Source organism: Loxodonta africana, chromosome 12 (genome assembly GCF_030014295.1).
Source record: "Loxodonta africana isolate mLoxAfr1 chromosome 12, mLoxAfr1.hap2, whole genome shotgun sequence".
Taxonomy (NCBI): domain Eukaryota; kingdom Metazoa; phylum Chordata; class Mammalia; order Proboscidea; family Elephantidae; genus Loxodonta; species Loxodonta africana.
In genome coordinates, this window is record NC_087353.1 from 87,229,494 (window position 1) to 87,301,582 (window position 72,089).

The 72,089-nt window shown below is 39.7% G+C and overlaps 1 protein-coding gene across 19 annotated transcripts; it reads left to right on the forward strand.

The window, feature by feature from the left end:
• The first annotated feature begins 20,861 nt into the window (after positions 1-20,861).
• Positions 20,862-42,239, forward strand: LOC100673545 (zinc finger protein with KRAB and SCAN domains 5). 19 transcript variants are annotated; one of them, XM_023541706.2, is made up of 6 exons: positions 20,876-20,930; positions 21,278-21,328; positions 22,125-22,614; positions 26,380-26,518; positions 36,824-37,432; positions 39,882-42,239. In XM_023541706.2, the coding sequence occupies exons 3-6, from the start codon at positions 22,201-22,203 to the stop codon at positions 40,997-40,999; spliced, it is 2,280 nt and encodes a 759-aa protein (XP_023397474.1). In that variant the 5' UTR covers positions 20,876-20,930; positions 21,278-21,328; positions 22,125-22,200; the 3' UTR covers positions 41,000-42,239. The 19 variants fall into 19 exon arrangements, 17 of the variants coding, with proteins under 17 accessions (XP_023397472.1, XP_023397473.1, XP_023397474.1 ...); XM_023541708.2 differs by having other exon boundaries at positions 20,882-20,930; positions 22,128-22,614; XM_003422476.4 differs by lacking the exons at positions 20,876-20,930; positions 21,278-21,328 and adding exons at positions 30,837-30,928; positions 31,219-31,354 and having other exon boundaries at positions 21,345-22,614.
• Positions 42,240-72,089: the final 29,850 nt, after the last annotated feature.

Below are 72,089 nucleotides of genomic sequence, written 5' to 3' on the forward strand. Positions count from 1 at the left end.
AAATCTTATTTTAAAGTAAAGATTATTTCATAACATAAATTAGCCAGTTCCTGCTGTAATAACCTCAAAATCTCAATGGATTACTACAAAGCACTTTTAATTCATGGGTCAGCAGACTGGCTAAGGTGGCTGCACCTCAGCCTGTGGGTCAGATTCAGGGGTACTCATGTGTCTTTCATTCTAGGACCCAGACTGAAGCAGTGGCAGCTGTCTAGGGCATGCCCTTCTCACGGTGTAAGACAGGAGCAGCAAACCAGAGCTTGCAAGCACGTGATCGGTCTCTGGTCAGTCATGACATATGTGCATTCACGTTCCATTGGCCAAACCAAATCATAGGGCTGAGCCCGAAGTCAGTGGAACTTTATCACAGTAAACCATGGCAAGGGCCAGAAGGGAAAGAAACTTGAGAAGAAATAATAGAAGTTATCAGAGTAATGTAAGTAACTAATATCTCCCTTGTGAATTCTGTAAGTCTTAGATCTTAATACTGGATTTACTGGCAGTACAGTATACCTGTTGCTTTTCTGAAAGACAGAAGCTTTGCTGTGGACTCTGGATGCACCTTCCAGCCCAAATCTCTATGAGGTTACATTTTGGAGAAAAAAAATTAGTTTTTTTTTTAATAATTTTTATTGAGCTTTAAGTGAACATTTACAAATCAAGTCAATCTGTCACATATAAGCTTATATACACCTTACTACATACTCCCACTTACTCTCCCCCTAATGAGTCAGCCCTTCCAGTCTATCCTTTTGTGACAATTTTGCCAGTTTCTAACCCTCTCTACCCTCCTATCTCCCCTCCAGACAGGAGATGCCAGCACAGTCTCAAGGGTCCACCTGATACAAGTAGCTCACTCTTCATCAGCATCTCTCTCCAACCCATTGTCCAGTCCCTTCCATGTCTGATGAGTTGTCTTTGGGAATGGTTCCTGTCCTGAACCAACAGAAGGTTTGGGGACCGTGACTCCCAGGATTCCTCTAGTCTCAGTCAGACCATTGAGTCTGGTCTTTTTATGAGAATTTGGGGTCTGCATCCCACTGATCTCCTGTTCCCTCAGGGGTTCTCTGTTGTGCTCCCTGTCAGGGCAGTCATCGGTTGTGGCTGGGCACCATCTAGTTCTTCTGGTCTCAGGATGATGTAAGACTCTGGTTCATGTGGCCCTTTCTGTCTCTTGGGCTCATAGTTGTCGTGTGACCTTGGTGTTCTTGTTCTTCATTCTCCTTTGATCCAGGTGGGTTGAGACCCATTGATCCATCTAGACGGCCACTTGTTAGCATTTAAGACCCCAGACGCCACATTTCAAAGTGGGATGCAGAATGTTTTCATAATAGTATTATTTTGCCAATTGACTTAGAAGTCCCCTTAAGCCATACTCCCCAAACCCCCGCCGTTGCTCCGCTGACCTTTGGAGCATGCAGTTTATCCAGGAAACTTCTTTGCTTTTGGTCCAGTCCAATTGAGCTGACCTTCCATGCATTGAGTATTGTCCTTCCGTGTATTGAGTATTGTCCTTCCCTTCACCTAAAGCAGTTCTTATCTACTGACTAATCAGTAAATAACCCTCTCCCACCCTCCCTCCCCCCCTCGTAACCACAAAAGTATGTGTTCTTCTCAGGTTTACTATTTCTCAAGATCTTATAATAGTGGTCTTATACAATATTTGTCCTTTTGCCTCTGCCTAATTTCGCTCAGCATAATGCCTTCCAGGTTCCTCCATGTTATGAAATGTTTCACAGATTCGTCACTGTTCTTTATCGATGCGTGGTATTCCATTGTGTGAATATACCACAATTTATTTACCCATTCATCCGTTGATGGACACCTTGGTTGCTTCCAGCTTTTTGCTATTGTAAACAGAGCTGCAATAAACATGGGTGTGCATATATCTGTTTGTGTGAAGGCTCTTATTTCTCTAGGGTATATTCCGAGGAGTGGGATTTCTGGGTTGTATGGTAGTTCTATTTCTAACTTTTTAAGAAAACGCCAGATAGATTTCCAAAGTGGTTGTACCATTTGACATTCCCACCAGCAGTGTATAAGAGTTCCAATCTCTCCACAGCCTCTCCAACATTTATTATTTTGTGTTCTTTGGATTAATGCCAGCCTTGTTGGAGTGAGATGGAATCTCATCGTAGTTTTCATTTGCATTTCTCTAATGGCTAATGATTGAGAGCATTTTCTCATGTATCTGTTAGCTGCCTGAATATCTTCTTTAGTGAAGTGTGTGTTCATATCCTTCGCCCACTTCTTGATTGGGTTGTTTGTCTTTTTGTGGTTGAGTTTTAACAGAATCATATAGATTTTAGAGATCAGGTGCTGGTCGGAGGTGTCATAGCTGAAAATTCTTTCCCAGTCTGTAGGTGGTCTTTTTACTTGTTTGGTGAAGTCTTTAGATGAGCATAGGTGTTTGATTTTTAGGAGCTCCCAGTTATCTAGTTTCTCTTCATCATTTTTGGTAATATTTTGTATTCTGTTTATGCCTTTTTTAGGGCTCCTAATGTTGTCCCTATTTTTTCTTTCATGATCTTTATCGTTTTAGTCTTTATGTTTAGGTCTTTGATCCACTTGGAGTTAGTTTTTGTGCATGGTGTGAGGTATGGGTCCTGTTTCATTTGTTTGCAAATGGATATCCAGTTATGCCAGCACCATTTGTTAAAAAGACTATCTTTTCCCCAATTAACTGACACTGGTCCTTTGTCAAATATCAGCTGCTCATATGTGGATGGATTTATATCTGGGTTCTCAATTCTGTTCCATTGGTCTATGTGCCTGTTGTTGTACCAGTACCAGGCTGTTTTGACTACTGTGGCTGTGTAATAGGTTCTAAAATCAGGTAGAGTGAGGCCTCCCACTTTCTTCTTCTTTTTCAGTAATGCTTTACTTATCCGAGGCTTCTTTCCCTTCCATATGAAGTTGGTGATTTGTTTCTCCATCACATTAAAAAATGTCATTGGAATTTGGATCGGAAGTGCATTGTGTGTATAGATGGCTTTTGTAGAATAGACATTTTTACTATGTTAAGTCTTCCTATCCATGAGCAAGGTATGTTTTTCCACTTAAGTAGGTCCTTTTTAGTTTCTTGCAGTAGTACTTTGTAGTTTTCTTTGTATAAGTCTTTTACATCTTTGGTAAGATTTATTCCTAAGTATTTTATCTTCTTGGGGGCTACTGTGAATGGTATGGATTTGGTGATTTCCTCTTTGATGTTCTTTTTGTTGATGTAGAGGAATCCAAGTGATTTTTGTATGTTTATCTTATAACCTGAGACTCTGCCAAACTCTTCCATTAGTTTCAGTAGTTTTCTGGAGGATTCCTTAGGGTTTTCTGTGTATAAGATCATGTCATCTGCAAATAGAGATACTTTTACTTCCTCCTTGCCAATCCGGATGCCCTTTATTTCTTTGTCTAGCCTAATTGCTCTGGCTAGGACCTCTAGCACAATGTTGAATAAGAGCGGTGATAAAGGGCATCCTTGTCTGGTTCCCGTTCTCAAGGGAAATGCTTTCAGGCTCTCTCCATTTAGAATGATGTTGGCTGTTGGCTTTGTATAGATGCCCTTTATTATGTTGAGGAATTTTCCTTCAATTCCTATTTTGCTGAGAGTTTTTATCAGGATTGGGTGTTGGACTTTGTCAAATGCCTTTTCTGCATCAATTGATAAGATCATGTGGTTTTTGTCTTTTGTTTTATTTATATGGTGGATTACATTAGTGGTCTCTAATATTAAACCAGGCTTGCACACCTGGTATAAATCCCACTTGGTCGTGGTGGATTATTTTTTTGATATGTTGTTGAATTCTATTGGCTGGAATTTTGCTGAATATTTTTGCATCTATGTTCATGAGGGATATAGGTCTGTAATTTTCCTTTTTTGTGATGTCTTTATCTAGTTTTGGTATCAGGGATATGGTGGCTTCATAGAATGAGTTAGGTACTATTCCGTCATTTTCTATGCTTTGAAATACCTTTAGTAATAGTGGTGTTAACTCTTCTCTGAAAGTTTGGTAGAACTCTGCAGTAAAGCCGTCTGGGCCAGGGCTTTTTTTTGTTGGGAGTTTTTTGATTACCATTTCAATCTCTTTTTTTGTTATGGGTCTATTTAGTTGTTCTGCTTCTGATTGTGTTAGTTTAGGAATTAATCTAGGAATTCATCCATTTCTTCAAGGTTTGCAAATTTTTTAGAGTACAATTTTTCATAATAATCTGATATGATTCTTTTAATTTCAGTTGGGTCTGTTGTGATGTGGTCCATCTCGTTTCTTATTCGAGTTATTTGTTTCCTTTCCTGTATTTCTTTAGTCAGTCTGGCCAATGGTTTATCAATTTTGTTAATTTTTTCAAAGAACCATCTTTTGGCTTTGTTAATTCTTTCAATTGTTTTCCTGTTCTCTAATTCATTTAGTTCAGCTCTAATTTTTATTATTTGTTTTCTTCTGGTGCCTGATGGATTCTTTTGTTGCTCACTTTCTATTTGTTCAAGTTGTAGGGACAGTTCTCTGATTTTGGCTCTTTCTTCTTTTTGTATATGTGCATTTATCAATATAAATTGACCTCTGAGCACTGCTTTTGCTGTGTCCCAGAGGTTTTGATAGGAGGTGTTTTCATTCTCGTTGCATTCTATGAATTTCTTTATTCCCTCCTTAATGTCTTCTATACCCCAGTCTTTTTTCAGCAGGGTATTGTTCAGTTTCCAAGTATTTGATTTCTTTTCCCTAATTTTTCTGTTATTGATTTCCACTTTTATGGCCTTGTGGTCTGAGAAGATGCTTTGTAATATTTCGATGTTTTGGATTCTGCAAAGGTTTGTTTTATGACCTAATATGTGGTCTATTCTGGAGAATGTTCCATGTGCGCTAGAAAAAGAAGTATACTTTGCAGCAGTTGGGTGGAGTGTGCTGTGTAAGTCAATGAGGTCAGGCTGGTTGATTGTAGCAATTAGGTCTTCCGTGTCTCTATTGAGCTTCTTACTGGATGTCCTGTCCTTCTCCAAAACTGGTGTGTTGAAGTCTCCTACTATAATTGTGGAGGTGTCTATCTCACTTTTCAGTTCTGTTAAAGTTTGTTTTGTGTATCTTGCAGCCCTCTCATTGGGTGCATAAATATTTAATATGGTTATATCTTCCTGGTCAATTGTCCCTTTAATCATTATGTAGTGTCCTTCTTTATCCTTTGTGGTGGATTTAACTTTAAAGTCTATTTTGTCAGAAATTAATATTGCTACTCCTGCTGTTTTTTGCTTATTGTTTGCTTGATATATTTTTTTCCATCCTTTGAGTTTTAGTTTGTTTGTGTCTCTAAGTCTAAGGTGTGTCTCTTGTAGGCAGTATATAGACGGATCGTGTTTCTTTATCCAGTCTGAGACTCTCTCTCTCTTTATTGGTGTGTTTAGTCCATTTACATTCAGCGTAATTATAGATAAGTATGTGTTTTTTTTTTTTATGTGTTTATGTGTTTAGTGCTGTCATTTTGATGCCTTTTTATGTGTGTTGTTGACAATTTCATTTTTCCACTTACTTTTTTGTGCTGAGACGTTTTTCTTTGTAAATTGTGTGTTCCTCTTTTTCATAGTATTTGACTTTATGTTTGCTGAGTTGTTATGTTTTTCTTGGTTTTTAGTTTGAGTTACGTAGTTGTTATACCTCTTTGTGGTTACCTTAATATTTACCCCTGTTTTTCTAAGTAAAAACCTTACTTGTATTGTCCTATATCGCCTTGTATCTCTCCATATGGCAGTTCTATGCCACCTGTATTTAGTCCCTCTTTTTGATTATTGTGATCTTTTACATATTGACTTCAATGATTCCCTGTTTTGAGCATTTTTTTCTTTTTAAAATTAATCTTAATTAGTTTTTGTGATTTCCCTATTTGAGTTGGTATCAGGATGTTCTGTTCTCTGACCTTGTGTTGTGCTGGTATCTGATGTTATTGGTTTTCTGACCAAGTTCCTTTAGAATTTCTTGTAGCTTTGGCTTGGTTTTTGCAAATTCTCTAAGCTTGTGTTTATCTGTAAATGTTTTAATATCACCTTCATATTTTAGAGAAAGTTTTGCTGGATATATGATCCTTCCCTGGCAGTTTTTCTCCTTTAGTGCTCTATATATGTCATCCCATTGCCTTCTTGACTGCATGGTTTCTGCTGAGTAGTCTGAACTTATTGATTTTCCTTTGTAGGAGACCTTTCTTTTATCCCTGGCTGCTTTTAAATTTTTCTCTTTATCTTTGGTTTTGGCAAGTTTGATGATAATATGTCTCGGTGATTTTCTTTTTGGATCAATCTTAAATGGGGTTCGATGAGCATCTTGGATAGATATACTTTCGTCTTTCATGATGTCAGGGAAGTTTTCTGTGAACAAATCTTCAACTCTTCTCTCTGTGTTTTCTGTTATTCCTCCCTGTTCTGGGACTCCAGTCACACGCAAGTTTTTTTTCTTGATAGAGTCCCACATGATTCTTAGTGTTTCTTCATTTTTTTTAATTCATTTATCTGATTTTTTTTCAGCTATTATATTGGTGTCGATTCCCTGGTCCTCCAGACTTCCCACTCTGCATTCCAATTGCTTGAGTCTGCTCCTCTGACTTCCTATTGCGTTGTCTAATTCTGTAATTTTATTGTTAATCTTTTGGATTTCTGAATGCTGTGTATGGATTCTTGCAACTTATTAATTTTTCCACTATGTTCTTGAATAATCTTTTTGAGTTCTTCAGCTGCTTTATTTTATCAGTGTGTTCCTTGGCTTTTTCTGTAGATTGCCTTATTTCATTTCTGAGGTCATCCCTAATATCTTGAAGCATTCTGTAAATTAGTTTTTTATATTCTGTATCTGGCAATTCCAGGATTGTATCTTCATTTGGGAAAGTTTTGATTCTTTAGTTTGGGGAGCTGTAGAAGCAATCATGGTCTGCTTCTTTATGTGGTTTGATATGGACTGCTGTCTCCGAGCCATCACTAAGATATTGTAGTGATTTATTCTATATTTGCTCACTAAGTCTTATCTTGTTTTGTTTTCTTTCAATATACGTAGATCGGCTACTAGATTGTGCTGTCTTGATTGTTGTAGCCCACTTATGTCCTATTACCAGCTGGTTTGGGCTGTTACCAGATATATAAGCCTAAGAGTCCATTCACTATTCTTGAGTAGAATCTGATTTTGGGTCACCAAGTGTGTGGTGCAGACTGTCACCTATCCACCTAGAGAAGCAGTGGTGATAGTTGTGTGCACCAGATTCTAGTAGCAGCAGGGGTTCACACTCTAGGGGGGGCAGGATGCTGACAGGCTTCCCCCAAGTGCCAGTGAGGTAGGTGTGTCTCTATTCCTAAAGCACTTTGGTGGGTGGGCTCTGCAGCTGTACCTTAGGCCCCCAATGCAAGTACCTCTACAGATTGGTAGGTGTCACCCTCCTTAGACCCCTAAGGCAGGAGGCTAGGTGGTCTAGGGGGAGCTTCAGCCCGCAGTTCCCTGTTGTGGGTCAGTGAGGGCTCTGTTGAATACGCAGAGTTATCAGACGTGGGAAACTTGTCTTTCCAGTAATCAGCTAAAACAATTACAGTCAGATCCCTATCAGAAATGCCTTTTCATTATAATAGCCACCTTGTTCTCTGTAGGGATGCAAGCCCAAGACTGTGGATCGATCACATATGCTTGGCTGGAGCTGGTTCTGTATTTTTAGTCCAATTAGGGAAGGATTTTTGGTCCCTGGGTTTTTTGTAGCTGCTTCTCTCAGGCCAGGAGAATGGGTTAGGAAAAGACAAAAAAAAAAAAAACGAAAGAAAGAAAAACCGCAGAGCAGTTCACTCTCTGGCTCAGGAAATTCCAATGCTAATGAAGCCGCCTGGGAAGGGGAAGGGAGGGTTCCGATAAATAGGAGAGAGTAGCACCCCGGAATATAGACAAAATTACTTATCTTGCTTGGGATGACTGTTTTATCTGAGATTCCCGAGGGGCGCGTCGTCGACTGTGTGCGCTGGCAGGGTAGAGATTGCCCCCGAGGGTCAGGCCCGCGTCCAGTGCTTGCGCTGTCTCAGAAGCCGCGGTTAGTTCCTCCGCTCCCAGTCCAAAGCCCCGCACCAAGGCTCCCCAGCTGGGACGCCGCACTCCCGGCTCCAAAACCAGTCGCTGCCTCCTGGTGACTTCTCCTGTCAGCCGCATCACTGTGCTGCCTGCATGCACTGGCTGGGCTTCCCCCGAGGTCAGTTCAGGGGGCTAGGGCTGCGCCCCATGTTTGCGCCGTCTCAGGATGCCGTGCTCAGCTTCCCTGCGCCCAGTCCAAAGCCGGCGCCAAGGTTTCCTGACTGGGACGCTGGCTCCAGGCTCCGAAAACAGTCGCTGCTTCCCCGTGGTTGTTCGTTCTCAGTCTCTGTCACTCAGGTCAACTCTTTAGATCTGTGTTTGATGGTGAGGGTTCGTAGATTGTCATGTATGTGATCGATTCACTTGTTTTTCCGAGTCTTTGTTGCAAGAGGGATCCGAGGTAGCTTCTACCTACTAGTCAGCCACCTTGGCCCGCAGATATCTTTTGAAATGATAAAATTGTAAGCTTTTAAAAAAGGTACATAAGATTGATCAGAATTATTTTACTAGAAATAAAATCATTTAACAAGTTTTTTTTTTTTTTTTCCCAAAGTACCTGATGTGTGGACACTTTAGTTGTCCCTGTCACACTAATCAGGTCTTCAGGATGAAAAAAAAAGTGAAAAGTAAATAATGGACTTAAGTAGGACAAAGATACACTTTTCTCTCAAACTGCCAAGCAAATGGTTAAGTGGGGGCATTAATTATTTCGAATAGGTAAAACTTGCATATCATTCAAATGTTAAAGATCCAAAAGTGAAGAGCATGCAGTAAAGAGTAAATCCTCTCCTGCTTCTGATGCTATTCCCAGACCTGACTGTGACCAGATCTGTGCATTTCCTTCCAGAGGTACCCTATACACGTACCTCGTGGAGCTTATAGCCCTTATGGCTACAGAACTAAAGGATGCCCTTTTTCTAAAGCTTGAATGCTAGTTTTAGGACAAGTTAAAAATCCTGCATTATAATGAATGGGACACAGTTATTCTTTCATGTGTGTACTTTTTTATGCAAGAAATGTTTTTAGAAAATCTTCTGCATGCCAAGGCATCGTGCTCAACACTCTAGATACAAAATTGGGTAAGACGTAGCTTCTGTCCTCAAGGAGCTCCCAGTCTTTCAGCCTCCTAAGAGAGACAAACTGAAAGAGCTGAAGAAAAAATTCAAGCCTCAAGTTGCAGTTTTGAAGGATTCTGTAAACAAAATACTGACTGATGCAGAAAGCATCATAAGATGGAAGGTGTACCAGCAAGTCACTGTACCAAACAGAACTGACTGATGTTCAGCGATTTCAGGAGGTAGCATATGATCAAGAACTGATGGTATTGGAGGAAGTCCAAGCTGCACTGAAGGCATTGGCAAAAAAACAAGGCTCCAGGAATTGAAATATTGTGTACCTCTACAGTAACTGTAGCATATTTTTAATTCCTCTGTTGTTTGTACTGCAGTTCCCTTGTACCATTATATGTTTTGGGAGAGATGAGGTGCAAAGGTGCATCCTAAAGGAAGTCCTGGAAGGAATGAGGCACCTCAGGCAGGTGACATGCCTCCAAGCTTTTGAAATAGGCTTAATTCAGTTTGCAACAGAAGTGATAAATTGTAATTTTGCTTCACATTTTCACCTTATTTTTAAATATTCTATGGTGATTTCATTTTGACCCTATTGTATGTTACTGTAACCCTTAATCACAAGATATTTGAAAATACACAATACCTAAGATGTATTTAAGTAACGTATTTAAGTAACAGGGAGATAGCCGAACCTTTTGACTCCATGTGTTCAGTGAAGTCAGGAACAGGTGATAATCTAGCTACTTAATGGTGGAAGATATTTTTCTTTGCTTCAAAAAACCTAACAGATCTGTCTTGGAAGAAATACAGCCAGAATGCTCCTTGGAAGTAAGGATGGCAAAGCTTCATCTCATGCACTTTGGACATGTTGTCAGGAGGGACCAGTTCCTGGAGGACATCATCCTCGGTAAAGCAGAGGGTCAGCAAAAAAGGAAAACCCTCAATGAGTCAGACTGACATAGTGGTGGCAGCAGTGGGCTCAAACATAGCAACAATTGTGAGGATGGCACAGGACTGGACAGTGTTTCATTCTGTTGTACACAGGGTCACTATGAGTTGGAACCAACTTGACAGGACCTAACAACAACAACGATATATGTTCTAGATAAAATCACTGTCTACTTAAATGAGTACAATTAATGTCCTGATTTATGAATGCAAAGTCCCAGGTAGGTCAGAATTCCATATGACAACTCTGTGAGCTAAAGTTTAAATTATATGCTTACAATTTAACCAAAAGTGCAAAAGCCAAGTTATTCAACCGCTATTTCAAAATTTACTAACTAAGAGGACATAATAGTCTATGACTGTGGTCTGTTTTAATTAAGCACTAACAATGCATGGAAAACCCTGGTTGCGTAGTGATTAAGAGCTATGGCTGCTAACCAAAAGGTCAGCAGTTTGAATCCACCAAGTGCTCCTTGGAAACTCTAGGCTGCAGTTCTACTTTGTCCAATAGGGTCACTATGAGTTGGAATCGACTCAAAGGCAGCAGGTAACAGGGCATGAAATAGGCAAAGACAGATTTTTTTCAGAATTAAATTTTATGAGATATCCACTTCTAGAGAAACAAATTCGATATTCTTTTTGTTTTGTTTTTTAAGTATAATTTCCATTTCATTTTCTTTCAGTTTAGTTTTTCTTCAGCCTTTAAGGACTCAAATCCTTACATGGGCTTTGGTAGAGGTTGTGGGGTAGCACCTATAGGTCTAGCTCAGGGTGGTGGTGTTCTGTCCTTCTGGGATTGATGAGAACGGTTCCTGACCACCTTGCTGTGTGGCAAAACTCACACAATAATGTAATTTCACGTACAGCTTGGGAAGTATGTATACAACAAAGACACTTGCTTCAGAAATGTCCCTGATGGCTGTGGCCTCTATTATGTTTCGCGTTATCAACTTTTTTTTTATTGTACTTTAGATGAAGGTTTACAGAACAAACTAGTTTCTCATCAAAGAGTTAGTACACACATTGTTCTATGACATTAGTTAACAACCCCACACATGTCAACACTCTCACTTCTCAACTCTGGGATCCCTATTGCCAGTTTTCCTGTTCCCTCCTGCCTTCCAGTACCTGCCCCAGGGCTGGCGTACCCCTTTAGTCTTGTTTTGTTCCATGGGCCTGTTCAATCTTTGACTGAAGGGTGAACCTCAGGAGTGACCTCATTACTGAGCTGAAAGGGTGTCTAGGGGCCATACTCTCAGGGTTTCTCCAGTCTCTGTCAGGCCAGCAAGTCTGGTCTTTCTCTTTGAGTTAGAATTTTGTTCTACATTTTTCTCCAGCTCTGTCCGGGGCCCTCCATTGTGATCCCTGTCAGAGCAGTCAGTGGTGGTAGCCAGGCACCATCTAGTTGTATGGATTCAGTCTGGTGGAGGCTGTGGTAGATGTGGTCCATTAATCCTTTGGACTAATCTTTCCCGTGTATCTTTAGTTTTCTTCATTATTCCTTGCTCCTGAAGGGGTGAGACCAGTGTAATATCCTAGATGGCTGCTCACAGGCTTTTAAGACCCCAGACGCTACTCACCAACGTAGGATGTAGAACATATTCTTTATAAACTATGTTATGCCAATTGAGCTAGATATTCCCCAAGATTATGGTCCCCACAGCCCTCAGCCCAGCAAGAATTATCAACTTCTTAACGGCCTTGTCTTTGGGCACACAGCGGGCACAGTTGTACAGAGAATAGGCTGCACATGGCTGCAGCCCTTTTTGGCATGACTCGTTGTTCCTATTTTTCTTAGTCATCTTGGAAGCGAGGACCTGAGAGGCAAATTTACTATTCTTAAGGCTTAGGTTTGTCATTCTAGAAATTTGGAGCAATATATAATAATTTAATGCCATAGCTTGTCACATGTTTATGTCTTATCTCCCCAAGTGATCTGAAAAGTAGTCCTTTCAGGGCGGGAACTTTGTAGATGTCTATTTATTACCTGTGTGGGAATGCTGTCATAATCTGGCAGGAAGAGAAAAGTTCCTTTCCCAATATTGCAGAACAAGGCTTCTACTAGGGTCAGGTGGACAAGGATGGGCAAAGGAGTTAGGGGCAGAATGTATATCTGAGTAAGAAAACCCTTTATAGAATAGGCAAAACTAGCTCCACAAAATATTCACCTATATAACTAATTATGGAATCTAGATGAGAATATCAAGTACTATGAGGGCAGTACAAGCATTTTTCATGTCATCCCAGCAAGAGATGCTCAGGTTCTGCCTGCTCACCAGCTGATTACCAGTCTGGCTCCACCACAGGGATGTGATCTTAGTAAGGGTGTTACAATCCCACCCTAATCCTCTTTAACATAAAATTATAATCTCAAAATGGAGGACAACCACACAACGCTGGGAATCATGGCCCAGCCAAATTGATACTTTTTTGGGGGGACATAATTCAATCCATGACAATGGGTAGGAAGAGAACTTAGGGGTACAGGGTAGAAGTGATAAGGACTCAGACATGAGAGTGGCAAAAAGGCCAAGACCCCTAAGACGAAATGTCATCTATTTCATAATTAACATGCATGTGTTGTCTAATGCCAATCCCAAACATGTTTACTTAAATAAATGTTGTTGTTGTTAGGTGTCAACAAGTTAGTTCCAACTCATAGCAACCCTGTAGTTCAGAGTAGAACTGCCCCATAGGGTTTCCAAGGAGCAGCTGGTGGGTTTGAACTGCTTACCTTTTGGTTAGCAGCTGAGCTCTTAACCACTGTGCCACCAGGGCTCCACTTAAATAACTAGACACACAAATATCTCTGTGGGATTCGTTTTCATAAGGCTACTTATCTTAAGCTGGGCTCTCTAGAGAAGCAAAACTAGTGAAGCGTATATGTATGTGTGTGTGTGTGTATTGTGTGTGTGTATGGAGAGAGAAATTTAAGTCAAGGAAATGGCTCACATGGTTGTGGAGGCTGGCAAGTCCCAAAGTCCACGGGACAGGTGTCATCTGGAGGCTTCTCCTGACTCATGTAGTTGCAGGGGCTGATGAACCCAGAATTGGCAGGTCAGACAGCAGATTGCTGGCTCACAGGTTAGTGGAAGATGGCGAATCCCAAAGTCAGCAGGTCAGATGGCAGGCTACTGGCTCAAATGGCTGTGGAGCTGGTGAATCCCAAAATCAGGAGGCCAGATAACAAACTGCTGGCTCAAAACCCAAGAACCAGAGGTCAGATGATGATGAGCCAGAAACAGGATCCAGAGTAAGCAAGCAAACTTTGCAAGAACATCAATGTATATATTGGGTTCAGGCCACACCCCTTAGGAAACTCCCCTTACAACTGATTGGCTGATCACATCAAATCATATCATGGAAGTGATTACCTTATTTTACTTATGGATATCACAAAGTGGAGGATAATTACACAATACTGAGAATCATGACCTGGCCAAGTTGACAAAGAGCATTAACCATCACACTACTCCAGTTATTAATGGCTTATAAATTGTACCATCAGATAGGAGTGTCTGGTAAGATTGTTGTTGGTGGTAGTAGTGGCTGTTGAGTTGATTCTGACTCACGGTGACCTCATGTGTGCAGAGTAAAACTCCTGCATAGCATTTTCAAGGCTGTGACCATTTGGAAGCCAATCACCAGGACTGTCTTCCGAGGTCCCTCTTGGTGGGTTTGAACCCCCAACCTTTCAGCTACTAGTGGAACACTTAACTGTTTGCACCACCCAATGACTCCTCTAGTAAGAACAGTTGTGGAAAAATAAATAAAAAAACAAAAAGAGTTCAGAAAATATGTACAGTAAAGGTCTAATCTTGCCGAAAGAGAGATTCGGCCTTTGCCCTTATGTCCTAGAAGGTGATCTCTAGGTTCTTAGAATATCCTAAACAAAACAAAACAAAAAAACCCAGTGCCGTCAAGTCGATTCTGACTCATAGCGACCCTATAGGACAAAGTAGAACTGCCCCATAGAGTTTCCCAGGAGCGCCTGGCAGATTCGAACTGCTGACCCTTTGGTTAGCAGCCATAGCACTTAACCACTAGGCCACCAGGGTCTTTGTTTACTCCTGTACCTTGGGTCATACCAGATAGTCTATACTAACAGTAATGACTCAGAGCAGGGATTTTGGGCCACTGTAAAAGGGTAGTGTAGTAGTAATAGCATCAGAACATGTTCAAATTCAGAGGGGATAATGAGAATCAAGTTCAGCCCAGAGCTGATTCCCATGAGGTGGATGTCAGACAGACCTCCACTCTCCAACCCTTTACCAATTCTGAAGCCAGCCGTCCCTCCCATGGCACTCTCGACTTCTCTTCTGGGTTCGATAATCCGTTGCAATGGCCACACAGAACTCACAGACCATTACTTACAGTTAAGTGATTTATTAAGGAAGTAATGGTACAACTCAGGATCAGGATCAACAGGCTACAACTCAGGATCACGATCAAGAAGCATGCAGGCAATCTCCCTCCTTCAAAGCAGGACAGCTGTCAACTTGCCTCGACAATGCAGGCCTCCTCTCAGCCCCCTGAGGACAGGCCTCCTCTCAGCCCCCTGAGGACAGGACTCCTCTCAGCTCCCTCAGGACAGGTTCCCTGTCCTAATTATCTAGTGCTGCTATAACAGAAATATCACAAGTGGATGGCTTTAACAAAGAGAAATTTATTCTCTCACAGTCTAGTAGGCTACAAGTACAAATTCAGGATGTCCGCCACAGGGGAAGTCTTTCTCTTTCTGTTGGCTCTGGGAGGTCTTTGTCATCAATCTTCCGCTTGTCCAGGAGCTTCTCCATGCAGGAACCCCAGGTCCAAAGGATGCACTCTGCTCCCACTGCTGCTTTCTTGGTGGTATGAGGTCCCCATGTCTCTGCTCGCTTCTCTCTTTCATATCTCGAGAGATTGGCTCAAGACACAACCCAATCTTGTAGATTGAGTCCTGCCTCATTAACATAACTGCCGCTAATCCCATCTCATCAACATCGTAGAGACAGGATTTACGACACATAGGGAAATCACAGCAGATGACAAAATAGTGGGCAATCACACAATACTGGGAATCATGGCCAGCCAAGTTGACAGATATTTTGGGGGGTCACACTCCAATCCATGACACTCCCCTCGGTCCTACTGTCTGTCTCCACTGACTCTGCCATAGGCCCCCTTCCAGGCCTGTCACCACCAGCTCTGCCACTGGGCCCCTTCTTGCCGTCTTCGATGTTACAGCACTTGACTTGTGTTACAGGTCTTTTAGGAGGTTCCTTGCCTCTTCTCTCTCTCTGCTTCTTCTCTCTTTTTCTTTCTTTCTGTTTTTTCCTGCAGCTTCTTGATCCTGTCTGTCTGAAAAACCTCTATGGGGTTGGCCGCATATATACACAAACTCTGCATCAATTTCAAGTCATGACCCTCCCACTATGGCCATGAAAGGGCCAAACCCCTACTAGGCCACAGACACTTTATTTGCATAGTCTATTGGCCAGTCTCCACAAGATGCATATGTAGCCCAGGACCAGACAAAAATACCAAAACCAAATTGTTTACCGCTTATGCAGGAAATGTCAATCAACCTGGACAAAAGTAACAAATCCTCTGGGGTAGAAAACTAGGGCAAATTTAACTCCACAGAGTTTAGGGGAGAAATCTCTCAATTTGTTTTTTCTTAAGAACCAAAGCAAAAGGCCACATAAAGGAACTCATAGTCACATAGTATCAGCTCAGCCTCTGGAGGGTCTGGAGACTAAGGCCAGCAATGTGTGCAGTCAATCATGTTTACATGACTGCGACCCACTGAAAACTTTGGACACCAAGGTGTAGGTGACCTGTGGTTGGCAATACTCCATGTATACTGTCACTCATCATTGCTGGGAAAGTAAGTGCTGTCCCCACAGTTCCACTGGGAAAGGACAACTGGAAGCTGTATGCTTGGAACCCTCCTGGATCCTACCCTATATATTGCTTTCTTTGGCTAATTTTAATCTGCATCCATTCATTTTAATAAACTGTAACCATGAGTATAACAGTTTTCAGTGAGTTCTGGGAATCCTTCTAGTGAATTATCAAAAATTAAGGTAGTCTTGGAGACCCATGAACTTGCAATAGGTGTCAGAAGTGAGAATGGTCTTGGGGATCCCTGAACTTGCTTTTGATATCAGAAGTGAGGGTGGTCTTGGGGACTCCCAAACATTTCAACATGTGTCTCCTTCCTTTGAGTCAGGTTGGCAGAGCACTTCCTAACAGGATAGTCTTAATTATTTGAATTCCTAAAAAATGTGAAAGACAGAGGAAACATTGAAGAAGGTCAAGAGGGCTACCTAGTGACATCTTCCAGATATGAACCTCAGAGAATAAAAATAGATTGTTATCCTGGGTGCAAATGTTATCACCTGGGGTGTGAGACATGAAAACCTGCCTCAGCTAGAGTTGTTGGAAAGGAATCTTGCATCACTGGAGAAACATGGGCAGAAATGAGAAAAATAGACTATCAATACATATTTGTGTATAATTACTTAAAATAGCCTCTAGATGTCCTTGTGTATTATGGATTGAACTGTGTCCCCCCAAAATATGTATCATAAATCCTAACCTCTGCCTGTGGTTATAATCCCATTTGTGAATGGGTTGTGTTTGTTACATTAATGAGGCAGGATTAGGGTGTATCTTGAGTCAGTCTCTTTTGAGATATAAAGAGATTAAGCAAGCAAGAGAGAGACAGCAGAGATGAGAGAAGAGAGATGCCAAGGCATGTGAAGACTGCCCAGGAGCAGAAGATAAGAGACAAGGACCTTCCTCCAGAGCTGACAGAGAAAGAAAGCCTTTCCCTAGAGCCAGCACCCTGAATTTGGACTTCTAGCCTCCTAAAGTATGAGAAAATAAATTTCTATTTGTTAAAGCAAACCATTTGTGGTATTTCTGTTATAGCAGCACTAGATAACTAAGACATTATGTTATCTAGGACATTTATCTAGTGAGATCAAAGAATGAATATATATACATATATATACACACACATATACACATATGTAAATGTACATATATAAAAACCAAACCCATTGCCATCAAGTCAATTCTGACTCATAGCAACCCTATAGGACAGTAGAACTGCCTCATAGGGTTTCCAAGGAGCAGCTGGTGGATTCGAACTCCCGATCTTTTGGTTTACAGCCACATGCTTAACTACTGTGCCACCAGGGCCCCATAAGTGTAGGATAAATTCTTAGAAGTTGCTGAGTCAAAGGGTAAGATATATACATATCTACATAAAACACAAATATATAATAAAAAGATATCTTTAGATATTTTTTAAAATATATATCTAATATCTACATATATTTATACCTATAGATATATATCTTAGCCTTTGAATCATGCAACGTATTATCTAAACAAGATAAAAATACATATATATGTATATATGCTTGTATCTTACCCTTTGACTCAGCAACTTCACTTCTAAGAATTTATCCAAACCTCACACTAGCACATGTCTAAAATGACATATACAAGATTATTTACATACTGCAGCATTGCTTGTTATACAGCACTGTAAAAACGGCAAGGAGTTGGTGTCTGACCTCTGACTTCACAAGGGGGAAGGAGAATCAAGAACAGCCAAGGCTGATTCCTATGAGGCAGAGGTCAGACATGCCTTCTCTCTCCACCATCTTTACCAATTCCGACACCAACCATGCCTCCCACGGCACTCTCTGCTTCTCTGCTGGGTTCTATAACTCACTGAAATGGCCACACATAACTCACAGATAATAATCACGATTATGGGGTTTATTAGGGAAGTAACAGCTTACAACTGAGGTTCAGGAACACTCAGGCTACAGTTCATCCATCAGGACAGCCTCTTTTCAGCTGTGCTCACAGGCATACCTCTCTCTGGCCCTAGGCCTCTCCCCTGCCCAGGCAAGTGTTACAAATCTCTTTTAGCCCCTGCCAATAAGTGCCCAGAGGCACCCCACTCCACCAGTAAGCCTTGTCTCAAAAGCACTCAGCTTTCTCGCTCCGTGGGTTAGGAAGCCTGCTGAGCCAGCTCCTGCTGGTCTCTCCTCCCACCATTTGTGTGCCACTGCTCCTCACCATCTTCAGATTTACAGTTCACTCCGTCTCCTGGATCCAGGAGCTTCTCATGACAGGAATCCCGCGTCCAAAAGACGCACTCTGCACTCCTGGCTGTTCTATCTTGGTACTGGTGGGATCCTCTCTCTCTGCTCTGGAATTGGCTCTCTTTTAAGGCAAAACTGACCAATCCACTTGGTGGTCCACAATTATGTAATTTGCACAGTCCCACCCAATCACTTGGGTGGGAGTTACAAGACCATGATGAGAAAGGCCACACAAAAGTGATCCATAGCACCACATGCACACACACACAAAAATAATAACTTCAGTGCTCAACAGAGCAAAACCAAATCCCTTGCCGTCGAGTCTGTTCTGATTCATGATGACTCCCTGTGTGTCACAGGAGAACTGTACTCCATAGTTTTCAATCTCACGGAAGTAGATTGCCAGGACTTTCTTCCATGGCACCAGTGGGTGGATTCAAATAGGTTAGTGAATGATCTTGTACAGTTTGCACCACCCAGGGACCTCAGTGCTCACCAAAAACAAAACCAAACCCATTGCCATGAAGATGATTCCGACTCATAGCAACCCTACAGGACGGAGTAGAACTTCCCCATATGGTTTCCAAGGCTGTAATCTTTACTGAAGCAGACTGCCACATCTTTCCCCCGTGGAGTGGCTGGTGTGTTCAAACCACCAACCTTCCAATTAGCAGCCGAGCACTTAACCACTGCACCACCAGTGCTCTTAGCCAATGCCCACCAGTAAGGATTAAATATAGTATACTCAGATAATGGTATACCATGAGGACAGGAAGAACAAGAAAACTAATGACAGGGAACAATCTCCAAGATACATTAAGTGCAAACAATAAGGTGGAGAAAGGATATAAATTGTGCTACTATTTACACATAAAATATAACATTTGCTTGAATATCCATGGAATATACCTGGTTAGGTATATAAGAAATTAATCATCTTGGCTATCTCTAGGGAGAAAAATGGGGTGGCTGGAAAACAAGGATGGAAGAGGCTATTCTGTGTACTCTTGAATACTGGATCATGTAATGTATTATCTACTTAAGAAATAAACGAAAACTTTTTAATGAAAAGAGCATTAATAAGTCACTTAAATGGAGGTATATTAAAAAAACAGGTACACACTTAGACAAATTTTATGTATATTAAACAACTAGGTTAATGCCATAAGAACATCAAAATTAAGCCCAGTGTCAGAATTCTATCACCAACCCCCCATAGATGATTCTTTTTTTTTAATGCTATAATGCCAACTCATTAACACACAAAATACAAGAATGAACAAACCAGCCTTAGAAGAAGTAAAACCAGAATGCTCCGTATAAGCCAAGATGGCAAGACTTCGGCTTGCTCACTTTGGACACATCGCCAGGGGAAAAACCAGTCGACAGAAAAGGACATCATGGTTGGTAAAGTGGAGGTTCAGCAAAAAAGGAGGAACCTTCAATGAGATGGAACGACGCAACAGAAAAAACAATAGACTCAAACATACCAATGATCATGAAGACGGTGTTGGTCTGGGCAACAGTTTCATTCTGTTATACATGAGGTGGCTACGCATAGGGAGGAAACCCTGGTGGCACAGTGGCTAAGAGTTAGGGCTGCTTACCAAAAGGTCTGCAGTTTGAATGCACCAGGTGCTCCTTGGAAACTCTATGGGGCAGTTTTACTCTGCTCTGTAGCGTCACTGTGAGTCCGAATCGACTCCTGAAGGCAGTGGGTTTGTTTTTTTTGGGGGGAGTGGGTTTGTTTTTTTTTTTTGGTTTATGCGTAGGGAGCAGGCTTCCTCCAGGGCAACTAACAACAAGAAGACATTTACCACGGGTTTGGTTCTAGATAGGCAGGTACCTAAAATGCATGATTTTAGTCACCCAGAAAAGAGACTTGTGTTGGCGAAGAATGCTGAATAATACCATGGACTGCCAGAAAAAACAATCTGTCTTGGAAGAAGTACAGCCAGAATGCTCTTTAGAAAGAAGTAAGGATGGCAAGATTTCATCTCAGATACTTTGAACATGTCTTCAGGAGGGACCAGTCCCTGGAGAAGACATCAAGCCTGGTAAAGTGGAGGATTAGCAAAAAAGAGTAAGACTCTCAACTAGGTGGACTGACACAGTGGCTGCAACAATGGGCTCAAACATAACCATTAGGCGCAGGACCCGGCTGGTTTCGTTTCTGTCATACACTGGGTCTCTATGACTCAGAACCGACTCTACGGCATCTAACATCTGTCTGCAGATGCTGAAATTCCATAGCATTCGTTTCTCTCAGCCTCATTTTCCTGATGGGTAATAGTGGCGATAGTAACTTTTGTCCTGCTTGTCGAACAGCTTTGTAAATAGGCAAGGACTTGGAAAAACGTAAAGCACCATATGAAGATGAGAAATTATGAAGGATGGGAAACCTCTTGGCTAAAGGAGCCTGGCAAAAATGATTCCACTGTCTCCGCATGAGTGCGGGGCTTATGCCCAGACTCTCCCCAGCCAGAGGGTAACCTGCTCCACACCACGCCGACCCTTCAGGCCCAAGTGCCGAGGCCACGCCTCCTTGCCTTACCGAATTCTGATAGGCCCGCGGGACCGACGCGGATAAAAAACACGCGGCTGGATTGGCCAGCAGTCTCGGACCGCGGGAGGCTTTCTGGGAGGTGTAGTCCTCGGGGTCTCTGACTCCTGCGACTGGCGGTTCTGATACAGTTTCGGCCTGTGAACAGACTGCGGCAAGTGGTCAGGTAAGTGGTAAAGAGGTGGGAGTTTCTGGAGAGGGAGCACCGTGATTGGCGAGGGATGGGCTGAAAAACCAAAGAGTCCAAAATTAAAGACAGTAAGCATTGCCGGCTCGCAGAAAGGTGTGGCCCCACTTCGAATAGCGTATTACTAAATTTGGGCGCAGAGCCTTGCGTAGCCGGGGGGGTAAAAGACGCAAATTCCGGGGCCAATCAGACACTAGCAACTGTTGCCTCAGCAACCCATTCCGTACACTTGAGGCCACGCCCCCGCCTCCACTCCAAGGCAAGGGGAGGAACTCAGGCTGTTTAAATGTCGTTGTTTTCTTTCCCAATTCGACTTTCCGCTTTAGTGACGCAGAACCTGTGGCTTCAGTGGACCGGAGAACGCACCGTTACGGGCGGTAAGCCGGGGATCCTGGCCTCTCGCCACACGGCCCGGCTGATGAGGGCTCACCCCCTCCGGGGCGGAGCCGGGCGGGTGCCTCCCTCCCGCTGCGAGACCGAGACCTCCGGGATTCCTAGAGAGGACTCGGAAGTGTTTTCGGGGGTGGGATTTGTGGCTCAACCAGTTGGCCTGGGAAGGATTGGGCTTGCTTACTTCCGGCGAGGAAGTGTTGGCAAGTGTCAGCTTAGGTTTACTGTTTGTAAAGATCCATCTTCTCAGCCTCGGCTACGTGGAGCTGATCTTCCAGGAGAGTTCCCCAGGACCGGGCTGAGGGGAAGGGGGTTTGTGTCTGGACGCGGGTTCCGAGGAATCCAGGTCCAAATCGGTACCTATATCCCTGCTTCTCTTGGGGACCAATGAAGACTCCCCTTGGTCTGTCAGGCTCTTGTGGCTTGAAGGACAGGGCCAATTTTGAGCTTTGTAATGTTTCTGATCCCTATTCTGACTTAAGTTTGCCTTACAATAGAGAGAAGGAGCAGCTGCGTCTGGACTAGTTAGTAAACCTTACATTATTTATTTGAAATTTAACCTTTCTTCACCTCTTAAAAATGTGCTTTAGGTTGGCTCCAATGTCAGATTTTTATAGCTCTGCTTCAAAATTTTGTAAATGTTGGAAATAGGCTCTATTAGTAATCATTTTGTGGGTGGATTGATGGCTGCCTTGTAGTCCATATTTTAAAATTACTCCGTTCGGTGCAGATGACCACTTTGTCATCTCGCATTGCTAATAATGATTTTCAATGTGTCATCAGTAGGTTGCACACTACTGAAGGTGCCCTTTAGAAGATCTTAAACAGCTCAAAAAGAATTTGATTGTTCTGAGTGGGAATGATAATGACAGAATCCCGGGAAGTTATAGACTTAGACCCTCCAGCTCAGACTTCACAGGAGCAGGAAGACCTTCTAATAGTGAAGGTGGAAGAAGAAGACTGCACCTGGATGCAGGAGTACAATCCACCAACATTTGAGACTTTTTACCAGCGCTTCAAACACTTCCAATACCATGAGGCATCAGGGCCCCGGGAGGCACTCAGCCAACTCCGGGTGCTCTGCTGTGAGTGGCTGAGACCAGAGCTGCACACCAAAGAGCAGATCCTGGAGCTGCTGGTGCTGGAACAGTTCCTGACCATCTTGCCTGAAGAGTTCCAGACCTGGGTGAGAGACCAGCACCCCGAAAGCGGGGAAGAGGCTGTGGCTGTGGTAGAAAATATACAGAGAGAACTTGAGGAACGCAGGCAGCAGGTGAGTGGAAGAGGATGTAAGTGAGGCAAGAGGACAGAGTTAACAAGCAGATGAGCAGGGATGAGGTCTTTAGCCCTCTGGTGCTTCATTCATATTCCTTTGTTCTCCTGGGATTAGGTACACTGTGGAGAGTTCCTGCCATTCCAGCAAAGAGAAGGGATATCCAGTGTGTTAACCTGGAGAAGACAATCTGCAATTTTATTTATTTGTGTTTAAAATTACTGCATTCAGTTTTGAATGCATGGTACAAAATTCAAAAAGTTCATAAGGGTGTAATGAAAAGTAAGTTTCCCTCCCACCTCCAATGCCCCAGCTGCCTAGTTAACCTCACCAGAGGCAACCACTAGTACACGGATACTTGTATATTGTATATCCTTACAGAGATATACTATATTCTGTATATGTATGTATGTGACATGCTTTAAAAAAAAAAAAACAAAACATGTTTTTAAGCTGCTGTACTCTTCTGCCTCTTGCTTTATTCTTATATCTTGGTTTGTTCCATGTCAGTACAAATACAGCTGCCTCACTTTTTGAAAGGGTGTTATATTCCATCGTAGAGGTGTGTCATAATTAAATGCCTGTTGAACACCTACTTAGGTTTTCCTTTAGATTTTTTCTAAATTTTTACTATAAGAAACTTTGCTATAGTGAATGTTCTTTACATATGTAATTAATTGTAGAATGAATTTTTAGAAGTTCAGTTGTTAGCTCAGAAGCCGTATTTGTAATTTTGATAGCCATCAACAGATTGCCCTCCAGAGAGGTTATACCCATTTATACTCCTACCAGCACTGTTGGAGAGGAATTTTTTGACCCAGGCTGATAACATGTTATCAAACTTTTTGATTATTGCAAATGTGAAAGATGAAATATTCCATTTCTGTACAACTTTAATTTGCGTTTCTCTTATGAGTGAGTTTGATCGCAGTATACTTTTTAAGAGCTATTTGTATACCCTCTTTGTAAATAATCTGTTTATGTTTTTTACTTACTAGAAAAGATAAGCCCTATGTCTGTCATATATGTTGCAAATGTTATTTTTCTAGTTTTAGGTATGACCACATACATATTTTATTTTTCTAGTTGGTTGCCTGTTTTTTCTTATGGAGATTATTATTTTTTGAGTTTTTTTTAAAAAGAAAAAAAGTAGTCAGTTTAAACCATAAACTTATGGCTTCTGGGTTGTGGCATACTTAGAAAGGTGTCTCTATTACAATGTTATGAAAAAACTTTCTAATCATTTCTTTTTTTTTTTACACTTTTAAATGACTGATCCATTTGGAATTTATTTTGGTGTGTGGTGTTTGGGATGATTATAACTTAATTTTTTTTCAGATGTCTATGTAGTTGCCCACAAAGCTTTTATAGTATGTTCTTTTTTTCCTGATTAAGATGTCACCTACCAAATTTCTGCATGTAGTTGGAACTATTTCTGAACTTTCTATTCTATTTTATTTATTTTACTGTCTGTTCATGTATTTATGTTTTAATTATTTGAACTCTGTAAAATGTTTGGGTATCTAGTAGACTAGTCTTCTCCCCTCTGATTTCTTTTTTTCAGTATTTTATCTTTATGAACTTTAGAATTACTTAGTTTCCCCCACCCCAAAAACCCTGTTGGTATTTTTGTTGGGATTGCATTAAATCATATAGTAATTTAGGGAGGACTGGTACTCTGTCCCGTAGGGTCGCTATGAGTCGAAATCGACTCGACAGCACTGGGCTGGGTGGGTATCTGTATGGAAACCCTAGTGGTGTAGTGGTAAAGTGCTACGGCTGCTAACCAAGAGGTTGGCAGTTCAAATCCGCCAGGCGCTCCTTGGAAACTCTATGGAGCAGTTCTACTCTGTCCTATAGGGTCGCTGTGAGTCGGAATCGACTTGACAGCAGTGGGTTTGGTTTTGGTTTTGGTATCTTTATATTGTTGTGTCTTCTTGTCTGTTTTTATTATGGGCTTTCCATTTGTTCAAATCTTTTGTTATGTGTCTCTCTGAAGCATTTTAAAGTTTTATTGATATAGATCTCACTTATTTTCTTACATTTATTTCTGAGCACTTTCAGTTATTGTTGCTGTTATAAATAGGATCTTTCCTTCCATTGTACTGTTTTGTTTTTAATATTTGGGGACTGTTTTCTCTATCTGAATTTTTTACTCAGCCATGCTAGTGAATTATCTGAAGGTTTGAGGTAGTTAGGCCATAGCTGGTGCAGCTCCTCAGGGAGGTCTTGAGGGCACCAGGCTCCTCTAGTGCCCTGTTTCACTTTCATTAACACTCGACTTTGGTCTTCAAGGTGAAAAGATGACTGGTATACTTCGAGGCAGCTAGTTAGTAATAAGTAAATCAGCCCATAGTATTGACCACATACATATACAACACCTGATCTACCAAAACCAGAAGGAAAGAAACCCAGTCCACATTGAGTGTCTGGCCAGTGGAAAGATCTCTGGGTTTTGCTCTTGAGTCCCTTTTTTTTCCTTTTTCATACACTTCCTACAGGTTTATACCAAATCCCATGACAGGACTTTTAGAAACCTTGGGATAGCCTTATCCTGTTTCATCTTTTAAAATTCAAAATGGGTTTGGTTTAATCCAGACGGTTTACCCAGCTGTAATTTAGTCAGTGGCTTGAAGATCCCTGAGTTTTTTTATGCACAAGATCTTTCTTTTCCTTGACTCCATTTCCATTTAGGTACTTCATCAGTTTACTAAGAAAAATTTCTATCATAACCTAAATAAGTAGATTCTAACTGTAAACATAATCAACTTTGTGGTTCTATAGAGACAAGCAAAAGTGGGGTTAATGGAGGGACTAAAACTAGTTGAATTACTCTACAAACGTTTCATGTTTACATGCACCGTTTTAATTTTTTTTTAATAAAATTGATCCTGAAGTTTAAAATCTTAAAAGAAACTTAAAAAGGAGAAAAACTGCTGAAAGTCTTTTTTAAGGTATCTCTTATGTTCATTATAACCTGACCCCCTACCTTCCTCTTTCTGCGGGGCTCACGCTCTCCTAAACTCTAATTTTTTTTTTTTTTTAATACAAAAGGAACAAAAATCATGGGATTGTGGGACTACAAGAGTTCAAAGCTAGCTAGAGAATTTCCCTTATTCTTTGGAACCATTGCATTGCGGTGTAAGGTACTAGTCTCATTATTCTTACCCTCTGGGTAAGGGATACTTTAATATTCTAGAAGAACCGCAGGCTTCTAAGCTGACATAGAGTCACTATGAGTTGGAGTCGACTCAACAGCAGTGGGTTCATTTTTTTTTCAATCATGTAATCTATAATGGAGCCCTGGTGGCCTAGTGGTTAAGAGCTGGGCTGCTAACCAAAAGGTCAGCAGTTCAAATCCACCAGCCGCACCTTGGAAACCCTGTGGGTCAGTTCTGCTCTGTCTTAAAGGGTTGCTATGAATCAGAATCGACACGGCAGCAGTAGGTTTGATTTTTTTTTTTTTTTTTTAATCTGTAGTAGGCTTATTTGCTGTTCAGTCCCGTGGCACGATGTTCTTCTTTCTAACACGTAACACAGTTTATAATTATATGTTTACTTACGTGTTGATGTATCAAATGAAAGTCTTCTCCAACTAGACCTAAGCCGTGTTTATAAACCACTGTATAATCAGTGCCAGGCTCAGCATAGACACACATTAAGTATTTGACAAAGGAATGAATGAAAGAATAGCATGAAGTTGGCTAGATTCCTTCATAGCCTTCCCTGTAACCTGTGGTGATTTGTTGTGGTTGTGGTTGTTAGATTGTTGCATGCCCTGAAGTGCTTCCTCAGAAGATGGAGCCACCTGGAGCTGTGCAGGAACCCTCCAGTGAGCAGCTCCTGTCCACGGACGCCCAGCCCAGACAAGAACCACAGCAGCCCCATGTTCTGGAGGAAAATGGTGAGCATCAGTTACGCGGTAGAACAGATACAGGTAGAGAGTAGGAGACCTGCCCTTGTGGGTAGGAGGTGTCTGTAGAAGAGAGACTGTAGGCTGGGGCAGCCTCTCTGCAACTAGCAGGGTGTGGAGGTTGAGAAGGGCTAGGGATCTGGAGTTGAATTACTGGTTTATACGACAGCTAGGAACTGTACCACAGCTTTGTTAAAATACCTACAAAAGTCTTTACAAAGTACAACAATTGTTTTGCAACATTCATTAAACTGTACCTTACAAATTTTGTTTTCTTAATATTTATGTAAAAAAAAAAAAAAAAGCCTTCCAGTTCCTAATTGCTTTCACTTCTGGCTGGCCAGTTGTTCACTGTGAAATCTTATTTGAAATAGTGCTTCAAAATGAGATTTACAGCATTTATTTTGTTTCTTCTTCTCTATTTTAAAATGTTACTAACCTGTACTAGATCACATCAACAAAGAAGGGCAAGTATCATATTTATTATGATATATATCCACAGGTCCAAAATCCCTAAGCAGAAACCTTTGGTGTTCAATAGATTTAGAACTCAGAATTTTTTAGATGTAATAAGGTAGTGTGATTAGAGTTACCCCCCCCATAATCAAACATAACATTCCTGTAGTGAAATATATGTACATTTACAGTAAATGGATTAACTGAAGAGTTTAAATAGCTTCACGTCCATTCAGGTCAGGTTTTGCTGTGAAATTAGTTCAGTGCCAAACGTAGTGAAAACAAAAAACAACCAAGAACCACACAGAAACCATTCGGTATTTAAAGCATTTGGGTTTCCCAGTAGAAGATTTTGAACCTGTGTTTCCTCTGTTTGGCCCCAGACTTTCTTCTAGACTCTGGTTGGTGGTCATGTCTTTCTCTTGGCATGCCCTCTGCCCTAACCTTTTCCAGCTTTGCTTTCACTGTAGTAATAACAGCAACAACAGCAGCAGCAGCAGTGACTGCTACTTATATAGCACTCTCTGTGGGTCAGCAACTGTTCTAGTGCTTTTCCTATATAAACTCATTAAATCCTCAGTGTACTTGGAAAAATAGCCCTCACCATTTACCATCCGGGTCCAGTGGATGCTCTTTATTTTCTTAAATTTTTAATTTTTTTTTTTTATAATTTACAGAAGGATCAAAGGATAGTGAGAAACAACTTTTTAAAATATTTTAAAAGGCATTAAACCTTTTTGTATCAAGTACATTTTGGTGCATAAACATCATGAAACTTGAAAGAATAATGTCACATACCCTTGTAGCAAAATGGGATGGTCCAGGATCTTGACACAAAATGTCGCATGATGAAGTCTTTCCTGTTGAATAACTCCCTGGATGAGAATGCCATATTGCCTTCTGGAAATTAGAAACATATCAGCCATCACTGATTCTTGAGTTTGAGAACATTCACCTGGGGTATTACCATATGAAGACCCATATTCTAAGATTTATTTATACTTTCAGGTTCGTCATTATCATTAGGGTGCTCTTCTCTGTCTCTCTGCATTCATCATCAGATTCATCTAATAATAGTGAAATGTCTTCTCTGCAAATTTCCTTCTCCTCTCCTTGCCAGTATGGCACTATGGCAGAAAATGAAAACCTCGGAACTGTCAACTGTATTTAATGGAAGCTAAAAGCAGATGTCAGCTGTCTTACACCTTCTTGAAGGATAATGCAATGCTTTGAAAAACACGTGCAGTGCTTTGGGCAAGCAGTAAGAATAGTGAATGATGATGATTTATTTCACTATTACATGATCCCTAATATTTCCATTATTCTTCTGTTGTCTTTTTATTTTGGTTGTTTTGGCATAGTTGGGAGGGATTAATTAATATGAAATAATTCCTAGGATGATAAAATAGAAAAGCATTTTTCAAGATATAGGAAAAATAAGATCACTCAGATTCCAAAATATACCTTAGATTTATAAAAGGGTCCGGTGGACCCCATATAGAAACGAAAAGAATAAGTTTTACTCTATTTTTTAAAAACAATAAAATTAATTTTCTTTTTGTTGTTCAGAAGACCTCTAAAAGAGTAAGTCACATAATATCACTTCTTAAAAGGAGTAAAAACTGCTAAAAAAAAAGAAGCTTAAAAACTAAAATTGTATTCATTAGAATTTGTTGATATACCAAGGTAAATTCTTACAATAACCCAATGAAATAGGTATTTTTATTATCTTAATGTTAGAAATGAAGAAGCTTGGCCTGGAGAGGTTAAGTACTTTGTCCATAGTCACTAAGTATTAAGTAGCAGAGCTGGGATTTTAACCCAACGAGTTTAAGCTCATTCTAAGTTATCATGCGTTTGCTTTACCACCAGTCTCTTCAAGCACAGGATCCCATACTCACATCACTTGCATCTTCCCTCTGCTTTTAGAGTCTCATCAGATCAGGCTTTCTTTTCTTCTGTTTGTTAAGTGCTTTGTATCTGCTCTGCTCTGTTAGCTAGACCCTAGCCAGTTTCTTTACCCAACATAACTACTGTTCGCTCAGATATAGACTGTATTCATTTCTTTCTTTAGCTTCTATTTTGAATCTTTAGCCATCCTGGTTTCAGATCCCTTCTCTATTTTTGGCTTTCATTTCTTTAACCAGTATGTCCTTTCTGTGTTGTTGCTCATTATTTCTTTAGTCATCAGAAAGAAGCAAGCTACATACGCACATGTATCTTCAAGACTGAGGAAGTTCTAAAATCATGGGGTTAAAGGTTAAGATCATGTAGGTCTCTCCAATTCAAGGTACACATTAGGCAATGATATCTGAATGAACCATGAATCTTAAACAAAGGACAAGCAGAGGTGACGTCAGAGGGTCAGGTGGTCATCAGCATCCAGGTATCAGAACCTCCAGGGACATGCTGTTCTCTCTGTCTGGATAGCACCCTCATCTTCCTTCCCTCTCATCTCTACTTCCTGGAGCCACTGTCTCTAGAAAGACTTTCCTGAACACCCTCTTCCCCCCCACCCCTCTCTACTATGTAGGTGTTCCTGTCGAAACTTGAGTGATCTTCAATTATAGTACTCTTTACAATATGTCGTAAGTAAGGTGTACCGTCTTGCCCTCCTCGTTAGACAGAATTGCCTCTTCTTGTAACACACCAAACCAAAAACCTGTTGTCGTCGAGTCAATCCCAACTCATAGCGACCCTGTAGGACAGAGTAGAACTGCCCCATAGAGTTTCCAAGGAGCGCCTGGTGGATTCAAACTGCCGACCTTTTGGTTAACAGCCGTACTACAGGGTTTCCCCTGTAACACAGAGTAGACAAATATTTCTTGATTGACTGTAAACCAACCATAGTAATTCTTGAAGGGAGAGAATGTGGACTAAGGCTTTGCTAATCAAAGTGTAGAGAGCAGTGGTGGTTCACTGGTGGAATTCTCGCCTTCCATGCAGGAGACCTGGGTTTGATTCCCGGTCAGTACACCTCAAGCAAAGCCACTCCTTGTCTGTCCGTGGAAGCTTGTATGTTACTATGAGGCTGAACAGGTTTCAGCGGAGCTTCCAGACTAAGACAAACTAGCAGGAAAGGTCTGGTGATCTGCTTCTGAAAATCAGCCAGTGAAAACCCTATGGATCAGAACTGTCTGTTGGGCGTGGCTTCTCCATGCGTCCCGTCCCCGCCCCGTTGCTGTCCAGTCGATTCTGACTCATAGCGACCCTGTAGGACAGAGTAGAACTTAGAACTGCCCCATAGGGTTTCCATAAGTAGGAATCCTAATCAGAGGCAGCCGACAACAGCAACAATCAAAGTATGGCTCAAGGAACAGCAGGGTGGGTATCACCTGGGAGCGTATTAAAAAAAAAAAAACCACTGCCATCTGACTCAGAAATGCAAAATATCAGGCCCCAGCCCGGACCCCCAAATCCGACTTTGTCGTGTAACAAGATCCCTGGTGATTTGCTTGCACATTCAAGCTGGAGACGCTGGGCTGTCGGGAATGCTTCGGCTTCGTAGAAAAGGTGACACTTGGTTGTTCTTTGAAAAGAATAGATTTTATCTTGGCAGAACAGAGTGGATCCTGTGTAGGGGAATAGCACCATCTAAGGCTTTTTTTTTTAAGGCTTAGCAGGAGGGTTTAGCCTGACCAAATCAGGGAGTCTTTCTTGAGGGGGAGAGGGGCAGCAATAATAGGCAGATACGGGAGGGCCCAGAATGTAGACAGCATTCAGAGTCAAGCCGAAGAATTTCGCCTTGATCCATTAGCAGACCACTATAGATTCTTAAGCAAATGAGGAGCATGCTGGCAATAAGAATTGGGCTGAGATGTTCTTACTTAAACGTCTTTTTCTCCTCCTTCAGCCCTTCCTATTCTCCAAGTTTCTTCCCTTTCCTTGAAGGACAGCCTTAGAGACCAGGAGCTGACAGCTTCACTTCTCTCAGCTGGGTCCCAGGTGAGCTGGTGTCCCTTTGCCTTCATTGAGGACCCATAACTCTCCTCTAACAATAACCAGCCTTAATCGTGAATCTTTATCAGGAGTTCTCAGTTTCTTTAACTAGAGACCGGGCCCATCTTGCATTGGTACTTAATTCCTTTTTTATCTTTTGCCTTTCTACCCAATACTTCCATACCCTCTTCGAGGCATAGTTTCTCCCCGTTTTTTTCCTTAAAGCTCCCAGTTCTTCCTCTCACCGCACATTGGAAAATAGGGAATGGGAATTTAGTGGAGATCTCATGTTTCAGAAGTTGGTGAAAATTGAAGATGTGATTGATATGGCTTTTTCCTTCATCCTGGAGGAATGGGGACATTTGGATCAGTCCCAGAAGAACCTTTATAGGGGTGACAGGAAGGAAAACTGTGGGAGTATTACTTCCATTGGTAAGAATTATTTTGTCTGCATGGGGTAGGACATCTTAATTTTGTTATCCTGTAAAGACTGTTTTTAGCACATGATATGAAAGTGTGTATGTATTCATTGCTGTGACATATTTTTTCCTATGGAAGAATAAATCAGACTTTTTTTTTTTAGTTATTCAGCTTATTCTGATTATTTCCATCTTAATAAAGATGTATATGGTTAAAGACTGATAGTACCTGAGGGGTACTATTTGCAATTCAGCAAATGCTATCTTTTTACTACTTAAGAGAGCTGAAAACTAATAGGTTTCATTTTTTTGGTTTGGTTTTTAACAGAGTTTTAGTGGTTATCGTACTCTTGATAAATTGGGTAATGTTTGCTGAGTAATTCTGATTTATGAAAACAGCCAAGACTTTACAGAATAACTGTTTATTATAATAGTTGTTACAGTGTCACAATGGCATCACGTGGGAGTTTATTAGAAAACATCACTATCTATCACAGCGCTCAGGTCACCGGTACCTATGTTCAGATGTTCACCTTGGCATCTACATTTCACATGTCACATTGCTTCTTGAATTCTGCCTCCCAGCTGAAGTTTTGAGCCTGTTTCCAACCAAGTTATGATCCCGGAAGCTAACCTTCGATTGTGCTGCCTGCAACAATTATAAAAATCTCGGCACTGTTGCAAACATTTTGGAGCTTATGGCTTTTAGTTTCTGTTGAATTAATTCTTTTAGAAGAATCACTATATATCAAGCACACCAGTAGACAGTAGATGAAATACACACATAATGCCAAATATTCTTCGAAAAGCATTATGGCAGTTTACATCATCTAAGTGTATTAGTTCACTCACAGGCCTTTATTTAAAAGATGTAAAGGTAACTCTTGCTCTTTAAAATTTTTCATTTCATTAATTATTATTAATATTTATTTGTATTTCCTTTTCTTTGATTTATCTGCGCATGCCTTTTGCTCACTTACCCATTGGGATCTTAATGGTGATCTTTTATCTCAAGGAATTATTTATATAGTGTAAATATTGTCATTTAATGCAGATATTTCTTCTTTTTAAATTAATTTCAGATAGCTATCTTGTCTAATTTGAGTCTGTCAGTACAGTTGTTCCTTGGTATCTGCAGAGGATTGATTCCAGAACCCCTGCAGATACCCAAAATCCCCAGATGCTCAAGTCCCCTGTATATAAAATGGCATAGTATTTGCATATAACCTACGCACATTTTCCAGTGTACCTTATATCATCTCTAGATTACTTACAATACCTAATACTATAAATAGTTGTTATACTGTATTGTTTAGGAACTGATGACAAGAAAAGAAAGTCTGTACATGTTCAGTACAGATGCAACCATCGTAGACGTAACTACATAGTACATGCCAGACGTGAGGCGAACAATGCTCAGTGAGTGCTGGAGAGAGACTAAGGATCTGTGAAATGGCGGGAGGCTACAGCAGGGTATGCCTACACATCACTTTTTTTTCCCCCAAATATTTTTGATCCACAATTGGTTGAGTCCATGGATGCAGAACCTGTGGATACAGAGGGCCGTTTATATTGCTTTATCATTTTCAATCATGGGTTTCAGAGTTGTAGGCTCTTGGCACAGTTCTTTTCTATACCATTCTTCAAAGAGTTTTAAATTCTTGCTTTCCATGTCATTACAGAATCTTTACCACTTCAGTGTACTCTTCTACATTAAGAACATGGTCAGTGGCTGCTGCCTCCCTAATTTCTCTGGGAAGGCCATATTAGATTATTTTCATGCCCTAGATTCCTAACAGCATCATAGAAGTCAGGATTAAAAAGTAACCATCGGACTTAGAAATGAGATTTGAAAAAGTTGAATGATTTCTAGCAATAGCAGTTTCCATGGAGTAATTCGGGCATTGGGGAACAGTTTCTTTGAAAACTGCATAGAGGAGGAATTTGAGAAAGCCATTATAAACTTACAAATGCTATGATAAACTGTGAAGAAGACAGGAGGGCTGATCACTAAAAGAGTACATGGGTTAGATGGCTGATTATTTTCATATGTCCTTTTGTTTTAATGGAAAAACCTTAAGTATATTTAAATACTAATGGAAAATAATACAGTGAGTTTGAAATACCAGGTTAGGGAAGAGTGGATAATTGATGTACAGAGGTCCCTGGAAAACAGGTAGGGCATGATGGAATCCAAGGAACATGAGGGAGGATTGACCTTAGATAGAAGGAGAGACATCTCTTCCATTGAGAGACAAGAGAAAGGAATAAGGCTGGTGTTACGTTTATAGGCGGTTATGGGACGTTCTAGGAGTTTTTGACTGGATGGCTTTGACTTTCCCTCAAATAGGAGACAAAATCACCTGCTGAAAGTAAGTTGGTGATGGAGTAGGTGGTGAAGTAGAGGTTTAGTGCATTGGAGAACTTTAGTTTTTTAAAAGTTTATACATGCACATGGTAAAAAAAAAATATTCAAATAGTACAAATATGTATAAAGTGAAAAGTAAAGTCACCTACCCCTGATCTTCAGTCCCCTAGTTTTCCTTCACAAAAGCAATGATTGTTAGCAGTTTCTTGATTGTATTTCTAGGTATATTCTGTGTATATACACATGCTTGCAGACATTATAGCATACCATATATATTATTCTATGCCTTTTTAATGCAGTGATATACCTTGGAGATCATGACGGGGAGATTTTGATATAGTTGCTGAGAAAAATGAATGGGGAAAAGAACCAACATTAGAAACGTTGAATTGCCAGACAGGGCACCAGTGAAGCTGAAGATCACGAATTTGTAAAGCACCAAATCTGCCTGATTGGATGTTTTTGTATCCACCACTGCATTACTCTGCAGCCCAGGCATAGCAGTGGGTAAGGAGGACAGACAGGGAAACGAGCATAAAACTTGTCGCATACACCGTGAAGAAGCAGGAAAGAAGAAAGAAGCAAATCTGTAAAGGCAGTATAACTGTAATTGCCTTCTCTGGAATGGCAATTATTAACCCCAAAGAAGTGCATTGGATTAATCTGATTTGTTTCAAACTCACACCTAGAAAAAGAGCCATCTGCTTGTCTAATGGGAGAGAATTCCAATAAGAATAATACATGTGAGCATAAGTAGGTGTGAATAAAAGAAAAATATGTGATAAATGTGATTACCTGCCTAGTTAGATAGACGAGAAAAAGCATGTAAAAAGCCTGGTTTTTTGATAGAGTTATTTTGTTTATATGTTTGTTTCTGCTAAAAATTATTTTTAGGAAGAGAAGAATTCAGTAAAAATAGTTACAAGGTTAATTAAAATTTAAGTTGTCTTTATGATATAAGAATTATAACTTCTGACTGTGTCAAAAAGGGATAGTATCTAAGGTACAACAATTGTTCTCTATTCGCCTGGAGCAGAAGAGGAAGAAAGAGTCAGTGATAAGGGGAGGAAATGGAATGTGTGGCTAGTTGCCTCCATGAACAACTGCCTTCTTTGCCGTGAGACCAGAAGAACTGGATGGTGCCTGGCTACCCTTACTGAACATCTTGATCGAAGATTCTATAGAAGAATCCTGACTGAAAAGGGGAAAGTGAACAGAATTTCAGATTCTGATGGAATCTAGAATTTCTGGAGCCACTGAGGCTAGACGAACCCTTGAAACTGCTGCCCTGAGATAATCTTTAAAGCTTAAACCAAATAGATGAAGTCTTCTTTAAATCGAACAATGGTTTAGCTTAATTAGTAAAGAATGTCTGCTTTGAGCATTGTGCTATTTTAGAGAACTATCTATAGGGGATCAAACTGACAACAGCAACTCAAAAGATTAGATAGGAAGCTTAGGGAGCAGTGAGTTTTTGTTAATGGGGGAGGAATAATTTGGAAAAGGAGGGTGAGAATGATTGCACAACTTGAAGAATGTAATCAATGTCATTGAATTGTTGAATTGGTGTATGTTTTGCTGTGTAGGAAACCCTGGTGGTGTAGCGGTTAAGAGCTACGTCTGCTAACCAAAAGTTCAGCGGTTCAAATTCATAGGTACTCCTTGGAAACCCTATGGGGCAGTTCTTTGTCCTATAGGGTTGCTATGAGTTGGAATCGACTTGATGGCATCGGGCTTGGGGTTTTTTTGTTTGTTTTGCTGTGTGTACTTTCAACAACAATTTTAGAAAAAGGTGGTGATACCATATTTTTGCTCAAGTAACATGCCCCTTCTACGCTTGTTTGCCAACTGGATCCTCCCTGACGAGCCATTTTCGTAATCTCGCTATGTTAATTTTTTTTCCAGCAACATGTTAAAAAAAAAACTGGCATAGCAGCAGTTACGAAAATACTTTTTGGGAGGAGGGCACAGTTGGCAAACAAACATAGAAGCTGCACATGTTATTTGCATAAAAATATGGTAGTACCTACCTCAAAAGGTCATTATAAGGATTAAGTGTCAAAATTGTAAAGCACTTAGCATTGTGCCTGGCCCCATAGTAAGCATGTGTGTGTTGTTGAGTTGATTCTGACTCATAGTATTCCTGCAGGTCAGAGTAGAACTGCTGCATAGGGTTTTCTAGGTTGCAGTCTTTATAGGAGCAGAACGCTAGGTCTTTATTCCCACAGAGAGGACAGTGGGTTCAAACTGCCGGTGGGTTCAAACAGAGCCCTAACCATTGTATCACCAGGGCTCCTTAGGGTAAGAACTTAGCAAGTGTTAACTCTTATTCCTATTATTGTGTAATATTTGAAAATTCTTTCATTATTAGGAAATTTTCAATAGGCTGTGAACTCTATCTAGCATTTTAAAAATAATACTCCCTGTTTTTTGTTAACTACTGAAAATTTGTCTCTGCGAACCATATGAAACTGCAGGGTTATGGGTAAAATGTATATTGCTGATAGAATTGCCCAGGGAACTGATTGCAGTCACTTAACCACCTATATTCATCAATGACTATTAAGTGTTAATCCAGCTCTTGACAGAAATAGGTTCTTCTCTGGGTATAGGAAGAATGTCTTTTTCTCTTTAGACTAATTCATACCACATTGAGATCCTTTGGGGATTGAAAAAGCTGGAAAGATCATCTTTCTTCTCCAGGCTATGAATAAACAGGAAGAGGAAGGTGAAGACTGGGTTAGCTGCATAACCCAATATCACATTTTATTAAGAATATTTAACACTGCACAGGTATTCACAAACAGGTACCGTATGTAAGGACCACACCAAGAGGATATCACCCTCATTAAAGAGAGTGACTGCTCTCCAGCCTTATCCCTTTGAACCATTTTTTGCCAGGTCTTCCTTCCCTAAGCTGTCTCAGTTTCCTGCTTGAACATTCTTTGCCATATCCCTGTGGTGTAAAGTCCTTTCGTAAATGACTTTACAAAGTCATGCGTTCCCAGCACGTGGTCGGTTTCACTTAATTGAATTACCGTGTATCCTTCAATCATTTTCCTTCTTCCAATTCAGGGGCTTGCTAATGTTTCCATTTTCCTTCTCTTATTTCAGATTATGAGTCCCGTAATGACAACATGGAACTCATAGTAGAGCAGATTTCTGATGAAGCCGAATCGCACTGGATGACATCAGGAAGCACTGAAAGGAATGTCCCCCAGAGCCCAGAGTTTGCAGAAGTTAGTGACCTTAAGGGCATGGTAGAAAGGTGGCAGGTGAACCCCACTGTGGGGAAATCAAGGCAGAACCCTTCTCAGAAAAGAGATCTTGGTGATATCCCAGGCATTAACCGTAAGCAAAACACAAATGGTGAGAGAGGTCACAAATGTAATGATTGTGGTAAATTTTTCCTTCAAGCCTCAAACTTTATTCAACATCGGCGAATCCACACGGGAGAAAAACCGTTTAAATGTGGTGAATGTGGGAAGAGCTATAATCAGCGTGTGCACCTCACTCAGCACCAGAGAGTCCACACTGGTGAGAAACCCTATAAATGTCAGGTGTGTGGAAAAGCTTTCCGGGTGAGCTCACATCTTGTTCAGCATCATAGCGTGCACAGTGGAGAAAGACCCTATGGATGTCATGAATGTGGAAAAAACTTCGGTCGGCATTCCCACCTGATTGAACATCTGAAACGCCACTTCAGAGAGAAATCCCAAAGATGTATGCGTGAGGCGTTTGTATTTGGGGATAAAGAGAAGCAAAAATTATCTTATTAGTTCAGTACATTAGGACAGATGGGTTGCAATACTGGGAGCAGTAAAAAGGGGCAAAGAAAGCAGTTTATTTTATTCATAATTTAATCGGTTGTCAATTTAATAGGTAAAGTTCCATGTCCCATCTCCCCTCATCCCTACAACTTTCCTTTCCCCAGAGGTACCTGCTTTCAGCTCTTAAACCTGTTTCTTCTCTTTAGTCTGTATTTTTCAGTACTACTGCTGTGTCTTTTACATTGTCAGCTTTAAACATTACCTGTTGACTTTCTATTATAGTAAATGACTTTTTTTTTTAACTCTCTTACATGCTTCTTTCCCTCTTTCGTCTTTTCCTAATTTAGGTATTTTATTTATTTTATTCTAAAATAATAAAATAACAATAGCTTAGGAAATTTGGGGAAAGAAAGAAGGAGAAAATCATAAATCCACCACCCTATCTAATATAGCTATTATTTAGTGTATTTCCTTCTATCTTTTTTTCACATGCCTATTTTTATATAGTTACACTCATTGTTGTGTCCTGTCAAGTTGATTCTGACTCGTAGGGACCCTATAGGACAGTAGAACGGCCCCATAGGGTTTCCTAGGCCGAAATCTTTGTAGGAGCAGATCACCAGGTCTCTTCCCCTGCAGAGCGGCTGGTGGGTTCAGTTAGCAGCCGAGCACTTAAACCATTGCACCATCAGGGTTCCTTTGTTCTGCTGTTAGGGTACAATTAAATATTAGACACGCAAATTTTCCAGTGTTATTCAGCCCTCCTCTTTGTTATTTTTGACTGTATAACCTGTCATTGTGTGGATGCATCGTAGTTTACTCACCTGTTCCCCAGTTGTTGAACTTTTCATATTTGCTGTTTTGTTTTGATAACTGTGCTGTGCCTATGGGTTTTTCTATACTTAGTTTCATTTCCTTATAGTAGATTCCTGGAAGTGGGATTAAGGGAGGAAGGGATAAAAATATCTTTATGATTCTGTACATATTACCAAATTGCTTTTTAAAAGAACTGCACCACATAGGAGACTATCATTTTTACCAAATTCTTGCCAGCATTATTAAAATTTTTTTAACAAATGAAGTAAGCAGAAGATTACTCTTTGTTGTATTTATATTCACTAATTTGTTTATGAATAAGGTTGAGTAATTTTCCTGTTTTGTTTGCTTATATATTTTCCTTACCTGTTCCAGTGGCATTAAACATATACGTGTAGGATCACTGTAAACTTTACTGCGAACTTAAAGACTCTTATTAGTATTCTTCAGACAACTGTGATTGGCCAAAGTTTTGTTTTGGGTTTCTTTTTTAATTATGCTTTTGATGTCCCCAAGGTCAGCTACATATCATTTAACTTAACAACCACTACTACCTCTTCGATCATGGAACAGGAATTTATGAAGCTCATAGTGTCTTAAAGTTCTGGGTTGGGCTGAGCTATCTCTTCAGCCACTTCTGTCCCATTCCCCTTGGTGACTGCCTTATTGGGGAAAGCCTTCCAATAACGCTGTAGTCTTGAAAAGCATTCGCTTTCAAATAGTATCTATTTCATATCCTCTCCCCAGTTGTTCTTATGACTAGTTTCCCAGTTAATACATAGCTGCCTCTTCTCCTCATTTTTTTGGATCAAAGGAGGGATACTTTATTTGCTCATCCAGCCATATTTATTGAGAGCCTCTAGTGCTAGATGCTTGGGGTATGGCAGTGAACAAAACAGATAGAGGTCATGCGCTTGTGGAGCTGATGGTCTTGGGGAAAAGGAGGAAAAGCAGATAATAAAGGTGATGAGCGTTCCCAAAGGAGAAGTATATGGTGCTCTGGGAAGGAAACCGAAGCTAGAGAGTTGGCTAAGAGTGAAGAGGACAGGGATTGCTATTCACCTACCCTTTGACAGTAATTTTTGCTGGCATATTTCCCTCTTTTCCTTGCTCCTAATCAGGTATTTTTCCCAATTCTTTATGCCCTTCATGATCCTTTGCTTTCCATTCTTCCATCTTTTTGTCAGTTCTCACTGTCTATGTTTATTCTTGTTTTACCTTATTCTCTCTGCCTAACTTGTTGAGATAATGGCCCTCTCCACATTTCCTGTCCCCTCTCTCATTTTAGAATTTCTTTCCCTCTTTTCTTTGTAATGAAAGTTTTTACTTATCCCTATTGTCATCTGACCCCAATCACTTTCACCACCCTTCTAAGTTAGCCACTTCTTTGTCTTGTTGTTTTTGCTGGACAAGTCCCAAATATGTTTGTTTTTTTTCCATTCCTGTTGGCATCAAATATATACATAAATCCACTTTTGATGCTCCTATTACATAATAGTCTCATCTGATCATTCTGTTTTCCCTGACAGTTTCCTTTCTTCTGTAAAAAAACAGATAACATTTGTATTTCCTCTTTATTTTTTCAGGCAGTGACAAAAGAAGGAAGAATACAAAATTGAACATTAGGAAGAAAATTTCAGAATTTTCAGAAGCAGACATGGAACAGTCAGGAAAAATCCAAAGAACTGTTTCTCAAGTTCAAGAATTTGGAGAAGACAGTGAACACCAAGGCAAGTTGGATAGAAATCAGGGAATTCCCCTGAAAGTCATACTAGGACAACCAGCTTCAAAGAGGATAAATTTCAATGACGTCACATATGCCCATAAAAAGTCCTCTACAGGAGAGAGACCATATAAATGTAATGAATGTGGAAAAAGCTTTATTCAGAGTGCACATCTTATACAACATCAGCGAATACACACTGGGGAGAAACCATTTAAGTGTGATGAATGTGGGAAAAGCTACAATCAACGTGTGCACCTAACTCAGCATCAGCGAGTACACACTGGTGAAAAACCCTATACCTGTCATTTATGTGGGAGAGCTTTTAGAGTGAGATCCCATCTTGTTCAGCATCAGAGTGTCCACAGTGGGGAGAGACCCTTTAAGTGTAACGAATGTGGGAAAGGCTTTGGCAGGCGGTCACACCTTGCCGGACATCTGAGACTCCATGCTAGAGAGAAATCCCATCAGTGCCATGAATGTGGAGAAATCTTTTTTCAGTATGTTAGCTTAATTGAGCATCAAGTGCTCCACGTGGGTCAGAAAAATGAAAAAAATGGCATTTGTGAAGAAGCGTATAGTTGGAACTTAACAGTGTTTGAAGATAAGAAGATTGAGTTACAAGAGCAACCTTACAAGTGTGATATATGTGGAAAAGCCTTTAGTTATGGTTCAGACCTTATTCAGCATTATAGAACTCATACTGAAGAGAAAACCTATGAATGTGATATATGTAGAGAAAATATTGGCCAGTGTTCCCACCTAAAACAGCGTCAAAAAATCTATTCCAGCACAAAATCCTATCAATGTAATGAATGTGGAAGAGACTTCACTCTAAAATCACATCTTAGTCAACACCAGAGAATCCATACTGGAGAAAAACCCTTTCAGTGTAAAGAATGTGGAATGAGTTTCAGTTGGAGTTGTAGCCTCTTTAAACATCTGAGAAGCCATGAGAGAACAGATCCCATAAGTGTATAGGTATTTCTATTACAGAGTAGCTCGTCAATTTAAAAGAAGCCCTCCTGAACAGAAATCTTACTTGTATATTGAATGAAAAAACCAGCTTCAAGCATTTTCTCCAACTTAACCATCAAACCTACAGACATGTTGAAATCCTTCAGCTAGAACTCAGCCTTTTGGAACACTAGAGAATCCACAATAAGTTGATACATGTTTGCTTTCATCATTGAGAAATGTTTTGGTTAGCATTTTCATACTTGAAAATCTACACGAGAGAACCTATGAATATGGCGGATGAAGGAGAGCCTTCAGATGGCACTCATTCTTCATTTGAAACCCAGAAAACTGATACTGGGAAAAGGCTCATGAATGCAATAGAGATAAGCTTCATTTGTAATTTCTGCCTTGCTTGACAGCAGCATATCTATTCAGGAAAGAGCACGGTGAAAGAACGAAAGGACTCTTCAGTGTGATATCTGTTTTGGTACCTCAGCAATGAACCTTTTCTAGAAATGATTATTCCAGCCACTAGAATCCTCCCGTCATTCCCATATTGAGTATTAAACCCTTTTAGAAGAAGAAATTGACCGAAGGTATTTCTATTTTGGCAAAATTTGGGGTTCAGAGGCTTAATTGTTATGCGTTCTTGCTGCTTCATTCAATCTATGACTCCTCTGTGAAACACACTCTACCTTGTTTTTGTTTTGATTCCACTAGCAACATGGTTCGCTAGTAGAGAGATTCAGAAAATGTAAATTCAGGAACTGTGCTGGTCAGTCAAATCTTAAGGAGAAAGGAAAGGGTACCTTAGGGAAAAACAGAAGATAGGCAAAACCGTGGGCTGGTTCCTATTCCCCAGAGTGGTATTATCATATTACAAGAGGGAGGGTAGCTAAGTCCATAGAGGAATTGGACTTTGTTAAATTAAGCATCTTAGTCCAATTGGTATGTATACTGATTCCCAACTGCCCTGGTGATAGACCACCACCATAGGATAATGGCATATACAATGCTGTAAGTTTGAGTTGCAGCTAGAATTTAAATAATTAGGAGTAGGCGGATACATTGTCCAGTTATCCCTACCTTGTGGAACAGTCTGGTAAGGAGTTCGATGGGGAAAGAAGATGATATGTATAACGGGGTTATCTTAAGTCTGTTTGCTAGAGAGAAGAGAGTACTTTTGGGCACTGCTGAAGCCATGCTTTTGCTGACTTTGCCTGGCTTACGATAAATGCCCAATAAATATTTGTTGAATGTATGCGTTGTACACTGTGGTGCCCTGTCCAGATCCCCTTTACCAAGCTGGCATACCCAGCTGCTCTGAATTTTGGCTGCTGAGAATTTACAGCTCTCCCCCTTCTCTGGAGATTCTGGAGAATTGCCCTCAAATGATGGGAGCTGCCTCACCCAGGAGTCACCCACCTCCAGTCCACAGCCAATGTCTGATTAATATGGGGCACAAAAGACTGGCTCATTTGCTTCAAGAGGGGGTGGGGCTGTGATGCAGTTTATGCTCTAGAACCATCCCTTTGTGGATCAGGCCATGGCTAGACTTTACCTGAGACTACATCCATGCTCGGCTCTTTCCTTCTGTGTCCTCTGTCTTTACTTCGAAGGCTTTCCTGAAGAGCACTCCTTTGATAAGTCATGTGGCTCTGAATCCCTGTATCAGGCTCTGCTCCTAGGGAACCTGACCTAAGACATTTGATGCCATGAGCAGTTCTAGGAAGCACACTTTTTAAGAATGGGGTTGTGGAGTTTGTCATTCCTCATGAGGCAATGAGGACAACATCACTGATGGTAGGTAGCATATTGATAGTTCCTGGCCAGTGGTAGCTGTTCAATTGCTAAAACATTTGTGGTAAACTTGTGTGGGATACTGCTAGTAAGGAATGTACCAACTTGTGTAATGTTTAGGTCAAATTGTTGTTGTTAGTGCCACTGAGTTGGTTCCGACTCATACCAACCCTATGTGCAACAGAACAGAACAATGCCCAGTCCTGCACCATTCTCAGAGTCACTGCTATCTTTAAGCCCATTGTTGCAGCCACTGTGTCAATCTATCTTGTTGAGGGTCTTCCCCTTTTTCACTGGCCCTCTACTTTACCAAGCATGACGTCCTTCTCCAGGGACTGATCCCTCCTCAGAACATGTTCAAAGTACATGAGATGAAATCTCACCATCCTCACTCCTAAGAAGCATTCTGGCTGTACTTCCAAGACAGATTTGTTTGTTATTCTGGTGGTCCATGGTATATTCTCTATTCTTCACCAGCACCATAACTCAAATGCATCACTTCTTTGGTCTTCCCTATTCATATCGCCAAGATAATTTTAAAGCAATTACGCATCCTCTTTGCTAATTATTAGTTGACATTTAAAATCTCTTTGCATGCATATGAGGCGACTGAAAAAACCATGGCTTGGGTCAGGTGTGCTTTAGTCCTCAATGTGACATCTTTGCTTTTTAATACTTTAATAAAGAGGTCTTTTGCAGCAGATTTGCCCAAGGCAATACATCGTTTGATTTCTTGACTGCCATTTCCATGGGCATTGATTGTGGATCCAAGTAAACTGAAATCCTTGACAGTTTCAATATTTTCTCTGTTTATCGTGATGTTGCTTGTTGGTTCATTTGTGAGGATTTTTGTTTTCTGTAGGTTGAGGTGTAATCCATACTGAAGGCTGTCATATTTGGTCTTCATCAGTAAGTGCTTCAAGTTCTCTTCATTTTCAGCAAGCAAGATTGTGTCATCTACATGTCATGTGTTGTTAATGAGCCTTCTTCCAATCGTGATGCCGAGTTCATCGTCATATAGTCCAGCTTCTTGGATCATTTGCTCAGCATACAGATTGAATAAGTAAGGTGAAAGGATACAACCCTGATGCACACCTTTCCTGATTTTAAACTATGCAGTATTCTCTTGTTCTGTTCAGACGACGACTACTTGGTCTATGTAGGTTCTGTATAAGCACAATTAGGCGTTCTGGAATCCCCATTCTTCTCAGTGTTACCCATAATTTGTTATGATTCACATAGTGGAATGCCTTTTCATAGTTAGTAAAACACAGGTAAATATCTTTCTGGTATTCTCTACTTTCAGCCAAGATCCATCTGACATCAGCAACGATACCCCTCATTCCACGTTCTCCTTTGAATCTGGCCTGAATCTCTGGCAGTTCCCTTTCGATGTACTGCTGCAACTGCTTCTGAATTACCTTCATCAAAATTTTACTTGCGTGTGACGTTAATGATATGGTTAGATAATTTCTGCATTCTGTTGGATCCCCTTTCTTTGGAATGGGCACAAATACAGATCTCTTCCAGTCGATTGGACAGGTAGTTGTCTTCCAAAATTCTTAGCATAGGCAAGTGAGCACTTCCAGCATTGCATCTCAATTGGTATTCTGTGGATTCCCGGAGCCTTGTTTTCACCAGTGCCTTCAGTGCAGCTTGGACTTCTTCCTTCAATACCATTGGTATGCCGCCTCCTGAAATGGTCGAACATTGACCAGTTCTTTTTGGTATAATGACTCTGTGTATTCCTTCCATCTTCTTTTGATGCTTCCTGCATTGTTCAATATTTTGCCCGTTGAATCCTTCAGTATTGTAATTCAAGGCTTGAATTTTTTCTTCAGTTCTTTCAGCTTGAAAAATGTCATGTGTGTTCTTCTCCTTTGATTTTCTAATTCCAGGTCTTTGAACATTTCATTACAATACTTTGTCTTCTTGAGCCACCCTTTGAAATCTGTTCAGCTCTTTTACTTCAACACTTCTTCCATTCACTTTAGCTACTCTGCATTCAAGGGCAACTTTCAGAGTCTCTTCTGACATCCATTTTGGTCCTTCTTTCCTGTCTTTTTAATGACCTTTTGCTTCCTTCATGCATGATGTCCTCCCGCAACTCACCTGGTCTTGAGTCATTATTGTTCAGTACATCAAATCTAGAGATTACCTCTAAATTCAGGTGGGATATACTCAAGATCGTACGTTGGGTCTTGTGGACTTGTTTTCATTTTCTTCAGCTTCAGCTTGCACTTGAGTATGAGCAATTGATGGTCTCTTTTGCTGTCGGCCCCTGGCCCTGTTCTAAGTGATGATATTGAGCTTCTCCACTGTCTCTTTCCACAGATATAGTCAATTTTATTTCTGTCTAGTCCATCTGGCAAGGTCCATGTGTATAGTTGCCATTTATGTTATTGAAAAAAGATATTTCTGATGGGTAGGTCGTTGGTCTTGCAAAATTTTATCATTCGATCTCTGACATCATTTCTATCACCAAAGCCATGTTTTCCAGCTACTGATCCTTTGTTTCCAACTTTTGCATTCCAATTGCCAGTAATTATCAATTATCTTGATTGTACATCTGATAAATTTCCGACTGCAGAAGTTGATAAAGAAAAATCTTCAATTTCTTCATCTTTGGCATTAGTGATTGGTGTGTCAATTTGAATAATAGTCATATTAAGTGGTCTTCCATGTAGGCGTCTGGATATTATCCTATCACTGACAGCATTGTACTTTAGGATAGATCTTGAAATTTTCTTTTTGACAATGAATGTGATGCCCTTCTTCAGTTTGTCATTCCTGGCATAGTAGACCATATGATTGATTCAAAATGGCCAAAACCAGTCCATTTCAGCTTACTCTTATCTAGGATATTGATCCTTATGCATTCCATTTCAGTTTTTATGATTTCCAGTTTTTCTAGATTCATACTTTGTACATTTTGTGTTCCAATAATCAGTGGATGTTTGCAGCTTTTCAGCTTATTTTTGAGTTGTGCCATATCAACAAGTGAAGGTCCCGAAATCTTTACTCCATCCATGCCATTAAGGTTGATTGTACTTTGAGGAGGCAGCTCGTCACCAGTTGTATTTTGAATGCCTTCCAACCTGAGGGTCTCATCTTCTGGCACTAATGAGACAGTGTTCCACTGCTATTCATAAGGTTTTCACTGGCTGATTTTTTTAAGAAGCAGATCACTAGGTTCTTCTTCCTAGTCTGTGTTAGTCTAGAAGCTCTGCTGAAACCTATCTACCATGTATGACCTTGCTGGTATTTGAAATTCAGGTGGCATATCTTCCAGCATCACAGCAACACACAAGCCACCACAGTATGACAGACTGACAGATGAGTGGTGGTTGGGACAAATAAAAGAAATAATATAAGGATATGGAATTGGGTGGCTCTTGTTGGATGCCATTGATTTCTCAAAAAGAAAACAGCAGGCTCGGGGCTTAAGGCAAAATGTGGAAGTCATAGGGCCTCCTTGGTAGCATTTAAAGACACCCTCATCTGTAGACAGTCACAGAGCTAAGGGTCAGGTACAGGATTTAATGGAGAATGAGAAACGTTGGGAAAGCATGACTTTTCAAGAAAGGCAAATCTAGCCAAGGTCAGGATCTTGATAGGAAAAAAGTGGAAGAGGATGAGACTGCATGGGTAGATGTACTTGACCACTTTAAATCCATAGATTCCCCTGAACTCTGGCGCTGCAGAAGTAACCCACCTTATTGGAAAACGAGACCTTTCTCCTTGCTTGAAAATAATGCAGAATCCTCAAATAAGCAGGCAACGTACAAGTCAATGCTGGCACCCCTCAGATTCTGCTCCCAGCTCCTACCTGTCCAGAGATCAGTCAGGAGGATCCATTCTCACCATGACCTGACTGCAAGTGCTGGGTCTGTTAAGGGAGGAGAAGGATGATCGAAAAAAGGAGCTGAAGGGTCTGGTTAATGTACTGGCAGGAACTGGGAGACTAGTCTGAGAGTGGATCCTGTGGGTGCTGATCAAGTAGCATGGAATATAAATTTGGAGAGTTTGAAAACACGAGGGCACTCTCATGTGACAGAATTTAATGCTGGCAAGGCAGAGTCTAATACACTGCCGAGATGATCCTTGAAAGCTTAGAGAAGGCAATGGCCCACATTAAATGAAGTAGAGGTACCAGGAGTGCTGTCACAGGCTGTGAAAGAAGAGATCAAAAGACTCAGAAATAGGTCTGAGTGGAATTATTATGTAAGCTATGTTCCTTAAGGTGGTCTGGAGAGCATTCTGTTTACCAAGGTTATAAGAAATACACTGGTTGGGGGCCATCAGCATCACTGAGGAGCCTAGTAGTGGCTATCTTCATTGGCTGAGGCTGGTGGCAGAGATGCTGTTACATAATTGGGCTTCCTAGTAGCAAAAGGGATGATAAAATTCATTGTCATCAGGTCAATTCCAACTCAGCGACCCTACAGGACAGAGTAGAACTGCCCCATAGGATTTTCAAGGCTGTAATCTTTATGGAAGCAGATTGCCACATCTCCCACGGAGTGGCTGGTGGGTTTGAACTGCTGACCTTTCAGTTAGTAGCCAAGAGCTTAACCACTGCACCACCTGGGCTCTTGGAATAGCAGAGGTCAAGTGTCAACACTTAACTCACAGAAGCACTCACAGAAGCAAGGTAGGTATAATTACCAAAATGGGTAGCAAGGTTTGAAAGGGGAGAGGGGATTGGAAGGCTGACTTGCAGGGATATATGGTGATAGCTAATAGAACAAGGGTATTACTTAATATATTTAATCAGAAAAGATAAGGGTGAATGAGCATGGTTGAATTGGTGTATGTTTTCCTGTGTATATTCTCAACAACAGAAACAAGAAAAACTAAAAAACAGGAATGGGCATGTGACAAGGAAATTAAGGAGAAACAGTATAAATGGAATAGTAAATCTCTAGAACTCAAAAAAAAAAAAAAAAAAAAGTCTGGGGACAGCAGCCCCAAAGAAAAGTCACAATGCCTTTCCCAGTTCCATATATAAGCTAATTCTCATACCTAAAACCCATTGACTGAAGGTGAGTCCAGTTTCCTCAAGGAAGGATCCTACAACATCATGGCAAATATGAAATCATTCCTCCCCAAAGGGGACTGTGGTCCTTTCCTGAGGTAACCATACAGTGGAAGAAGTGGAATACCCAAAGCTACATCATTCTCCCCTCTCTCCTTTAGAGTAAGGCATATGGGAATCATAATAAATGGTGTCCTAAGCCAGGTCTGCATTACATTGGGTCCATGGATCCACTTCATGGTCGTTTCCTTGATCCTTAAGTGTGTAATTAGAATGGATGGACATACCCAGCAATTGGTAGAACCCTCCCTCACCTTGGTTCCTTGGCCTGTAGATTAAAAGCTATTGTAGTAGGAGAGAAATGATTTTGTTAGCATCTTAATGCTTGAAAATGACATGAGAGAATCTATAAATATAGCGGAAGCCCTGGAGACTACTCATCTTCAGTCAAGACAGTTAAGCAAAAAATATATTTCATCTTGAGGAGGAATGGCAGAAATTAGTACCACCATTATAAAATGTATGTAGGGGTGGTAGCCCTTTTCATATCCCCATCCAATTCACCAGCCTTGCCCCTATAAAAACTAGATGAATCACAGAAAATGACAATGAACTACAGTAAACTTAGCCAAGTATTAACCCCAATTACAGCTGCTGCGCCACATATAATAACCTCACTAGGATGAATTAACAGCTTCAGATATGTATCAAGTGGCTACTGTTGTGAATACATTCTTTTAAATACTTTTATCAGGGAAAAGATAGGAAATAGTTGTCATTATCATGAGATAATAGTTTACATTCACCTCCTTGCCCCAAGGCTATGTTAATTCTCTCTGTCATAGTCCAAAGAAACTTGAACTGCCTGAACATCCTGCAGAACATAACATTGGCCATTATAATGATGCCATTCTGTTAGTGGAACATAATAAACAAGAAGTGGCAAGATCTCTGCTTTGGTAAAGTACATACACTCCAGGAGGCAGGCGATAAATCCTTCAAAAATTCAGGAACTTGCCCCATTTGTGAAGTTTTTAGGGGTCTAGTGATCTGGAGCATCCCTTCCATAGTACAATCATTGCGCCTCCCACATTTTACCACTAAGAAGAAGCACAACAACATGCAACAATTGCATGTATTTGTGTGTAGCAGTGAAGGAAGGAAAGTCATAAATAGGAGAAGGAAATGGACATGAACAATGACCTCATTTGCCATGAGACCAGAATAACTGGATGGTGCCTAACTACTATTACTGACTGTTTAAAGATTCTATAGAAGAATTTTGATCAAAAGGGGGGCAATGCAGAATAGAATTTCAAATTCTCATGAAATCCAGGCTTTCTAGAGCCATTAAGCCTGGATGAACCCCTGAAACTATTGCCCTGAGATAATCTTTAAACCTTAAGCCAAAAATATTCCCTGAAGTCTTTAAACAATAATTTAGTAAAGAATGTCTGCCTTGAGCATTGTGCTTTAAGAACTATCTATATAGAATCGACAACAGCAATTTGAAAGATCAGATAGGAAACTTAGTGGGCAGTGAGTTTATGTTAATAGGGGAGAAACAATTCTGAAAAGGAGAATGAGGATGATTATACAACTTGAAGAATGTAATCGATGCCACTGAATTGTACATGGGTTTTGAAGACAGTATACTCCATACTTAGTAATATTGTTCTACCCTTTTTATTTGGTGATGCAGAAGGGTATCAGTTTTGAGTGGAACCCAAAGTAAGAAAGGCTTCTGCAGCAGGCCCTGTGTGTAGTACAGGCAGTCCTGCTACCTGGGCCATATGATCCAGTGTACCCCAAGCTTCTAGAGGTATCTGTGGTAAGAAAAACTGTTGTATGGAGTCTCTGGCAAGCCCTAATAAAAGACTTCAGTGCAGACCCTTAGGATTCTGAGGCAAGGCCATGCCATCTGCACTATACATAGTTCAAAACAAGTTCTGGCATGTTATTGGGCCCTACTTGAAATGGAATACCGTACCTGACTTTGCCACAGAAAGTGGCCACGTGGCCAGAATTGCCCATCAGGAGTTGTTTACTGTCAAATTCATCAAGTCATAAGGTCAGATGGGCCCAGCAGCCGTCCATCATAAGTACAATAATTGGTGCATCCAGGATTGGGCTGAAGTAGGCCTAAAAAAAAAAAAAAAAAAGCTAGTGGGTACTAAAAAGCTGAATGAACAGGTATCCCAGACCCCTAAGTCACCTACCACTGTTGAACTCGTGCTTCTCCCTCAGCTCAAATCTTGAGAGGGATTCCTTATGACCAGCTGACAGAGAACAAAAATCCTGGCTTAGTTTAATATGTTGACTGAAGCCAAAAATGTCCTACTGCTGCACTACGTCTTCCTCACAGCGATGGCCTTAAAAGACAGTGGTGAGGGAAAATCTTCCCAGAGATCAGATTTTTGAGTGGTGCACCTGTCATCCCTTTTTTGGAGAGGGAAGTGGTCCAAGGAAAAGTTGTACAAGTAGTTCCGGACTTACGATGGGGGTTCCATTCTGAATTCTGTCGTTAAGTCGGTTCTGACGTAAGTTGAATACCTCCTTTTTCTTTCATTATTATTGCCTTTTATTTTCAGTATAAACCAATCTTTATTTGTCTCTGGGGTTTGGAAACATTACATATAAACTTACAAATATATTTTAATACATGCATACGTTAAAGAATACACAAATCATAAAAATTTACTCTGACAAGAATTGAAAAGTTGGACGACATCAGCATTTTGTCAGTTATGGTAATAACTGCACTTGTGGAAGGTTCTGAATCATCTGAATTATCCCTGAGAATGGGGATGGTGTTTCTAGTCAGAAAATTAGTGAGAGTTATCTGTATGGTCCTTTCATTTCTTCAAATATTTCACAGTAACATCTCACTGCTTCCCAAACCTGCCTATCGACTTTAGCAAAGCGATCAGCATTTGGGTCCATGTTTTCAAGCAACTGAAGCCCCTAGTTTAGTTTAGAAAACAATCTATACAGCAGTGTTTTGGACATCAAATCATAAAACAACATTGGCAAGTGAACATCTGCAAACATCAGTAAACTACACTCTGAACATTGTATAGAGTAAATATTACTAATGTTAAGATGTACAAAAAAAAAAAGGATGGTTGTAAGTGCAGTTTGTTGTAACTCGAATATGTCTTAAGTCTGGGACTGCCTGTACATGAACTCATGGGCAAATGGCTTATCTGGTTAGATGGAACAGGAAGGAGCAAAACTGGATAATCAGGCACAAGGAAACCTGGGGAAGAGACATACGGTTGGACTTACGGGTATAGGCATAAAGGGTGAAAATATTTACAATGCATGTTTTATATACACCAGAGAGGATCCATTGTGGAAAGGACATTAGGCAGCTAAATGGTCAGGACAACTCAGTGAGATGATGTCAGTTAGCCTCTGTCCTTGTCCACCTCAGTGTTTGCACAATGGACTTTGGAATAGAGTAGTCATGGTGGCAGTGATGGAAGTATGCTTTGGCACAATAACATGGACTTCTCTCATCAAGGCAATTTATCCAATATCACTGCTGAGTGTCTCATCTGTCAAGACAGAGGCCAACATAGAGCCCCTAAAATAGTACCATTCATTCCTTGAAGAAACTAACCTGCCAGTTGGTGGCAAGTTGATTACATCAGGTACCCCTTCCATCCTGAAAGAGGAAATAACTCATCCTGATTGGGACTGACATATTTTGTAGGGGTTTTCTTTTTCTGTCCATAAGGTTTTGGTCAACATCTCTGAGATGTCTGCGGGCTCACAGACTGTCTGATTCACTGGCATGGGATATAACATCAACTCAGACCATCCACATTGCAGCAAGAGGTGCAACAGTGGGTACATGAACATACGGTCCACTGGCCCTATGATATTCCACATATTCAGCAGCTTCTAGCCTGATAAAGTGGTGAAATGACCTCTAAAGATACAGCTGAGGCACTGACTTGAAGATGACATGTGGTGGTGGGGTACCATCCTTCAGTATGCAGTATATGTTTTAAACCAACAGCTCTTATATGGTGCTGTGTCTTGAACTTGGATCTTGGTGCTACAGTCTTGGAACCAAGGGATGAAAGTAACAGTGACCTTCTCACTACCACTCCCAGTGACCCAACTGGGAAATTTGTACTTTTCATCCCCACAACTTTAGGATCCATGAGTCTAGAGCGCTTGGTACACAGAGGAACTCAGTAAGAGTGCCACTGAACTTAAAGGTAATACTGCTATGTTATCACTTTTTACTATGTTGTCACTAGAACACAAAACACACAAAAAAAGATACCATACTGCTACTGCTGCTACATAATGGAGACAGAGAGGAACATGCTGGCCTTCAGCTTGATCTACTGGGGTGCCTTTTGTATTCCCATGCCCAGTTTTAACTCTAAATGAGCAAGTACAGTGACGATAAGCCTAATATGAGAATGGTAATAGGGGCTGAAACTTTCATAGATGAGTGTCTGGGTTGCCCCCATCAAACAAGCCACCAAGACCAGCAAAAGTGCTAGCTGAGAGTGAGGAGAATGGGTGGTAGAGGAGGGAATGAGTATCAATTACAGCCATGGGACCAAGGGCAAGAGTGAGGGCTATAAACACCCCTCCCCAACCCTACTCTTGTAAGTTTACCTGGGATTGTGACACAGATTCTTGTAGAAGTGTTGCCTGGTTGGAGTGAACTTAAAATGTGAGAAGTGGATCTGATCAGTTCAAGAAATGGATTATAACAGATGCTGTGGTCCCCTCAATCCTCTCTACCTGGTTGCACCTATCTCTCAGCTGCTCAGAGTGCTGGCTACTAATGACTTATTGTTCTCCTTCCCTCAGCTGACAGGAGCTACTTCACCCAGGAGTTATAACCCTTTCTCCTCAGGATGGCCCACAGCCAATGAGTAACTGTATCTGAGATATCAAAGACTGTCCCCTTGGCCTTAATGGGGTAATGATCTGTGTTCCTATTAGGTGCCGTCAAGTCTGTTCAAACCATAGTGACCGCATGTGCAGCAGAACGAAACACTGCCCAGTCCTGCACCATTCTCATAATTGTTATGCTTGAGCCCATTGTTGCAGCCATTGTGTTAATCAATCTTATTGAGGGTCTTCCTCTTTTTTGCTGACCCTCTACATTACCAAGCAAGATGTCCTTCTGTCATCTGTGGTGCCCCCAAATCCCTGCCTCGGATTGTTTCTAAGGAAGTTGAAAGGACCTGACCTAAGAGCACAAAAAGCTGCTTGGAAGGAAACACCAGAAATCAAGGGCTTTTTCCATGTTCAGAAATATGGCAGGCTTGGTTGTTTGGATCAGTCTTCATACTGAAAACCACTAAAAATGCTGCACAAAATTAAAAAATAATAATTTTAAACACATTAAAAAAGCTGACCAAATGGTAAATAGCAACCAGGGCAAAATCTAAAGGAAAGCAAAACCGAAGAGGTGAGTAGGCCCCTGAACTTGCTTTACCTTGAGGACATTTGCACACAAGGCAAACCTGAACATTAGATTTGACCAAACGAAACCAAACCCTTTGCCATCAAGTCCATTTCAACTCATAGTAACCCTACAGGACAGAGCGGACTGTCCCACAGGGTTTCCAAGGAGCAGCTGGCGGATTTGAACTGCTGACCTTTTGGTTAGCAGCCATAGTTCTTAACCACTGCACCACCATGGCCCCTTAGATATGACAGCATTGTAGAAGAAGGGAAAAAGACATCAAAGTCCAGGGCTTGTCCAAAGTGGGAAATTAATAGAAAAGTTTTCATTAAGCTGGGACCCCACGGGTGACCTAAGAGTAAGCTAGACGTAAACGCCACACCCACACTCCCAGGGAACTCCCTTGAGGGTAGGAAGAATTGTCTCAGTAAAGTAGAAGGGGGGGAAGAAAGTAAGAGTCTTCAACTACTTGTTTCAGGAGAATTAACATAGATATATTACTTATGGAGCAAGATTTGAATTTACCTTTACTTCAACCCTAAAGTGTTGACTACTTGCTGAAAGTGAAGAGAACTTGAGACACCTACTGATGAAAATCGAAGACTACAGCCTTCAGTATGGATTACAACTTAACATAAGGAAAACAAAAATCCTCACACTGGACCAATAAACATCATGATAAATGGAGAAAAGATTGAAGTTGTCAAGGATTTCATTTTACTTGGATCCACAATCAATACCCATAAAAGCAACAGTCAAGAAATCAAATGACGTACTGCATTAGTTAAATCTGCTGCAGAAGACCTCTTTGAAATGTTGAAAAGCAAAGATGTTACTGAAGACTAAGGTGTGCCCAGCTTAAGTCATGGTATTTCCAGTCACTTCATATGCATCCAAAAGCTTGATGATGAATAAGGAAGAGTGAAGAAGAATTGATGCATTTGAGTTATGGTGTTTGGAAAGAATATTGAGAATACCGTGAACTGCCAGAAATATGAACATATCTGTCCTGGAAGAAGTACAGCCAGAACGCTCCTTAGAAGCAAGCGTGGTGAAACTTTATCTCACATACTTTGGAGATGTTATCAGGAGGGACCAATCCCTGGAGGACATCATGCTTGGTAAGGCAGAGGGTCAGTGAAAAAGAGGAAGACTCTCCAACAAGATAAACTGACACAGTGGCTGCAAGGATGGGCTCAAACAGCAATGATTTTGAGAATGGCACAGGACTGGACAGCGTTTCGTCCTCCAAGGCACCTAACAACGAGTGTTGATTTATAAGGAAAATGAAAGTAGGAAAAAACAATTGAGCCAAATATATTTTCTACGAACCCAGGTATTCAGTCTTGTAATTTGAATATTCAGCAGTGGAAACTCTTGAAAATTATCCACCTCAAATAAGAAATTTTAGCTTCCAAAAGATAGAAAGGAAACTTGTTATACACAAATTCTTCCAACTGGAGAGCAACAAACAAACAAAACAGATCCTGATTAATTTATTCTACCTCAAAGATCTGGGATTCTCTATGTTTTAAACTTTTTGAGGCTAGAAAAATCCCCCAAAATGAGCTCAGGTTGGCAGCATTTATCATATAATGCTAGTAATTGTGGAGAAAGAAAAATACATGTGCACAACAATATAAAATCCTCAAAATTCAAATCCAATTCAGAAAAATGTATTAATGTTACAGAATGAACTATGAAATGAGAAAAAAAAATCAGCATGCTGTCGTGGAATTCACAATACACATGATTTAATTTTTGGCAAGGCAATGTCTGTCATAGTTCAGGAGATCAACCAGGAAACTTCACAGGTTTGATGATTATGGCAGAACATTTATGTTAACATAAATATTGACATCAAATAATGCTACACATTACTTAGAGATGAAATGTAAAATCCCACTATTACACTTACAATAGTTATAATAAATGAAATAATTTTGAGTGAGGTAAGAAATTCTAAATAATCCTTAATCACTTTGGCTGCAGAGCCTAAGGTGAGTTATATAAAACAAATAACAATTATTTTCAGATGTGTGAATTTCTATAATGCAACTATTTCTATATGTGTATGTTACTTGTCCAGTAGATGACACACTTGGAGAAGGACCATAGACATATTTAGCAGACTACTCAAAAGAAGAGCCTAGGTTATGACAATGCCACAAATGTACATGGAAATGGAAAATATAATGGATTACAACGGAAGATCTTTGAAAAATATTCTAGAACATTTAATGTAATGTATTCTGTGCATTCTTTAAACTGAATAATGAATGGTGGAGCAAAAACTTTCTTTGGAAATCCTTGTTTTGTTTTGTTTTTATATATAAGTCCCTGGGTGCTGTAAATGGTTAATGCACTCTGCTGCTAACCCAAAGGTTGGAGATTTGAGTTCACCCAGAGGCACCTTGGAAGATATGGAGCTCTACTTCTGAAAACTCAGCGATGGAAAACCCAATGGAGCACAGTTTCTATTCTGACACAGGAGGGTCGCCATGACTCGAAATCGACTCTACAGCAACTTTTTTTTTTAAGCATTATAACAAATTTTCAGCTTTGAAAAAAATGTTGAAGTATATTAAAATACATTTGAAACTATACTTAATATGTAACATGGAGCTAAATAAATGTACACTTCTAAAAATAAAAAACCAAAAACCAAACCCACTGCCGTTGAGTCGATTCTGACTCATGTACACCTTCAAATTCATGTAGCTTTTAAGTAAAATCAACAGTTTCCATAACAAAAAGTTTTTAAAAGTTATATAGCAAATTTGAAAAAGAACTAAATAGAACTTTTAGAAATGAAAAGTATAATAACCAAAATTAAAAATTCAATGGACAGGTTTAATACCAGATTGGATCACCTGAAAAGAGAAAGAACTAGAAATAAAAAAAACTTAGAGTACCAAGAATACATAGATTAGACCTGGCAAACAAGAGGGAAGCAGAGGACTCTGTATTCATTATTTTAATGAACAATAAGTTGAAAGGAACCCAGTATATTAGTACAAAGACATGGACATAAAGATGAAAAAAGTTAAGTGACTATGCTGGTTTGATTCTCAGGGAGGCAGATATTGAGATGGGGTAGGAATACAAAGTGTTTATTGGGGGGGTAACATGTAAAATAAAGCAGGAGAAAAGAGGATTGGGCAGTCAAAGCTATACACTGTCATATGGGCCTGACAAAATCCAGTGGGGATATCCAGAACCAAAGACTGGTCTTTAGAAGAACCCTGTGTTGGGCAGAAATAGCTAAGCTCTTGCACCACTGAGGGCTAACCTGAGAAAAGCTTGACTTAAGTTTCAGGCAGCAAACATGCCTTATTCAACACAAGACTCCACACTGGAGAGAAACATTTTAAATGTGACACATGGAGCAAAAGTTACAATCAGTCTGTACATATTACTCAGCATCAGAGAGTCCATATTGGTGAAAAGCCTTACATGTGTAGGAAAGCTTTCAGTAGGCATTCACTTCTCATTCAGTATTGGAGTGTTCACAGTGGAGAGAGACCATATCAGTGTAATGAGCTTGGGAAATGCTTTGGTCTTCACTCTCACCTTCATGAGCACTTGAAATGCCATAACAGAGAAACTTCTCCAATTTAAAGAATGTGGGGGAAACGTTTCATCAACATTCCAGATTAATTGAACCTCAGATGATCCTCATGGGAGGGAGGGAGAAACCTTAAGACCGTGACTGAAAAGCCTTGACAGGAAATCTAACTCTGAATGAATATCAGAGGATGATCATGGAAGAGAAGCCCTATATGTATGACATATGAAAGAGCTTTCGGTTATAGCTCAGGCCTGTTCAGCATCACAGAACTCACACTAGAGAGAATCCATTTGAGTGTGATATATGTGGGAAAAGCTTTGGACAACATTCCCACTTAACTCAGCATCAGAAAATTTATTCTGGTAAGAAACTTGCCATCAGTGCAATGACTGTGAGTGAGCCTTCACTCTGAGTCACATCTTACTCAGTGTCAAAGGATTCACACAGGAGAAAAGTCTTGAATGTACAAGGGAAATTTTTTAATTCAGGTGGTAACTTTATTATGTACCAGAGAAGTGAGGAAAGAGTAGACCCTATAAATACGATGAATGTGGAAGCATTTTTGGTTAGAGAATAGCTTCCATTCAACTTAAGAAATCTACCTTTACCTCATTTTGTGAAACCTTATTGGCTTGATGAACTTGCTAGTATTTTATGAGTTTTAACCCTCTTAAATATCTGCTAGGAGGGAGAGCTTATGGCTGAGACAGCTTGAGGAAATCCTTGGAGATGTTTGCACCTTTTAGAAAAGCACATTGCACATTGGAGGAAATACAAGAAGTGGAGTGGATAAGGAAACAACATCTTCCCATAGGGCTTGTTTCTTATTGATCCTTAGAAAATTCACACTAGGTATAAACTCCTGAATGCAATAAATGTGAATAAAACCTCAGTATTGATCTTGATTATTTAGTTAATTTATGGTGAACAGTTATTTTCATTTCATTCAGTATAAAATGGATTAAGAACACAATCAGTCCTTTTGTGGAAGGTTTCAGGCATGAATTTCAGATTGAATCTTCACACAAAGTTGGATACTTGGCATATGGTCTGCTCCTAGCACATCATTCAGAGCTTTCTCTGTGAGATCTCCCTTTACTGAGCTAATGTCCTCATGGAGATGAGGTGATAGAAAAATGCTTTTAGCTGAAACGCTTTTATACAAAACCGTGAACTCAGGGACCAAATTATTGAAGATTACCTTTTATCAGAAAGATGCAGCCAAATACAATAAAACCTATGAAAGCTGGAACCTGTGTAAGGAGGAAACCTGTCAGAGAAGGAAAACTAAAATATTTTCCATGGAAAAAAGTGATAGAAAAGTGATGAGACTTCACCCTGTCAAAGGCAGAAAACTTATGAGACCCTGAAAAACAAGGCAGTCCTGTAGAGTTCCAGCTCTCACAGATTTCACTGTATGTTTTCTGGTTTTGCCCTTAGACTACCTACTCTCCATAGGCTCCTGACGCTGTCCCAAGCCAACATTCATTAATCACCAGTCTCTTTACAGAATCTACTGTGAAGTGTTACAATCCTCCTCTCAGTAACTTCAGAAACATGACTCCAAAATTCAAAAGATGTTTTTCATTTCCAATCTCCATATTACTTCTTTGGCTAAAACATGCATTCTGTTATGGAGACTACTTGTGCCTTCCTAGTCTCACTTTGTTTGACAGGAAATCAGTTAATTCCAGTTGCAGAAAATACTAGCCAAGCACTTGAGATGAAAAACAAAATTTAGAAACCCTCACTATTTCCTTGGTCCATAGAAATGATGAATTGTTGACCTATTTTAGTGAATAATTATGCCCTTCACTAAACAAAAGTATCCGGTTGTGATTTTTTTCTATAGGTGTGGGCCATTTAACTTTCGTTTGTGCTTTTATTTAACCTAAATGATGGGGTCTATTAGGGAAGGCATGGGAGACAAAAACATAGGACAGTAGCATTTTTCAGCCATTGTACAAAGTCACGGTGTGACTCCACCAGAAAGGCTGAACTAAGGAGAAAGAACAAAACCTAGAAAAGTTTCAGAGAAAGGAAACCAGAAAAATTCATGTGAACATAGATTTGGAACTGCCAAATACCAAGACAGTAGAATAAGAGATGCTCCTTAAAATCAGATTGGTGTAAGGATAAAAATAGCAGAAGTACATTTGCTCCTTGGGTAGTAAACTCAATACCTAAAGATACAGGAATGATAGCAGGTTTAAAAATTAGGAATATTAAAGGATGAGCACCAAAACGGAAGAACTTGTATGTGTTGGAATTTTTGTCAGTGGCAATTTTATCTCTTCACAATGCATCTGTCCCTGGGTCCCTCTGATAGAGGCAGAAGGATGAGCCTGATGACTCATTAACCCCAGGCAATATGGTAACTGCTTTGTTTTATCCTTGGCTGGAAATACTACAAGAATATGACTGGATTGGTACAAATCCATCACTAGGTGTAGATAAATAAGCTTAGCAAACAATTGGGATAATTGTATAATCTTATTTTTAGGAGAAACAAAAGTTATATTAGTTGTGCACCTCATAATGTGCTTGTTGCTGTGCCAAGCACCTTACACACCTTATCGTGTATTTACGATAACTAATTTTACAGTTGGTCAATCTGAGCCAGAATGATTAATGAATTGCCTGTGGTCAGATAAATAGTAAGGGTTTGAGTGAGGATTAAAACTGATGTGCCCAGCTCTGAAGCTTGAATTCACTCACAACATGCTACCTTAGATGCATCTTCTTTATTGTGTATTTCTATGAGTATCTATGCTCTATGTTTATATAGTGCTTTAAGCTTTCAAAGCATTGTCATATGATCTTCAAAATCTCTGCTGGGAAAGCAAGCAATATAATCTCCATTTTACAGAAGAAGAAACTGAGGCACAGAGATATTATGACTTGATTGTAATTAGTTATCTCTGAAATGTTACTGGAAACTCTGGTCTCCTAAATCCTAACCTACATAGTGCTCTACACTACAATGAGAGAAAGAAGATCTGTATCTAATCTTTCCACAACGTTATAATTATCTCATTCTGGCAGAAAATTACTCCAGCCCCCTCCTCATTCCAACATCTTTCCAAATGAGGAAGAGTGAATGAGATGTGCAGCCTTGAGACCATTTTCTTGCATGTTCCCAGCTTCCCTAGGAGGCTTTCAGTCGGTCAGAGAGGGGCCTAAACTAGCAAGAAATACCTGGGCTCTTTGTCTCAGCCAGGCTAACGAAACAATGTAAAATTGAGCTCTAAATTATTTCAAGTGTTTACCATTGAAAACATTTAGAGAACAATTCGATATTTGACAAAGTTGCAGTAGAGGGAAGGGGTAACAAGTCTGCTTGCAAAGACCTTGATCAAAATCTCCTTCAATTTGTACTCTAGCCTACCTAGATTTACCAAACCGTAACTGTGTCTTGCCCTTTCATTTGCTCCCATGCCCCAGGGAAGAGAGAATTATGTCTTTATGGCCAAAAAAATCACTCCATTCTCACTAGTAACTTGATCAGGGAAGTTGTCTTCAGCCCTAGACCCATCTCGTCAGGAGTTAACAGAAATCTCCATTTACAGAGCTACAGACTCCGTCCCTAACTAGTCTTCCTGTATGAGATTATCCGTTTTTACAGGTCTCAGGTTCCCAATTCAGTTCCCAAATGGGACTGGCTCCCCAATAAGTAGAGTACAGAGCCCTCTCATTCCTGTGAACTGTGGGTTCTCCTGGCTGGACCTTGCTTCTCATATCTCACGGTCATGTCCCTATTTATATCTCACACATTGTCTCCTACTAGCCTTGCAGCTCTAACTTTCCCCAAACCCTCATCTGACCATTAGAGTCTGTGATGGCCCAGTTGGGGGTTGACTTCTTTAAAACACCTTGGATTAGTCATTCTAAATGCTACTCCTTCCCTAAATAAGAATTAGCCTTTTCTGCTCTTCTAGTCTGCCTCTGCCCCTGTGCCTTGGATTCTTGGTCTCTCTTGCCTCCTTACTAGAGGTTCCCATCATGCTGTGCTGCTAAGTTTGTGCCAATGAGGACGCACTAGTTAGCATTCTGTGTAGCAGAAGCCCTACTCAAGGGGCTTGCTCTGGGGCAGCTAACCTAAATGTTGTAACAGCTGTTTTGGTATATTATAAAATAAACCTTAGAAAATAAACCAGATTAGGTAAAATTACAGCAAGATAAGAACTCTATTGGCCACTTAGTAGTTTTATGGTTTAAATGTCACTAGCTATACCTGTGTTTCTTGTCTGAATCAATTTTACTATAATAGGTGCAAAATAGTGATTTTTCCAACTCCATTACCTTCATCACATTTATCAGTTTACATCTGCTGTAAGAAGAATCTTTGTTTCTACTCCATTTATCTACCTAAATAGCTATTATTAGTATAGATGCATAGATTACTATTTTTCAGTGGTTTATAACTGATTACTGTCCTTAATTATTTTGATTCTCAAATTATCTCAAATAATGTGTTCCTGTGTTCTTTCAAAATATTCCATAACAAGAAACATTTAACAAGATAATGGCTGAAAAAAAAATTAAATAATGAAATAACATCAAAACAGATCCAAGAAGCACAGAGAACTTTGACCAGGATAAATTTTTTAAAACACCAGATACATCCTGTTTAAACTTCTTAAAGTCCAAAGATAATGAGAAAATCTTGAAGGTAGCCAGGGGAAAACTATGACACCTTAAATAGAGGAATAAAGATAAGAATTACAGCAGACCTCTTGTCAAAAGTATGCATGGCAGAAGACAATGGAATGACATTTTTAAATTGCTGAAATGGGGGAAAAACAAAACAAAAAACCCAGAATTCTGTACATAGAAAAATATCTTTCAAAATTGAAGGTGAAATTAAGATGTTTCTCAATTAAACAAAAGCTAAGTTCATTACCAGCAGATTTGTTTCACAAGAAATGTTAAAGGAAGTTAAACATTATTTTTTTTAATTGTGATTTAGGTGAAAGTTTACAGAGGAAATTAGTTTCTCATTCAAAAACTTATACACAAATTGTTTCATGGAATTGGCTGCAATCCCACATTGTGTCGGCACTCTCCCCTTTTCCCTTTCAACCCCTGGTTCACCGTGTCCATTTGTTCAGTTTTCCTGTCCCCTCACACCTTCTTGTCTTTGTTCCTGGGCAGGTGTTGACCATTTGATCTCATATACTTGATCGATCTAAGAAGCATATTCCTTACTTGTGCTATTGTTTATCTTATAGTCCTGTCTAATCTTTGACTGAAAGGTGAACTTTAGGAGTGGCTTCAATTCTAAGTTAGAAGAGTGTCTGGGAACCATAGTCTCGAGGGTTTCTCCAATCTCTGTCAGACCAGTAAATCTGGTCTTTTTTGTGAATTTGATCATTTGTTCTACATTTTTCTCCTTCTCTTTCCAGGACATCCCAGTCAGAGCAATTGGTAGCGGTAGCCAGGCACCATCTAGTTCTGGTCTCAAGGTTGTGCAGGCTGTGGTTCACTAGTCCTTTGGACTAATTGCTCCCTTGAATCTTTAGTTTTTTTCTTTTCCCCCTCTCCTTTGTTCCAGACTAGAAGAGACTGATAGTTGTACCTTATATGGCCGCTTGAAAGCTTTTAAGACACTACTCACCAAAGCAGGAAGTAGAACATTGTCTTTAAGAACTCTGTTGTGCCAATTGATGTAGATCTTCCCCGAGTCTATGGTCCTTTGCCTTTGAGCCTGGGAACTTCATCCTGTGAGGTGTTTAGTTATGTCTAAGGGGTCTCCCTGACTGTACCATTTGTGTGCTCTATTGTCTATATTAATATATGAGGAGCACTTAGAGCCATATATTTAGAAATGTCTACCACTGAACCTGTACCTTCTGGTGGGTGTGTTCCCTTACCTCCTCCCTCACCTCTTGGCAAATCTATCTCTGTATCTATTCATAGATTATTGTTTGTTGATTCTATTGTTGAAGAATTGTCTATGCTATAGTTGTTGTTGTTTTTAGGTGTTGTCATAGATTGAATTGTGCCCCCAAAAAATATGTGTATCAATTTGGCTAGGCCCTGATTCCCAGTATTGTGTGATTGTCTATCATTTTGTCAACTGATGTGATTTCTCTATGTGTTGTAAATCCTATCACTATGACATAATGAGATGGATTAGTGGCAGTTATATTAAGATCTACAAGATTAGATAGTGTCTTAAGCCAATCTCTTTTAAGATATAAAAGAGAGAAGCAAGCAGAGAGACATGGGGACCTCATACCACCAAGAGAGCAGCGCCAGGATCAGAGTGCCTCCTTTGGACCTGAGGTTCCTGCACTGAGATGCTCCCAGACCAAGGGAAGACTAATGACAAGCACCTTCCTCCAGAGCCGACAGAGACAGAAAGCCTTCTCCTGGAGTAAGCACTCTGAATTCGGACTTCTACTGTGAGAGAATAAACTTCTCTTTGTTAAAGCCATCCACTTGTATTTATTTCTGTTACAGCAGCACTAGATGACTAAGACAGGTGCCATTGAGTTGATTCTAACTCATAGCGACCCTATGTACAACAGAACAAAACACTGCCCAGTCCTGCACCATCCTCACAATCTTTGTTATGCTTGAGCTCGTTGTTGCAGCCATTGTGTCAACTCATCTGGTTGAGGGTCTTCCTCTTTTTTACTGTCTACTTTACCAAGCATGCTGTCCTTCTCTAGGGACTGATCCCTCCTGATAACATGCCCAAAGAATTTGAGAAGTCTTGCCATCCTTGCTTCTAAGCAGCATTCTGGCTGTACTTTTTCCAAGGCAGATTTGTTCATTCTTTTGGCAGTCCATGGTATATTCAATATTCTTTGCCAACACCATAATTCAAAGGCATCAATTCTTCTTTGGTCTTCCTTATTCACTTCCCAGCTTTCACATGCATATGAGGCAATTGAAAACATTATGCTATAGTAGTTACTATAAAAAACCAAAACAAAACCCATTGCTATCTAGTCCTTTATTCCTGTGTTCCTCTCAATGCTCTCTTTTGCCTTGGTCATGTTGCGCTGACTTCTCCCACATTGTGTATTGCCTTCCCTTTCACTAATATTAACTCGTGTCTACCCTCTCTTTAGTAATTTTCTCTCCCTCCCCCTTCCATCCCTGCTAACCATCAAAGAGTCTTTTTTCCCCTGCATGTAAACCTTCTGTTATTACTTTATAAAAGTGGTCTCATACACTATCTCTTTGTGATTGACTTATTTCACTTACCATAATGCCCTCCAGATTCATCCATGTTGTGAGATGTTTCGTGGATTTGTCATTATTCTATATCATTGTGTAGTATTCCATTGTGTGTATGTACCACAGATGTTAATCCATTCATCTGTTGCTGGGCACTTAGGTTGCTTGCACCTTTTTGCTATTGTTGATAAAGCTGCAATGAACACGGGTGTACATATCTCTATTCCTGTGACAGCTCTTATTTCTTTAGGGTATATATTTAGGAGTGGGATCATATTGTATTTCTACTGCTAGTTTTCTGAGGAAGCACCATACCATTCTCCATAGTGGTCATACCATTTATATTCCTGCCAGCATTGTAGAAAACTTCCAATCTCCCCACATCCTTGCCAATGTTCATTATTTTCTGTTTTTTGATTCGTGCCAGTAATGTCAGAGAGATGGTATCTCATTGTAGTTTTGATTTGCATCTCTTTAATTGCTAATGATTACAAGCATTTCTTCATATGTTTCTTAGCAGCCTGTATGTCTTCTTTGGTGAAGTGTCTGTTCATCTTCTTTGCCCATTTTTAACTGGATTATTTGTCTTTTTTTTTTCATTGTTGTTGAGGTGTTGAAGTTTTCTATAAATTTTAGAGATTAGGCTCTTGTTGGAAATATCGTAGTCAATTTTTGGGTTTTTTTTTCCAGCCTTGTAGGTTCTGTTTTTACTCTTTTGGAGAAGTCTTTTGTTGAGTGTGTTTAATTTTTAGGAGGTCCCATTTATCTAGTTAATCTTCTGTGTGAGCATTTTCAGTTATGTTTGATAATCTATTTATGCCATATATTAGGGTCCCTAGCATTGTTCCTAATTTTTCCTCCATGATCTTTATAGTTCTAGGTTTTATATTTAGGTCTGTCATCCATTTTGAGTTAGTTTTTGTACATGGTGTAAGGTATGGATCCTGTTTCATTTTTCTACAGATAAATACCCAATTTTGCCAGCACCATTTGTTGAAGAGACTGTCTCTTCCCCATACAATAACCTTTGGTTCTTTGTCTGTTCCATTGGTCTATGTGTCTATTGTTGTGCCAGTACCAGGATGTTTTGACTACTGTGGCTGTATAGTAAGTTCTGAAATCAGGTAGTGTGAGGCTTCCTACTTTGTTCTTTTTTTAATAAAGCTTTACTTATCTGGGGCCTTTCTCTCTTCCATATAAAGTTAGTGATTAGTTTTTCCATGTTGGTGAAGAATGCTGTTGAGATTTGAATCGAGGTTGCATTATATCTGTATATTACTTTGGGTAATATTGACGTTTTCACAAAGTTAATTTTAAGTCTTCCTATCCAAGAGCATGGTTATGTTTTTCCATTTATGTGGTCTCTTTTGGATTCCTGCAGTAGTGTTTTGTAGTTTTCTTTGTATAAATCTTTTACTGCCCTGGTTAGACTTATTCCTAAGTATTTTATCTTTTGGGATGCTATTGTAAATGGCATTGTTTTCCCGATTTCTTTTTCATAGTTCTCTTTGTTGATGTAGAGGAATCTGATTTTTGTATGTTAATCTTGTATCCTGCCACTTTGCTGAATCCTATTAGTTCCAATAGCTTCCTTGTGGAGTCTTTAGGATTTTCTATGTATATCATCTATGAATAACGGTAGTTTTACTTCTTCCTTACCAATGTGGATGCCCTTTATTTTCTTTTCTTGCCATATTGCTCTCGATAGGATTTCCAATGCAATGTTGAATATGAGTAGTGATATAGGGCTCCTTTGTTTGGTTCCTGTTCTCAAAGGGAATGCTTTCAGATTCTCTCCACTGAGGATAATGTTGGCTGTTGGTTTTGTATAAATTCCCTTTACAGTGTTGAGGAATTTCCCTCCTATTAACTATTTTCCTGAAAGTTTTTATCAGGAATGGGTGTTGGACTTTATCAAATGCCTTTTCTGTACCAACTGATATGATCATGTGATTCTTTTCCTTTGTATTTATGTGGTGGACTACCAGATATTTTAGATATTTGATTGATTTCCTAATGCTGAACTGACTTTGCATGGCTGGTATGAATCCCACCAGTCATGATATATATATATATATATATTTTTTTAATATATACATATATATATATATATACACGCTGTTGTATTCTATTGGCTAGAATTTTGTTGAGAATTTTTGCTTATATATTTGTGAGGGAATTTGGTCTGTAATACTCTTTTTTGGTAGTGTCCTTGCCTGGCTTTGGTATTATGGTTATGCTGGCTTCATAGAATGAATTTGGGAGTATTCCTTCCTTTTCTATGTTCTGGAATAGTTTGAGTAGAATTGTCAACTCTTCTCTGAATGTTGAGTAGAATTCTCCAGAGAGACTGTTTGGAGCAGGGCTTTTTTGTTGCTGTTCTTGGGAGTTTTTTCATGACCCCTTCAACTTCTTTTGTTATGGGTCTGTTCAAAATTCCACCTCAGTTTGTGTTACCGTAGGTAGGTGGTGTGTTTTTAGATATTTGTCCATTTCCTCTAGGTTTTCAATTTTTTTGAAGTACAATTTTTCATGGCATTATGTTATGATATTTTCCGGTTGTTTCTGTTGTAATGTCAGTCATCTCATTTCTAACTCTGGTCATTTCCATCTTCTCCTGTTTTTCCTTTGTCAATTTGGCCAGTGGTTTGTCAACGTTATTAATCCTTTCAAAAAACCGGCTTTTAATTTTGTTGATTCTTTCTATTGTTTTTCTGTTCTGTTTTTTGTTTCTGTTCTAATTTTTATTATTTCATTTCTTCTGGCAACTGTGAGCTTCTTTTGCTGCTCTCTTTCCAATTGTTCAAATTGTAGGGTTAATGTGTTTATTTTTGTCTTTTCTTCTTTTTTGATGTGTGGTTATTTCTATAACTTGACCTCTGAACACTGCTTTTGCTGTGTTCCAAAGTCTTTGGTATGTTGTGTTTTCATTCTCATCTGATTCTAGGAATTTTTAAATTTCATCCTTGTTTTCTCCTATTACCCAGTAGCTTTTAATCAGGGTGTTATTTAGTTTCCATTTGTTCAATTTTTTCCCTTGCTCTTCCTGTTTTTGATTTCTACTTTTATAGCATTGTGATCAGAGAAGATGCTTTGTATTATTTTGATGTTTTTGAATTTGTTGAAGTTTGCTTTGTGGTCTAGAATGTAGTCTATTCTGGAGAATGATCCATGAGCACTGGAGAAGAATGTGCACTTTGCCACTGTTGGGTGATGTGCTTTGTATATGCCTATGAGGGCAAGTTGGTTGACTGTGGTATTTACATCTTCTGTGTCTTTGTTGAGTTTCTTTCCAGTTGTTCTATCCTTCATTGAGACTGTTGTGTTAAAATCTCCTAGCATTATTGTAGACATGTCTTTTTTTTTTTTTTTCAGTGCTGTTAGAGTTTGTCTTGTGTATTTTGGAGCTCTGTTGTTGGGTGCATATATATTTATTGTGGTTATATCCTCTTGGTGAATTGACCCACTAATCATTATATAATGTCCTTCCTTGTCTTTTATAGTGGATTTTTATTTAAAGTCTATTTTAGCAGAGATTAATATTGCCACTCCTACCCTGTTTTGGCTATTGTTGATTTGATATGTCTTTTTCTATCCTGTAAGTTTTAGTTTATATCCTTGTGTTTTAAGGTGTGTCTCTTGCAGACAGCATATTGACAGGCTGTTTTTTTTTTTTTTTTTAATTCATTCTGCCACTCTATTTACTGGTGCATTTAGGCTGTTTACATTCAGTGTGGTCATTGATAGACATAAGTTTACTGCTGTCATTTTCATATGATTTTTTTTTTTTTTATGGTGCTGACAGTTTCTCCATTTAATTTTGTGTGCTTTTTAATTCTGGCTTGTCTTTTCATTTTCTTCATCATTTTTTATGCTCTGTATGCTGGATTTTTATGATTTTCTTTATGTATATATATACACACATATATATTGTGCATTAGGTGAAAGTTTACACATATTGTTTTGTGACATTGGTTGCCAACCCTGCAACATGTCAACACTCTCCCCTTCTCAACCTTGGGCTCCCCATTTCCATTCCTCCAGCTTTCCTGTCCCTTCCTGCCTTCTTGTCCTTGCCCCCGGGCTGGTGTTCCCATTTAGTCTCATATACATGGTTGAACTACATGCTTTATTGTTTTTTTATAGGCCTGGCTAATCTTTGGCTGAAGGATGAACCTCAGAAGTGATTTCAATACTAAAAGGATATCCAGGAGCCATACCCTTGGGGTTTCTCCATTCTCTGTCAGAACAGTAAGTCTGGTCTTTTTTGTTAATTTGAATTTTGTTCTACATTTTTCTCCTGCTCTGCCCGGGACCCTCTATTGTGATCCCTGTCAGAAAAGTTGTTGGTGGTAGCCAGGCACCACCTAGTTGTGCTGGACTTAGTCTGGTGGAGACTGTGGTACTCGTGGTCCATTAGTCCTTTGGACTAATCTTTCCCTTGTGTCTTTGGTTTTCTTCATTTTCCCTTGCTCCAGGTGGGGTGGGACAAGTAGATGTATCTTAGATGGCTGCTCACAAGCATTTAAGTCCCCAGATGCTACTCACCAAAGTAGGATGTAGAACATTTTCTTTATAAACTATGTTATTCCAACTGAGCTAGGTGTCCCCTGAGGCCATGGTCCCCAGCCCTCAGCCCAGTAACTTGGTCCCTCAGGGAGACTGGATGTGTCTATGAAGCTTCTATGACTTTGCCTTACTCAAGTTGTGATTTTCCCAGTATTGTGTACTGTCTTCCCCTTAAACAAAGTTACCATTTATCTATTGTCTAGTTAGTATTTTTCCCTCCCTGTAACTCCCATTCCTCATAACTATCAAAGATGGTTTCTGTGTGTAAACTTTTTCATGAGTTTTTAAAAATAGTGGTCTCATACAGTATTTGTCCTTTTGTGATTGCCTTATTTCACTCAGGAAAATACCCTCCAAATTCATCCATGTTGTGAGATGTCCTGCAGATTCATCACTCTTCTTTATCATTGTGTGGTATTCCATTGTGTGTATATACTATAATGTATTTATCCATTCATCTCTTGACGGACACTTAGGTTGTTTCTATCTTTTCCCTATTTGAATAATGCTGAAATGAACATGGGTGTGCATATGTCTATTCGTGTGATGGCTCTTATTTCTCTAGGATACATTCCTAGGAGTGAGATTGCTGGTCTTACGGTATTTCTATTTCTAGCTTTTTAAGGAAGAGCCATATCATTTTCCAAAATGGTTGTACCATTTTGCATTCCCACCAGCATTGCACAAGAGTTCCAATCTCCCCACAGCCTCTCCAGCATTTTTTGTTTTTTTGGTTTGTGCTGTTATTGTCAGGGTGAGATCGTATCTCATTGTGGTTTTGATTTGTGTTTCTCTAGTGGCCAGTGATCTTGAGCATTTCCTTATACATCTGTTAGCAGCCTGAATGCTTTCTTTGGTGAAGTGTCTATTCATATGCTTTGCCCATTTTTTTAATTGGGTTATTTGTCTTTTTGTTGTTGAAGTGTTGGATTTTCTTATAGATTTTAGAGATTAGATCTTTGTTGGATATGCCATAGCCAAAAAATTTTCCCCAGTCTGTAGGTTCTCTTTTTACTCTTTTCGTAAAGTCCTTTTGAAGAGCATAAGTCTTTAATTTTTAGAAGATCCCAGTTATCTAGCTTATCTTCTGGTGTTTGTGTATTGTTACTTATCATTTGTATCCTATTTATGCTGTATATTAGAGCCTGTAGTGTTGATCCTATTTTTTCTTCCATGATCTTTATAGTTTTTGGTTTTATATTTAGATTTTTGATTCATTTTAAATTAGTTTTTGTGTATAGTGTGAGCTATGGGTCATGGTTTTTGTTTTTGTTTTTTTTTTTACAGATGGACATCCAGTTTTGCAAGCTTCATTTCTTAAAAAGATTGTCTTTTCTCCAATTTATAGAATTTGGTCCTTTGTCAAAGATCAGGTGACCATAGGTGGATGGATTTACATCTGATTTTTCAATTCTGTTCTGTTGGTCAATATGTCTGTTGTTGTACCAGTACCAAGCTTTTTTGACTACCATAGGTGTATAGTAGTTTCTGAGGTCAGGTAATTGGTTCTTCTTCTTCAATAATGCTGTACTTATCAAGGCCTTTTTTCTTTCCATATAAAGTTAATGATTAGTTTTCCATCTTGTTAAAAGAATAATGTTGGTATTTAATCAGGATTACATTGTATTTGTAGATTGCTTTGGGTGAAGTTGATATTTTCACAGTGTTGAGCCTACCTATCCATGAGCATGGTATGTTTTTCCATTTATGTAGGTCTCTTTTGGTTTCTTGTAGTAGTGTTTTCTAGTTTTCTTTGTATAGGTCTTTTACATCCCTGGTTATATTTATTCCTAAGTATTTTATTTTTTAGGGGTATTATAAATGGTGGCACCCTGGTGGTGTAGTGGTTAAGAGTTATGGCTACTAACCAAAAAGTCAGCAGCTCTAATCCACCAGCTGCTCCTTGCAAAACCTGTGAGGCAGTTCTACTTTGTCCTATAGAGTTGCTATGAGTCAGAATCAACTCGATGGCAATGGGTTTGGTTTTGGTTTATTATAAATGGTATTGCTTTTCTGATTTCCTTTTGGTAGTTCTCTTTATTGGTGTATAGGGAATCCAACTGATTTTTGTATGTTAATCTTGTATCCTGCTACTCTGTTGAATCTGTTACTTCCAGTAGCTGTCTTGTGGAGTCTTTTGGGTTCTATATGTATAGTATCACATCACCTTTGAATAGGGATAGTTTTACTTTTTCCTTACCAATTTGGTAGTCCCTTATTTCTTTTTCCTGTCTTATTGCCTTAGCTAGGACTTCCAGCACAATGTTAAATAGGAGTGGCGATACAGGGCATCCTTGTCTTGTTTCTGTTCTCAGGGGGAATGTTTTCGGCCTCTCTCCACTGAGGATGATTTTGGCTGTTAGTTTTGTATAGATGATCTTTATTATGTCCAGGAATTTCCCTTCTATTACTATATTATTGGAAAATTTTATCAGTAATGGATGTTGGACTTTATTAAAAACCTTTTCTGTGACAATTGAGAGGTTTATGTTATTCTTTTGTTTTATTTATGTGGTTGATTACATTGATTGATTTTCTAATGCTGAACCATTCTTGCATGCCTGGTATGAATCTCACTTGACTGTGCTGTATTATTACTTTTTTTATATGATGCTGAATTCTATTGGCTAGAATTTTGTTGAGAATTTTTGCACCTATATTCATGAGAGTTATTGGTCTGTAATTTTCTTTTTTTGTGGTGCCTTTTTTTCCCCTGGTTTTGATATCATGGTTATACTGGCTTCATAGATTGAATTCTCTTTTGTATGTTCTGAAACAATTTCAGTAGTACTGATGTGAGCTCTTCTCTGAATCTTTGGTAGAATTCTCCAGTGAAGCCATCCGGGCCAGAAATTTTTATTACCTTTTCAGTCTCTTCTGTTACAGGTATGTTCAGATTTTCTACCTCAGTTTGTTAGTTTAGGTAGGTAGTTTCTAGAAATTTGTCCGTTTCCGCTAGGTTTTCAAATTTGTTGGAGTACAGTTTTTCATAGTACTCTTTTATGAGCCTTTCTATTTCATTTGGGTCTCTGGTAATGTCCCCCATTTCATTTCTTATTTGGGTTATTTGCTTCCTCTCCTGGTTTTCTTTTGTCAATTTGCTCAATGGTTTGTCAATTTTGTTGATCCTTTCAGAAAACCAACTTTTGGTTTTGTTGATTCTTTCTATTGTTTTTCTATTCTTTATTTCATTTATTTCTGCTCTGATCTTTATTATTTCCTTTCTTCTGGTGGCTGTGGGCTTATTTTGCTGTTCCTTTCCATTTATTCAAGTAGCAGGAGTAATGTTTGATTTTGTCCCTTTCTTCTTTTTTGATGTGAGCGTCTATTGATATAAAATGACCTCTGAGCACTGTCTTTGCTGTGTTCCAAAAGTTTATGATGTGTTTTCATTCTCATTGTTTCTACAATTTTTTTTTTATTCCATCTTTGATTTCTTCTATTACGCAGTGGTTTTTAACCAAAGTGTTGTTCAGTTTCCATGGTTTTTAATTTT

Coding starts and splice junctions, on each gene's coding strand:
- LOC100673545 (XM_003422476.4), top strand. CDS start 22,201: ATGATAATGACAGAATCCCGGGAAGTTATAGACTTAGACCCTCCAGCT. Junction 22,615..26,379: donor TTGAGGAACGCAGGCAGCAG/GTGAGTGGAAGA, acceptor TGTGGTTGTTAG/ATTGTTGCATGCCCTGAAGT. Junction 26,519..30,836: donor CCATGTTCTGGAGGAAAATG/GTGAGCATCAGT, acceptor CTCCTCCTTCAG/CCCTTCCTATTCTCCAAGTT.